Here is a 72,089-nt window from a genome sequence, read left to right as displayed (position 1 = left end):
TTGGGTTAGTAGCTAAGAAAATGATAAAAAAAATATGTTGTTGAATGCAGTGGTTACATGGCCCCTGAATACGCAATGCATGGATATTTGTCTGTGAAGACAGATGTTTTCAGTTATGGAGTTTTGGTGTTAGAGATTGTTAGTGGGAGAAAGAACCATGACACAAAGCTTAGTTCAGAGAAACAAGATCTCTTGAACTACGTAAGTTACTTTATCTGAAACCTAAATCTTGTAATGAATGATGGTTGCCACATGTGATGCTCATCTCTCTGGATGCCAACCTAAAAGATTTATAAACAACGAAATTCGCATTAACTGATTGAGTCATTGTTGTTATATTCTTGTCTTATCATCCTTTGAGTATCAGAGAATCGAAACCCATATATTGCAACATACTCCAATAAATTGAAGATACATCTAATAGGGAAGATCTAATTAAAGGTTCTTTTTTGTTAGGGTAACCTTCTGTTCCAGATAATTGAGGATTAATGCAAATATTAGCATCATTACTGAATATTTTCTGGCATTTGTACCTCCCAAACATGCTACTTCTTTACTATAATTCTTCTTTAACCCTTCTCTATTAAGTTCCCTGACAACACACACACAAAACCACCCTCAATGAGGCCTTTCACATTTACAGCAAACCTCATTTGAATTGGTATTGCCTCAAGACTCTTAGGCAATGAGTCACCTTTGACAATTGCTTTTCCTGCCTTGTAGTGGAATCTCCATTTCAGTGAGTAATTTGCTATGCCTGAGAAGGTGGATTGATATAGTTATTAAACCCCCCCCCCCCCCCTCTCTCTTTTTCTATCTTTGATAAGTATTGGTTTTTAGCTAGTTTTCTCAAATTCAACTAGGAGTAATTTAAAATTCATATTTTTTTCCATTTAACCAATTTGATGGTATCTATGAACAAATTGTGGAGTGTTAAGGCCCTATTTGTTTCGGCATAAAATGCTTTTTGGAAAATATTTTCTCCAGTGTTTGGTGTGATTAAAAATGTCAATCAATGTAAAACTTTTCGTTGGACAATGGAAAATTACACAAAAATGGCAAAAAACGATTTATGCTTTTGAAAGTGTCAACCGCTTTCTAAAAAAGGCCTTGGCTTTATCCCCTCCACACTTATCCCTTTCAATCCTCTATGCTGGCACTAGTCCACTACCATCTCATCATCCATTGCCAAAGGTTGTTGTCACCCACCCACCTGACCATCATTGCTCATCACCACTAGCTGTAGCAGCCCGTTAGTCACTGTTGCAGGCTATCATGGCCACCAACTGCCAGCCACCAGCTGCCACTCAACCCACCTGCTTGCTTGCTTATTGTCAACCACCAGCCATTATTTGCCAACCTGCTGGCTGCCACTAGCTTGTTCTATGCCACCAATTTGCCAGACACTGCTGTCACCATTGGCCACCACCCAGTTGCCCTCACCACTGGTAGTGGTTACCTGAATATGTTGCCACCGCTGCCACTTTTCTCCCCCCAATTGCCATTATTGTCTGAAATTTTGGGCGCAATTAAGCACTTAAAAACATTTTCTGGGTTGCAACCAAACAATAAAAAACAAATAATTTCCACTAAAACAGAAAACATTTTGCACTGAAACAGACTGAGTAAGAGTTGTCAATTCCAATATATCCTTATCTCACGTATCAAGTTATAAAGTGCTCCCTGAATTGCTTTCTTTTGCATAATGTAGTTATATAGTGCCTTCTCATGAATTTATATCTAATTAATCAATATTGATCTTCAAGTATATTTAGCAATTTGGATTGGCCTAAAGCAGAGGTGTTTGTTGCCCACATTGGGAAAGGGGAAAAAATGCTCAGTTAATTCCTTTGATTCTTTGTTGCTATATTTTGCAGACATGGATGCTGTATCAAGCAGGGAGGACATTGGAATTAATTGACCCAACCATTGCCAAGTACAATCCTGATGAGGCAGCTATGTGCATCCAGCTTGGGCTGTTATGTTGTCAACAAAGTGTTGCAGAAAGGCCTGACATGAATGCAGTTCATCTCATGCTTTTGAGTGATTCATTTACATTGCCCAGACCAGGTAAACCCGGAATTCAAGGTCGTGGTGGACGTTGGACCTCTACCAGTACTGCTTTGACTAATACCAATGCTAGTAGCACGGCTACTGGTGCTACCAAGGCTTCTGGAGGCGGTAGTTTTGTTGAGGAATATTCTAGAAATTCTATATCTGTTTCTTCTATTGATGAAGGAAGATGACCGGATTTTATAGAATGTAAAGGGCAATTAGCTTCATTTATATTATGTAAAGTTTCTTCTTCTTGTTTTTTGGGCTAAATTTTTTATGCTAATTTAGTGTAGTTTTTGTTTTTATTTTTTTACATTAAAACCATTTGCTGTACTAGTGATAGAGCAAAGATCAAGAGCTTTTATTTTCTGAATCCATTGGTTTTTACGTGATTAAACATTGAATCTCAATTATTGATGAATGATTAGATACTATGAAGATAATGCATGAATAGTCAATTACCAATTTGTATAGGTTTTGAGCAAACAGTTTGTGAACCTTCAATGTTTTCTGAATGAAATTTGGAATCATGTTTGTTCTGACGAATGAATGATTTTATTGAAACCCTGGAGTAGTAGAGTCCTATGGATACAACTTTTCTCCTTTGTTGATATAGCTTGTTCAGATTAGAGTAACATTAATTTCACTTGGGTTTACTGCTAGAACCACTTTTATCATGCACAACATCATATCATTTGTTGTAAAACACGTTGTATTCCCATACTTATTGGGATACATACAAAGTCCAGGGACAAGCAGCAAAAATGCAGATACAATATCACATCTTAAAACAAAGTAAATGACATCAGCTGCAAGACAAACAAATGAGCTGACAAGCACTGAGTGCCGGTTTGGACAGACGTCTGCGTTTTCTCCTCTTCTTCTTCTTCTTCTTATTTTTTTTTTTAAGACGCAGTTATTGACTCTCAGAGACAAAAATAACTGTTTATAAACAGTGCATGAACTGTTTAAGTACTGTATATATACTATTCACATATTTAAAAATAATTCATACGGTACTATTTGCATATTTAAAAATTATTTTGTTACAGTGTTTTCAGTTTTCAGTTTCAACAAAAATAAATTGTATCCAAACGGACTCTTAAGCTCATTTACAACTTCAATCTTGGAATACAAATTGAGAAATTCCCCAACTGGAACAAAGAGCTATATTTGGACAGATTTCTTCACCTTACAGCAGATTTTGACCCTAGACTTGAGGTCCCATTTGATGGAAAGGATAATCCCATCTTTAGTAAGGTCTAGTAATCAATCAAAATTCATAAACTTCATCCATATTCTTCAGGTAAAGGAGCATTGAAAAAATAGATGTTCTTTGCTATATACCTCTACCTATCAAACATAATGTATCCACCTCCAGAGTCTTTTGGTTACCTATCCTTACTCCATTCCACTTCAAGATGCTTTGTTCTAAGCCCTTCCCATGAGGTTGCATAAGAGAATTTACTTGTTTGAGAGGGTAACCAAATAACAGAATCCTCAAACCCGTCCCCGTTCATCTTTCACAGCTTTCTTCAAAGAATGGAAACTAATTCACAGCTTTTTTCAAAGAATGGAAACCAAGTCCTTAGACCTATCCGGTAACCAATTCCATATTTCCTCATGAATGACAGTTGAAAGCTTGGCATTCATATCACTTGTAGCATTGTATACATCACCCCAAATCGAAATTTAGGATACAAAGGACGATCACAATGCTAATAATCATGCCACATGAGAATCTACTGCCATCCCCCTTTAAATACTTTAACGCCTTACAATTGATCACAACTTTGAGTCCTTGACAAGATTCTCCAATATAAGAAATGGCCAAGGTTTGGATAAAGTGTCATGGACAATTATTTGTGAACCATTTCCTTGTAATGTAATGGTGAAGCCACCATTCATAGAGTATACAAGTGAAGTATACGATGTGAGTGTAGACTTATAAGTCTAAGACAAGAATATGTAAGGCAAGTAAAATGTGGTTGAACTAGTCCATTGCCTATGTAAAGTCTAAAAATGATATAGGCCCTTTTTTTTTTACCAAAGTTTATCTCACAACTTGGTAAGGGTAATATTCATTAGGATGGAACTAATAGACTAAAACCCTTTATCTTAAAAAGAATCACTAGTAGTAAAAACCCAACCTCGAATTGATTTAATCTAAGAGGTTTAAAGGATAATAAGAAGTTATTGATACGTGATAAGTAAAAGCACTAAATTTTGTGTTCGATTCAGGATGAATTAGTGATATTTGTTACATTTAGTAGTTCCATCCCATTGCCTATGTAAAGTCTAAAAATGATATAGGCCTTTTTTTTTAACCAAAGGTTATCTCACAACTTGGTAAGGGCAATATCCATTAGGATGGAACTAAAAGTCTAAAAACCTTTATCTTAAAGAGAATCACCAGTAGTAGCAACCCAACCTCAAATTGATTTAATCTAAGATATTTAAAGGATAACAAGAAGTTATTGATATGTGGTAAATAAGAGCACTAGTGTTTAATTCAGGATGAATTAGTGATTTTTGTTACATTTAGTAGGATGACCTTTATACTCTTTGTTGGGGAATTTAGACCCCGGTTAATGTAATTAACAAGTTTTAAACCCAAGTTTTTAATTAGATTTATTATGAATAAACCTTGTTAAAACACACTAACATCAATATCATGTCAAAATCATGCAACAAAAAAAAAAAAAAAGACAAGATATGATGACCCAAGAAAACCAATGAAACAAATTAGTTTCACAGTAAAAAACCTGGGGGGAAACCTTCCTGAAAAGCAATCCACTATAGTAAAGAGAAGTTTAAGATCTAGTACAAAACCTTTATCCCTAGACTTTACAATCCTCATAGATGAACTTACAGTAGAAACCTTTTACTGCTTCAGAACCTCTGAACTTTTCAATATATGAACGCCACCCTTTTTGCACGAATCCCAGTATGTGACAAACCAATGATGCATGACTTCTAATACGTGACTAATACACCAACTTGAAGAAGATGTTGGCTGCAAAGTTCTTCACTTCATCAACAGTGAAGATCAAAAAGCACTTGGTTACAAAACCCTAAGGCGCAAAGACATTGTAGCTTCTTTCAGAGAGAATAAGGCATCGGTCACCTTTTGCATATGTTCTCCTTGTATTCTTTTATGTGACGGCCTCCTTATATATGTCTAGGGTTGTGAGAAAAGAAACCCTACACAAATACATAAGCATGAGCCGAAAATCAGATTTGAAAATCTGAATTCCCTTAACTTCGATAGATACCTCGATAGATAGTATCTGTCGAGCCTCATTAAACCTCGATAGATAGCTATTTGTCGAGCAGGTATCGAGCTATTTGTCCACAGGTGTCAAGCTATTTGTCTAGCTTTAGTGAACAGCTTTTTTTCCACTTGTTTTTTGTCCAATCTTCATGGTTTTAATACTAGACTTGAACAACATGTTTCTTGAAGTATTAAACACATCTTAGCTCTACCCAAATACAAGTAAAATGCGTTTTGTCAAAGGATTAGCCAATTACACAAAATATGTCCTTAACACTCTTAATGAAGTTCATAAACAAGTAAATGTTGTTGTAACAAAGACATAAAGAATGAACTTCACTTTTTGTGAAAATAGAAGTGGTGCCACTTCTACCAAGAGTAAAAAGGTTTTCTCTTGTAAATGTTCACTAAACTGAGAAGAACACATGGCCATTATGGTGCTGTCAATAGTAGATTCCATAAAGTGTTGTGGACGTTCTCATTTGTGTATTGTTTTTGATTATGAGGGATAAGAGTTTTGGTATAAGCACCAAATCACAATATTGCTTTGGAGGATTGGCTTCAACTGCTTACCTACTAGAGAAAAGTAGAAAACTACCTGCAAAGAATTGACATGGATTATCCAAGTTGTGTTCTTTGCGGTTCTGCATTTGAGTTTTGTGCCCATTTTTCTTTAAATGCCTTGTTGCCATAGCCAATTGGTTTGCTGGCAATTGAGACATGGGATCTGATCATTGCCCCATAAATTCAAACGAAGACATTATTAATTTGGTGCTAGATCATTTTACCCACCTTTCAGTTTCATGTGCTTATCTTCATAGAGAGGAGGCTTTCATGTGCTCACTACATATGATATTCACTATGGGCTTAATTTGGAGTTTGAGAAACTGTATGCATAATAGCATGCATGTGAATGTTATGGTTATCACTAACAACATAGAAAACATGGTCAAGGAATATACCTTGGTTATTGTTAATAAGAAGACTAAGGTATTTAATAGAGATAAAGAACCTGAATCACGACAAACCCCTCCTATAAGCATAATCAAACATTCAAACTCACCATTGATGCAACTATCACTGATCACTTAACTGCCAAGGCAGTAGTGGCAAGAGACAGTTATAGTGAAGTGCTCAAAGTCTGTGCTAAGTTACAGGATGGCTTGATGCATTTAGGGGCTTAAGGCAAAAATTGAAATTTAGGTCTTTCATATATTTAAATATAACTTTAAAAAAATTAAATATTACTTAAATTTTATTATCTTGTTTTAGATTCAAAAAATTATTACTAATTAACAATTTAACTCAAACCACGTAAATTTTTTTTAGAAAGACTATAGGCACGAAAAATTTGACAAAACGTTTCACAGTTATTGATGCAGTAGATTGATAATGATAAGTAAAAGAGTGATGTTAGTAGTGGACTTAGGTGAGAGCTAGTAAAGTTTGCTAATTCAATTATTGTGAAAAATGTTGTGATTTTTTTTTTTTTTTTTGTGTATTATTATTATTATTAGAAGTTCTACATTCACAATATTTTTTACAACAAATCCTAGGTGTTAAGTCGTTATTGGTTCTAATTTGAACCTACCATTGAAATTATTTTTTTGCCATCAATAACAATTTGTAACAATTTACTACTTAGAATTTGTTGTAAAAGTATTGTAAAAAATGTTGTGAACATAGCATTTCTCTCTCTTTCTCTCTCTCTTCTTATTTTTCATTTGATAAAAAAATTTATTTTTTTTATTGACTAATATTTGTGCTTAATTAAATTAAAATTTGGGGTCTTTTTTTCTATTTGGGGCATTAGGCGAGCAGATCAATTGTTTATATAGTGAAGCTCGCACTTACAAGAGATGTGCTCTCCTTTGCCGGCCAAGACAGTAGCATTTCTCTAGGCCTTACAAGTTGCCACTGGGGAGAATTGGTTGCAAGTTGTCATAGATGGTAATACTAAAACTTGTGTTGACAGTCTCAATGTAAAGGGTGAATAAGTTAACTGGTCCATTAATTCTATTATTTGTAATACCCTAAACGAAGTAAGTCTTTTTTTCATGTGTAAGTTTAGTTCGGTTAAGAGAAGTTTTAATGCTCACACAAAACTTGTGGTTTGGTTCAAAAGTCATTTTTGTTGTAATAAGCAAGAAATCTCAAAAGTCATCTTAGATGTTTGTAAGGCTGATTGCGTTATTGATAATTCTCTTTGATTATTGAACTTCCAGATTAATTAAAAAGAAAAAAAAATGTACGGTCACACAACACATAAATAATTGAGACTCAATATAATTTGGGATATGAGTATATGACAACAAGAGTGTGGTGACTGGTGATGGGTTTTAATTTATATTGTCCCGTTACAACACTACCAATAGACCAATTAAAAATGGTTTTTCTCATAGGACCCTGCCGAATATGATTCGCCACATGACTGCATTAAATTCTGGAAGCGAAGGCATCTATATATATGGAAGCATAAAAAACTAAAAAAGTAAAAGACCTTGACCATTTCACATGCAGGCTTTGTCAGAGGACGGTTCACTTGACAAAAGCTGAGCTTGCTTATGAGTTGGTCAGCTACAAAACTATGGTTGATTTGAGTTAGTTGTCAAAATCTTTTAAACTAATAAGATTGAAAATTGATTAATGTTTTAGTATGATGATAAGCTACCATTAAAAGCAAACTCTGTAAGTTGAAATTTTCTATAAAAAAAAAAAAAGAATTTTCCTAATAAATGTGATTCACATGAGGGGAGTATAAATACCTTATAGCCTTATAAAATTTCGAGATTTAAATTTCAAATTTTTTGTATATAAAATTGTACCTAAAAGATAGGTTTCTAGATCGAATAGTAAATAACATCTGATTTGCATGAAACTTGGTATGCATATTAAGAATATAGAAAACATATAATACAAGAAATTGTCAAAATATTATTCCAATAACAAGTTATTAGATGCACTTATAATATGTGTGTAAGAGTTTCCAATGGTTAAAAATGCACTTATTATATACACATTGAAATATTTATTACTTGCCATATTAACTCGCTCATTTAATAGCATCTTTTTTTTTTTTTTTTTTTAATTACAATTCCCAAAACAGAGTGAGAGATATATACCGTCCAACTTGAGACATCATAAAATTTATAGTGTTGAAATTAATAGTTTTTTTTTTTTTTTGGATATAAGATAGAATTCTACTCTAACTTAATTTAAAGTGTATGTGTGTGCGTGTGAAACTCCTTTCTAGAGACTTGAACCCCAACCCTAACTCTCCACACCTCACAAACACTTATATACTTGTGGAGTGACCATCACGCCAAGGGTACGTGGTGGTTTGAAATTAATAGTTAAGGATGTAGATGTAAGCAAAAGTTCACAACTTCACATAAAGATTAATAAAGGTTATCATCCATTCAACATTTTTCATCAATCGCTTAACAATAGATGCTATTTTGACATAATACCAAAACGTTAGGGATTAAACTGATACATTTAAAAGGTTAACGACCAAATTGACATGTAAATATTAGGAATTAAAATGGTAATTTACGCAAAAAAAAATAAAGGTTATGTACACACTTTATAGTTTTGTGTTGATCTTTCTACTGTCCATATTGAATTGTTAACTTAACATTAGCTATGGTAAATATATGTAATTTGTAAACAACATGATCGATGGACAATTAAGTGTCTATTTGAGAATCGCTTATATTATTTTTCTGTAGCTTATCTATATAGGAGTTGTAAGGACCGAATTTAGATTCCCTAGCCCAAAGGTTGGTGGACTTAGGCCCAAAAAGCCCAAAATAATGAATTTGTAGAGAAGTGGGTTGGAAAACTAGGCTCTAATGAATTAGACTAACTAGAAAATAGGTTTAAAGGAGAAGAAGATGTGAATGAGCAGGTTTATAATGAAGAAAATTGTCCTCGGCAAAGTCCGAGGAGATCTGTTCTTATGTATTTCTTTCAAGTTTGATTACAAAGTTAGTTCTAGATGCTACAGTAATTTTCCTCTCCTTTTCGATCCCTCAGTCTCATTGCCTCCTTCTTCTTTTATACTGTCTTCCCTTTCCATCTCCACCTTCCACGTGCATGCCAGACGGTCGGTGTTGATACTTGTCCCATCAACACTCCTCATAAGTCTTTATGTAATAGCTGTAAGGTTGAAATTCACTATTCAAGCATTACCTCCACATTAATGTAGCTAGAGTGTTAGTTGCAGTGCATTTAATGTGAAGGCAGCAACTTTCTCCTAGGATATTTTTAGGACTTCTCCTAGTCTGATCTCACTGCAATACATATCTGCACCAACGGAACTTCCTGGAACATTACCCGGGACGAATGATAACCCTTCCAGTCCTCAGCATTGGTTAGTCGACCCAATATATAAACAGATAAAGAAGTTCTGGACCCAATATCCCTACAATAGCCCCTTGGGATTCTTCTTTCTGGCTCCTTGGCAAGAAAGGAGGATTTCGATGCCACCTTAGTTAGTCCGTGCCTATCACGCATCACTCCTGCTTGCACAAATGCCTTTTTAACTGCCCGAGACACGCTCTTGGCACTTTTGCTTACGAAATGCGCTCCTTATTAAATTTTGACAGCCTTATGTCCCCCACGTTCTACAGTGCGATGCAAATCCAACGGTTGAGAACTTTGTTGGGACTTGGGCAGGAACTTTCCCGCTTTGTAGCTCTCTCTTTGATATAAATACCCCTCAAATCAACTTCTCATCTCAATTTAGCATTCACACCGTTCCAATGCACATACCTTGAACTTGCTCACTCTTCCAACTCACTTGAGCCCTTTACAAATACCAAAGGCCTGTCCAAGGACCCTTTCATTCTTTCTGTAAGTCTTCTTGAACTTTTATTATACGCTCTTCTTCTCTTTGCGTTCTTTCCTCTTCGTCTCCACTTCCCTTTCTCAATCTTCTTAGTTTCTCCCTTCCTTTCCAAAAATGGGTAGATTCAAGTGTTTAGTAGAGTCCGAGGAGGGAATGGAGAATTTTAGGGCCCGGTATGGGATCCCTCCTGGGGTAGGTATGAGGTACTATGAGAAAGGGCAATGGTTTGAAGATAGGCGGGAGGGAGAAGTGGTGATCTCAATGATCGCCTTCATAGAAGGGGGGGGATGAGAATCCCTATGGGCACGGTCACTAGGGATTACCTTAGAGCTCATAGGTTAGTCCCGCCCAATGTGCCCCTAACATGTTTAGGATCCTAGGTTGCATTGACGTTCTAAACGAGAGAATGGGTTTAGGCCTTACCCATCACAACGTAAACTGGATTTACAACCTCCACCACCTAACCGGACAGGGGTATTGCCTGAAATCTAGGTACCCTGAGGTTAGGCTCATCCAATGCCTTCTCTACTCCAATAAAGGCCTAAAAAAGGATTTTTTTGATCCTATTAGGGGAGTGGCATGATGGCCTCCCTTGTTCGTCGAGGGAGGGGAAACCAGGTGGGGTTCTAGGTCTAAATTTTCAATTTTTAAGTTATACCCTTCTCTTTTTCCTTAACTCTTGTTTACCCAAATATTTCCTTTGATTTGCACTTTGCTAATGAATGATTCTTTTGTCCTTGTTGATGACCTTGCAGACTCACTCGTTGCTGCGCCCAATTTCAACCTGGTAAACCGAGCAAGTTTGGACAAGATCTTGAAAGCCGAGATCTTCGTCCACACAGACGGCCAGCTTAGAGCAGCTCATTTGATTTTGGACTACGTCCTGATCTCTAAGAGCTTTTTTTTGCCTAAGTGTGTCATCAAAGCTAGAGATCCTCGGCTGCAACGAATCAGCATAGCAGCCCTAGGTTTTCTGCTCTCCGGCCCTATTCTAGAAGGCACACACACGCTGTTGAGCCTATTCTTGAGTGCATATCGAATGTAGCCCCGCCACCACCATAAGCCACCAGAGTAGCCACTTCTTCCCATCTTGTCAGCACCGAAGAGGAAGAAGTAGTTAACGTACTTGACTCTGAGGATGAATTTGAGGTTTTCAACCGAGCTTAGTCCCCAGAAACTTCAATTTTTGATCTCGGCCCTCTATTCAATCCATTAATAAACGAGATGGGGATCCAGCGCAAGCAAAGGTCCAGTCTCCAAGACTTGCTAGAGTCCCAACCAGGGAAGGATGTGCTCGAGAAGGTTGCACAGTCCAAGCCTCCCATTCCCCCACCTGCCTTACCCCTCCAGCTTGAACCTGCTGGATTAAAGAGGAAAAGGGAGCCTAAAGTCAAGGAGGTGATGGACACTGGAAAAATCCATCCCTCCCAAGAGGACGAGGCCCAGAGAGCGGCCAAGCAAATTAAAATTGGGCAAAAGGGGGTTGAAGGGAGGAGTGAGCCTCAGGATGCGCCCCCAGCTTGGCTTCTTGCCCCAATGTTGGACGGGGCACCTCTGTTAGCCACCGCCTCTACTAGAGACTTTCAGAGGGGAACCGCTGGCTATATGGCCGATGCGGTGGAGCAGGCTTTGTTGCTCCCCGGGGATATGGCCGAGCTGCGGTCATTGAGAAAGCATGAGATCTTCCTCAGCCTCAAGAGGTATCTCGCTATGGTATGTCTTCTACTTAACCTATTCCTTTTTCTCTTCCTCCTTCATTTCTTTAATTGGTTTACTTAATTTCCTTTTCTAAACCCCCTTTCTTTCTTCGGTAGGCTGTTTAAGCCTCCTTCCGAGTGAAGGAGATTACCAACTACTGTCACCGGCAAATGAAGGAGGAGGAGGGAAGGTGTAACTCTACCATGAAGGCCTTCAATGTGGCCGAGCAGAGTAATAAAGAGCTCAAGAAGCAACTGCTGAAAGAGCAGAGAGAAAGGAAAAGTGTAGCAGCAGCTTTTAATAGTGCTGAAAAACAAGCTGGGAGCCAGAGGGTGCTCTTTCGCAATGCCGAGGATCAGTTGGCCGCCTCCAAAACTCAAATCGTCGCTCTTAAGAAAAAATTGGAGGAGGCCGAGAAGGTGAAGGTCCAAGCAGAGAGGGCTCGGGATCAGGCCTAGCAGGATGGGTACGACACCGAAGTGGCAGAGACTGAGGAAGCCCTCAGGGCTGAGGTCCTGGGGGTATGCATGATTTACTGCTCCCAAACGTGGTATGAAGCCCTCAACTAAGCCGGGGTTGAGGCTTCATCTGTGCTTAGAAGGGCAGAGAACGTCTACTATCCCCCTGCCATCCGTCAGTCTGTTCCCTCCGTTCCAAGGATTAATGCCGAGTCCGAGGTGGCAGAGGTGAGCAAGGACAGCATAACCAATGTTACAACCACCTCTATCAACCTCTTTGAGGAGGCTGAGAGGCCCGAGGCTACCGAGAAGGAAAAGAACTCCAATCAAGTGGTGGCTCTTGATGCCATGAAGCCCCCAAGTACCTCCCAAGACCCTCCTACAGAAAAAGAAGCATATAAAACAATGGAGATTGTCCTGGCTTCTCTGCCTCTGCCTGTCAAACCTGATCCTACGAGCAAGGGCCCTAAGGTCTCGAAAGCTGCAACTGCTCAGCCTATTAGAGGCCTTTCAAAGGAAAAAATTGTAATAAAAAAGAAATAGACTAAGTTTAGTTTTTCTTTTCGTTTTGTCTGTTACTTTTTCTTCCTTTTCTTTTACTTGCAACTTCTATTTTAATTCCCAAAGTTTGTAAGGAAGTTGCTTATTTTGTACTCTACTTGCCTTGCTTGAAGGCTCTGATTAATGAAAGTTGTGTATATTTTCTTCATTTCTATGATTCTTATATTGGTGTTGATATAACTTCTATCTTATCTAACATTTAATAAAGGTAACAATGGGGTAAAACCCTCCTTACTAATCTATGTAAGTAACAGACAAGTTACCCCACCTCATATGGTCAACTGTAAAATAAGTTAAAATCTACTAAGTCCATTACCTTGATTGGGTATAACTTTAACTTTTAAGAACATACATAGTAATATAATCTCTGTACTGGTTTAAACCTACTCCGCTCTTTACTTATTGATAAGTTTAAAGGAGCAAAGAGATAATCAACTATTAAACAAATACTGGTAAGCCTGTAAATGCTTCAAGTGATGTTCATGAATATCCAAATGGGTTTGTTACCACCATGAAAATCTTTGTTGTTTAGAGAAACTGATCACATTTGACATTTTGGTAATTAATAAGAGATGCTTGTTTTACCTTAGGTATGTGGGATGAACTGAGGCTTTGTCTGGACATTTGTAAAAAATAATAGGAAGTATTGGTGGTTAAAGGACACTGATTTATCTAAGGTATGTGGTCTGAGGAGCCAGGAATAGCTTGGGTTCTGTTGAATACTTAGAACAGTGATTAAGAGATATCAATTTACCTAAGGTATATGGTCCGAGGAGCTAGGCATGACCAAGGTTCTGTTTGATACTTAGATAGATGTCAAAGAGTATTAATTTTCCCAAAGCATGTGGTCCGAGGAGCCAGGAATAGCTAAGGTTCTGTTTGATACTTAGATAGGTGTCAAGGAGTATTAATTTTTCCAAAGCATGTGGTCCGAGGAGCCAGGCATAACTAAGGTTCTGTCTAATACTTAGAACAGTGATTAAGAGATATCAATTTACTCAAGGTATGTGGTCTGAGGAGCCAGGCATGACCAAAATTTTGTTTGATACTTAGATAGATGTCAGGGAGTATTAATTTTCCCAAAGCATGTGGTCCGAGGAGCCAAGCATAACTAAGGTTCTGTTTAATACTTAGAACAGTGAATAAAAGATATCAATTTACCCAAGGTATGTGATCCGAGGAGTCAGGCATGACTAAGGTTCTGTTTGATACTTAGATAGGTGTCAAGGAGTATTAATTTTCCCAAAGTATATGGTCCGAGGAGCCAGGCATAGCTAAGGTTCTGTTTAATACTTAGAACAGTGAATAAAAGATATCAATTTACCCAAGGTATGTGGTCCGAGGAGCCAGGCATGACCAAAGTTCTGTTTGATACTTAGATAGATAGCAAAAATGCATGACATGTAACATAATAAACCCAAATAGGGTGAAGAAAAACTTCATTAATAATAATATCTTCTAAGGTTGTGTACATTCCAGGGGCGTGGTACAGTCTTTTCCTCCAGATCCTCAAGATAATAAGCACCTATTCCGGCTACCGAGGTGATACGATATGGCCCTTCCTAGTTTGGACCCAATTTTCCCCATGTTGGGTTCTTTGCGGTTCTTATAACCTTTCTCAAAACCAAGTCTCCAACTGTTATTGGCCTTAGCTTTACGTTGGCATCAAGTCCTTGCTTGAGCTTGTGTTGGTAGTAGGCTAATTGGACCATGGCATTCTCTCTACGTTCTTCAATTAAGTCCAAGCTTTTCTCCAACAGCCCATCGTTGCTGCCCGGAGTAAAAGAACTTGTTCGTAGCGTAGGGAATCCAGTTTCTAAAGGAATAACAACCTTAGCCCTATAAGTCATTGAAAAGGAGATCTCCCTAGTGGACCTACGAGGAGTAGTTCGATATGTCCAGAGGACGTGTGGCAACTTTTCCACCCATTTTCCCTTTGCATTGTCCAATCTCTTTTTAAGTCCACCTATTATGACCTTATTTATAACCTCAATCTGTCCATTCCTTTGTGGATAGGCCGGAGTGGAATACCTGTTCTTTATTCCCAGATCATAACAGTATCTTCTGAAGGCTTTACTATCAAGTTGAAATCCATTGTTTGAGATGAGGGTGTGTGGGATTCCAAATCGTGTGACAATGTTTTTCCAGACAAGTCTTTTGGCATCCACGTCCCTGATATTTGCTAGTGGTTCAGCTTCAACCCACTTGGTGAAGTAGTCTGTGTCGACCAACGAATACCTCTTATTCCTTGCTGCCTTAGGGAAAGGGCCTACAATATCCAACCCCCATTGAGCAAAAGGCCAAGGGCTGGATAGAGGGTTGAAGACTCCTCCTAGTTGATGAATGTTTGGCATAAATCTTTCATATTGGTCGCACTTCTCCACATATTCCTGTGCTCATTTCTGCATATTCAGCCACCAGTAACCTTGTGTGAAGGCCCTGTGAGATAAAGATCTGCCCTCCTATGTGGCTTCCACAAATCCCTTCATGTAATTCTTCTAGGAGCAGCTCAATTACTTCAGGGTGTACGCATAGTATGTACGGGCCAAAGAAGGATCTTTTGTACAACTTTTGGTTCTCGGATAGCCAAAACCGAGGAGCTTTGCTCTGTATCTTGTCGGCTTCGGACTTACTCTCAGGCAGAACATCGTTCTTAAGGAATAGCACAATAGGGTCTATCCAGCTAGGCCTCACCCTTATTTGGTGAACATGAACCACATTCCTTTCCACTTCGGAGGGTTTGCATAAGTCCTCCACAAGGATTACCCGAGGTAAGCTCTGTGCCGAGGAGGTTGCCAATGTGGCAAGAGAGTCCGCATGTGTATTTCTACTTCTAGGAACTTGTGATAAAATAAAAGATTCAAATTTAGGTTGTAAGTGTCTAACTTGGTTCAAATATTCCTGCATTCTAGGATCTCTTGCTTCCAGTTCTCCTTGGACTTGGCCTACAACCAACCTTGAGTCAGAGAATATCTCCATTACTTTTCCACCCATTTTTTGAACCATAATCATCCCTGCCAACAGAGCTTCGTACTTAACCTCATTGTTTGTGGCTAAGAATCCTAGTTTCAAGGATTTCTCAATTGTGATCTTCTCCGGGGATACTAGAACTAGCTCTACCCCAGATCCTCTATGATTAGCTGCACCATTAACATAGACCTTCCGGGATAAAGGCTCTTGCAAGGAGATTATACCAATTGATTTTCCATCCATGTTTTGCTCCTCTAATTTATCTACTAATGGGGTCTCGGCAAACTTAGCCACCAAGTCAACGAGGACCTGACCCTTGACAGAGGTGCGAGGCATATATTTGATATCGAAAGCCTCTAGGATCGTGCCCTATTTTGTAATTCTCCCTATGTAGTCAGCACTCCGAAGTAGGAATCTGAGCGCGAGCTGAGTCAAGACAACAACTGTGTGTGATTGGAAATAGTGGGGGAGCTTATGTGTACCATGAACCACTGCCAGAATGGCCCTCTCAAGTGGCAACTATTGGACCTCGGCTTCATGTAGTGACTTGCTCACGTATTAGACTGGCCTCTGAACACCACTATCAACCTGTACTAGCACCAAGCTCACCACGTGGGAGGCCACCATGATATAAGCAAACAAAACCTCATCCACCTTGAGTCTTAACATGATGGGTGGCCGAGACAGATACTCTTTCAACTGCTGGAAAGCCAATACACACTCTTCGGTCCATTCAAACCCCTTCCATTTATTCAACAATTGAAAGAAAGGCCTACACCTGTCTGCTAACCGAGAGATGAATCGATTTAGAGCAGCGGTCATAGCCGTAAGCTTCTGGACCTCTTTGGGATTCTGAGGTGGTTGCAGATTGTTAATCACCTTAATTTGGTCGAGGTTGACTTCTATCCCGCAGTGTGTAACCATGTAGCCCAAGAACTTCCCGGATCCGACGCCAAAAGAACACTTGGAAGCATTAAGTTGTAGCTTATGTTTCCTCAAGATATCAAAGATATTTCTGAGGTCATTTACATGCTCGGACTCTACCTTGCTCTTTACCACCATATCATCGATATAAATTTCAATGTTTTTTTCCTAACTATGGCTCAAACATCCTGGTCATCATCCTCTGTTAGGTAGCCCCTGCATTCTTCAAACCAAAATGTATCACCTTGTAATGATAATTTTCAATAGGAGTGACAAAGGTTGTCTTATCTTGGTCGTCCAAAGCTAAAGGTATCTAATGGTACCCTTAAAAGCATCCAAAAAACTCATCCAAGGATGGCCCACCGTCGCGTCCACTAGCTGGTCAATCTGAGGCATATGGAAAGGGTTCTTTGGGCAGGCTTTGTTTAGGTCTGTAAAATCTACACATACGCATCACTTCCCAGTCTTCTTCTTTACCACTACAGTGTTAGCCAACCATTCAGGGTAAAAAACCTCTTTAATAGCCCCAGTCTGCTTAAGTTTCATCACCTCGTCCTTGATAGCATCAGAGTGTTCCTTGGATGAGCACCGAGGTGGTTGCTTCCTGGGGGTGACAGATGGACTGACGTTCAAATGGTGGCAAATGAAGCTCAAATCCACCCCCGGAACTTTGTAAGCATTCCAAGCGAATACATCAACGTTCCTTTTGAGAAATATCACTAACTCCTCTTTCTCCTGAGGCGGTAGCTAAGCTCTAACTTGAAAAAACTTTTCTGGATCATCACCTACAACAAATTTCTCTAAATCTTCACATTTGGCCTCCTCGACTGGCCCCTTTGCGGGTAATTCCAGAGACTTTGATTACTATAAACCTTCCTTAACTGAGCCGAGGAGTTAGCTGCTGGCTGATGCAAAATTGCAGACACGAGGCATTGCCTAACCATGGATTGGTTCCCTACCAGCTCCTCAATTCGGTCTCCTAACGGATACTTCACCTTCTGATGTAGAGTTGAAGAAACAATACCCAAGGTAAGAAGCCAGGGTCTGGCCACAATGGTTGTGTAGGGGGAGTATGCATCCATCACTATGAAGTCCACTTCCACTACCTCTGAGCCGGCCTGTACGGGCAACCTAATTTGGCCCTTCAGGGTAACAAGCTTCCCATCAAAACTTACCAGAGGTGAATCGTAGGTTGTCAGGTCTTCAGGTTTTAAGTTTAGTCCTCTGTACAAGTCATGATACATGACTTCTACACAATTGTCCTGGTCTACCATTACTTTCTTCACATCATACCCCCTATTCTAAGGGTAACCACCAAAGCGTCATCATGTGGTTGGATGGTTTCAATCATGTCTTCATCTGAGAAACTCAGCGATGGTCAGACCTCCACTCTAGCTCTCTTCGACTCAGGGTTAGCGTCCTCGGCTGAATGCCTAGCTACAGACATCACCCTAGAAGGGTGAGAACTGGTTCTCCCGAGTGCCGCAAAGATGACATTGATTGTGCCTAACGGAGGCCTTAAAGGAGCATCTCCCTGAGCAGGGGCATAGCCAGGAATTTTTACATGAGGGGGGCCGATTCGAACCATGAAGGTTGAAATCGACGATGATGAGTATCATCGTTGTATGGATAGTCTATATTTTTAGGTTGATATGGACCTTCTTTGAGATAAGCTCGTCGGATTTCATCTTGTTTGTTGATAGGGAATTCACATATTTGTTTACGTGATCCTGGATCACAATCTATCTCTTCAGATTGAATTCTTGAACATTTGGAGGGGTCAGGGTGTTCATCAGGCATTGAAGTATCAACATTTGTTTCTACAGCCACAGGTATCCTAATTTTTGAATTGCTAACATCTTTTTTCTTAAAGAATGCATCAATTGTTTTTCGTTTGCTCATAATTCTTTTAGCTTTAAGAATATGACTCAAAAATAAACCTGAAAAGAAGTTTAAAAAATAAAATTTTAATTTGAAATTTTTACTTAGTTATATGGATGTTATTCATTCTCAAGAAAAAACAAAATTTCCACTATAATTTAAACATACAACCCATTTTTAATACGACTTTAATTAATAATAATCCCTCAAACAAAAACAAAAATTAAACACACGAGTATTAGTACACAACATAAACCAAACAATTTAACAACACCCACAGCCACATCCACAGCGACATGATATCTAACTAATCAAAAATAGGTAATAAATCAAAACAATTTTACCTTAGAAACTTTGTCTTCACAAAGTGCAAAGATGGGTCACCCATGTGGCAATGCCTACAGCCTCTGCCTGACTACCTCCAACTTTAGATCTTCCCTTAAAGACTCATCACAAACAATCTCCCCATGCCTTCAATCATGTATTTCTCTAAAAATCTATGAAAATATAAAGAGCATGAATATTTAGGTGTAGATAGTTGAGAAAATCAAAAAAAGACATTAAAAAGAGATGAATGTCTAATGCTTAAGAAAGAGCAGAAAACTCACCAGTCACCAAGTTTCAAAACTAAAGTTGATGAAGAAAGAAAAAATTGGTCAGGATTTTTTTTTTTTTTTCCCCTTTGGACTGTGAGTACAGAGGACTGGAGTTTTGGGGGCTAGGAGGTAGGCAACGGTACCAGTGCAAATGAAAGTGTATCAAAGAAGACAAAACAAAAGAATAAGAAGTAAAGAAAGGGATTCCGTGGGTCAGTGGGTGGATTTTTTGAGATGAAAAAAGTGAAGTTTTGTTTTTAGTGTTTGGACTTGAGCGGGCTAGCTTGTTTTATTTGGAGTACATAAGGTGATAAGGCCTAAAACTAAAGCTAAGCTTGGGAGTATATTTGAGCTAGACTTGGGAGAATAGTTGAGAATTGGGCATGGGGGGGGGGGGGGGGGGGCGGCTGTCCAATATTAGGGGGGCCCAATTTTTTTTCTACCTACTCTAATGGAATTTTTTTTTTTTTTGCAGGGGCTGGGGCCCCCCCAAGCCACTACGTGGCTCCGTCCTTGCCCTTGAGCCCCTGATCTTAACTGGTCTCCTTGTCCGTTGGGCCGGTATAGAAATTGTTACAACCTTCCCTCTTGCACTAGTTGCTCAAGATGGTTCCATGGTGTTCTGCAGTCCTCGGTGGTATATACCTGCTCTTGGTGGTATTGGCAATGAAGACTCTGGTTACACCTCAAAGGATCTCCACTCATCTTGTTCGGCCATTTAAAGTATGGCTCATTTTTTATTTTCTCTAAAATTTGATGCACTGGTTCTCGGAATATGGTGTTAACCACTTGAGAAACTGCAGGCCCAGATTGCCCAGCAAAATCCCTCCGGGATCTGTCATTGTTGTAGCAGTCCGACCTGAAATCCCGCCTCTCTTGAGGGATAACCTTGCTCTTTTTTTTACCCTACTGCTGAGCCTCCTCAACTCTCTTATATTTATCAATTCGATCCATGAGGCTAGCAGATACTAGTAAAAGGTTTCTCAGTCAAAGACTTCCTTAAACTATGCTCAGCAAGTAAGCCAAGCTTAAAAGTGCTGATGGCTACATCATCAAAATCACCATTTATCTCGTTGAACATCTCTCAATATCTATCTGAATATATTTTCAGGGTTTCTCCCTCTCTTATGGACAGGGATAACAAGGAAGCTAAAGGCCAAGCAACCCTGTTGCACGTAATGAAACGAGATCCAAACGCCTGAGTGAGTTCCTTGAAGAAATCGATGGAACCTGCCCTCAAACCGTCAAACCACCTCATCGCTATAGGCCCCAGGTTGGATGGGAATACCTTGCACATCAAGACTTCATTCTTGGAATGTACAACCATCCTTTGATTGAAGTGGCTAACATGCTCGACAGGGTTTGTTCTGCCATGATACATGGTGAATGTGGGTTGAGTGAACCGCTGAGAAAGTCTCCCTCCCTCAATCCAGCGCCTGAAAGGTGACTTGAAAATTTGGTTGAGTGCTTTACTCATAGCGTCATTTCCTATGCCTCTCGAAGATGAATTTCTGTTTTTGCATCATGGCGGTAATCTTCATCATATGAGAAAGACTTGTTGGGGGGAGTCCTTGACCTGTGTCTATAGTCAACGTCCTTCTCATCATCATCAGAGTAATCAGAGTTGGAAGGAGTTTGCCTTCTATGTTTATGGCGTAAGCTTCTCTTTAAGTGATCAATTTCTTTCTGCATGGCTTTGGTATCTTTCTCCTAGGAGAGATGGCTATCACCCCGAGAATGGCTCTTACTAGTATGGGTAGTACGTACACTCCTCTCCCGGTCTCTCTTTTGCTCAAGTTCACGGAAGTGATCTTGACGTTGAGACCTCATGGATTCTGTTTGGTTTGAACTTGAACCTACCATAATTGGACATCAAACTCACTATCATACCAGTAATTTCCACAGACGGTGCCAGTTGTAAGGACTGGATTTAGATTCCCTAGCCCAAAGGTTGGTGGACTTAGGCCCAAAAAGCTCAAAATAATGAATTTGTAGAGAAGTGGGTTGGAAAACTGAGCTATAATGAATTAGACTAACTAGAAAATAGGTTTAAAGGAGAAGAAGATGTGAATGAGTAGGTTTATAATGAAGAAAATCGTCCTCGGCAAAGTCCAGGGAGATCTGTTCTTATGTATTTCTTTCAAGTTTGATTACAAAGTTAGTTCTAGATGCTACAGTAATTTTCCTCTCTTTTTCGATCCCTCAGTCTCATTGCCTCCTTTTTTTTATACTGTCTTCCCTTTCCATCTCCCTTCCACGTGCATGTCAAACGGCCGATGTTGATACTTATCCCATCAGCACTTCCCATAAGTCTTTATGTAATAGCTGTAAGGCTGAAATTCACTGTTCAGGCATAACCTCCACATTAATGCGACTAGAGAGTTAGCTGTAGTGAATTTAATGCGGAGGCATCGGCTTTCTTCTAGGATATTTTTAGGACTTCTCCCAGTTTGATCTCATTGCAATACATATCTGCACCAACGAAACTTCTTGGAACGTTACCCGGGACGACTGATAACCCCTCCGGTCCTCGGCATTGGTTAGTCGAGGATGGGCTTATCCTCGGCCCACCCTTTAAACTGTTATGACCCAGACTGATCTCTCTATTTACTATCGCAGTCTCTTCTGACAAAGATATATCATCCTCGGACAAAGCCTCATCCTTGGATTGGGCCACAGACCCAATATATAAATAGATAAAGAAGTTTTGGGCCCAATATCCCTACAGGAGTATATAATAATAGGTAAAGTTGAAAGAAACTCAAATTAGAATTCTAAATTAGAGTTCCAATTTTGTGCTATGTGTCCTAAATTATTTATTCTTAAAGAGTTTTATTTCTTAATTTTAGAATAAAATGTGGGACCACATCATAAATATTCATCCAAGGGAGTTATTAAGTACAAAAACCAAAGAGTCTTGAATAAATGAATCGTTAAAAAAAAAGTGCTTCACAATAATTTAAAAAATAAACATAGACAATTTACATTTTATACTTAATAATATCCTTACAATTTTTTTTAAAGAGTTAACAAAATATAAAAATGATTATCAATAGTATTTAAATTATATATATATATATAAATTATATTATTCATCTTATTGTATATCTTTAAGTATATCTATGTATATGCATGAAGTTACAAGCTAGTTTGCATAATGTGAAACAAAAAGCTAAAAACTAATTTATTTATTAAAAAATAAGTAATACTTAGATTGTTTAAAATAAAGCCAAGATAAAGTTTCTCCAAAAAAAAAAAAGTGTCAAGATAAAGAAACAAAAAGCAATAAACATTTTGGCAAACGAATCATTTAATTTGCATTAAAGTTAGAATAATTCAAATTACATTAAATCTCTCTGATTTTCTCTCTTTCATTTTAGGACTCGTAATTAATGAAGGAGGAAAGAAAAAAAAAAATTTTTTTTTTTAGAATATTAAATATTTTAACACACACGGGGAGAGGGGAGAATACTTTAAAAAAACTAATAGTAATGTATATTCAAAAGAACCTGAAAAAAAAATGTTATTGAATAGGCAAGTTAATATGACAAGTAATAAATATTTCAACATGACATGTTATTAGAGCATTTTTAAGATTTTAACCAATAGATAGCATTTGCATTCGTAAAACGAGTCTCATTGTTCACAAAAATGCGCAGGTTCTAATTCTTTTTTTCTAATCTTTTAATTATGTGTTGGGTATTGTGTTTTTGCTCTGGGTGAGTTGAGCATGGACCTCATTATCAAAGAATAATTTTTTAAGATTACTTTAATATGATGTATTGTAAAGTAAAGTATGAAATGTAAAATGTATTTTTAAGTGAAAATTTAAAATAAATAAAATACATTTAAAAAATGCAAAAAATTTTTAGACATCTATAATCTAAAAAATATATAACTTTTGTTAAGTTGAACTTTTGAACCCAATATATATATATATATATATATATATATATATTTTAAAATTAGGAATATGTTAAGGGAATGTGAATGGCCTAATAGAAAGATTGAAAGCACGGCAACAACTACCCCATTGTTCTCTTATCATGACTGGAAACATTGTGCCCCTACATCAAGACAAACGTCAATTGCATAATTACGGAGGTCATGACTCATGATTGGTCTGGCTGTCCCAGAAAACAGCAAAGTACGACAAAATAATATGATAAAGTCAAGCTTAAAAGTAAAGTTATACATGTACAGACCTATCAAAAAAGAGTAAAGTTATACATGTACAGATGTACTTCTTTTTTTTAACAAATGATAAACTATTTATTTATTTATTTTTCTACGTTTTTATTTATTTATTTATTCTAATCAAATGATAAACTAATATATTTTATACAAATCTGGACCTGTGGTAGATTGAATTCAAAATCTTGTTCCACTAAAACTTTATGAGCATTATTATGAGTTCTGACTGTAGTAGCATTTCTTAACATAAACATAGGTGAGCTCGACTCCTCATTACAATTTGAAAATTTCTTGGCAAAAGTTACACCTTTTGGCTACCAAAACTTTCTGAATTCTGAGTCTTTAACACTAAACAGTAATAATAAGATTATAGATCCCATGAATCCCAACCGGCAATCCAATTGAGCTTGAGCACCAACCAAGAGATCGGCCTAAGTTGAAGTTGTTGCATATCAAATCTGGGATCATATTCATATAAAATATTAAGCAGATAAGGAAAATAGATGAAGCCCAATTGGGAGCTCAAGAATTGCTGCAACCATGATCAAGTTGTGTTTCTCATCACTGTCTCTGTCTGCGCTGTTGTCATACTAGCGGTATCTCTCTTTCTCTCTCTCTCTCTCTCTCACTTCCTATTTCATTTTTGCTTCTCATTCTTCTTGAGCAAAATCTTGAACTACGTTGGATCAATGAGACACCCATATTTGGTTAAAGAGCCTAATGGTTTATTCTTTGTTGCATTATAGCAGAGAAGTTGGAACCCATTGATCAAAATCCTTTTTTTTTTCTTTAATGGGGTATGTTTTTGCCCCAAGGTTCCATTGATCAAAACTTTAAAGGGTGCCCGTGTCACTATTAATTTCTGTTAATGTGCTTAACTCTTTCATTGAATGGCGGTGTTTTATTAAACTGCAAGTGGGTATTTATCAATTTCAATAAAATTCTGAGCCCACCCCCTTTTTGTTTCTTGCTAGTTATATTTTAGTTTTGTTTCTATTTACAGAATCTTTTTAAAAGTTTGAATCTGGGATGGAAAATTGTTAATGAACTCAAAGACAAAACATTACTCTGAATGCGTATAAAAAATTGCTAAACAATCCTAGATAGATAATGTTGTTGTACTCTTTTGCTATGCAGTATAAAGCTCTATCTTATCATAAATGAAAGGCAATTCCACTTCGGTTCTGGATAATACACTTAACCCATGTGAATTGAAAAGTTGGAATCATAAAAGTAGATCCAAGTTATGTGGTTTTCTGAAAATTGGACTTGACTAAAAGTTCAGTCAGTTTTGAAACAGAGCCAATTTATGTTATTCGCTGTCAGACATTGGTACTTGCTGGTATGTAATTCTCTTAGAATTGACTTTCTGAATGCTATGCTTAATGTGTGAATCTTTCTTATTGATGTAGTTGTGGAGAACATTTGTGCTGAAACCATTCAAGCTTGTCACTGTATTTCTTCATGAAGCGAGTCATGCTGTTGCGTGTAAACTTACTTGTGGCCATGTAAGAAGCTCGCTTCTTTCCACATAATTTTATCTATGAATTTCCCAACACTCATGCAGTCATGGTGATATATTACAACTCTCATATCTAAAAGACGTAGTGTTTTAGTGTAAAGTAACACAGCAGGCTCTCCTTCAATGTCTCCTTCGATGTCATACAAAATTAAATAAATGGAGGGACATCTACTTGCACAACTTTTATCCATTTACCAAAAACATTCATAGCAGTTGGCTTAAATGTCCAAGATTAAAGATGCCTTTTATTGATGCCCATGTAAACTCTTGATTTCATTGGCCGCTTTTCATACCTTTTAATGCTAGTAATAAGTTTGGCACCATCAGTCTTTTATTGAGTTTCTAAGCCATGAAGTGGGAGAGGAGTAATTATAGGTGTCTTGGGATTTCTGGTAAAACATACTATTTCTGCTTAGGCCTTTTTGGACTGGGTATATGTATCCAGTTGCATGTATTGATCTTCTTTTGATATGAGAAAAAAGTGGCTATTTTCATTTTAATTGGGTGGGATACCTCCTTAGTACATAATGACGACATCTTGACATAAGATATGCCATTATATTTTTAATACTCTAGAAGAAGCCATACAAGTAAGGTCTTTTCTGGACCTTGGTGATTTTGTGGCTTAACAAAGCCTTCTGGTATCAATTTTTCTTGAGCATTGGGGTAAACATAGCATGGGAAGATTTTGAGCATCAACATCAACCATTTTGATTGTCAGCATGACAAAATCTGGTTTAATGCAGGTAGAAGGGATCAAGGTTAATGTAGATGAAGGTGGAACCACACAGACACGTGGTGGAGTTTACTGGTTAATCTTGCCTGCTGGATGTAATGTTACCTGTCCTTAATATATTTTAACTCTTATTTAATAGCAGATATTACTCCTATGCAACAGCTATATAGAAGTGTTCAAATGCACGCTTTGCTGTGACATATTGTTTATCCATGATTAACCTGATTCATTTTGTTTTGAATTTAAGTTTTAGAATCTTTGGGTTCTATATATGTTGTTTCTCAGTGCAGTTTTCCAATAAATAATTGGTAATCATGCAATCTTCTCTTCTCACTGTTCCATTTTGTGGCATTCCAGATCTTGGTTCATCCTTCTGGGGAATGGTCTTGATACTTGCATCCACAAATCTTCTTACTGCAAGAATAGCTGCCGGATGTTTTCTTGCTGCACTACTTGTTGTACTTTTTGTAGCTAAAAATGTGAGCACTTATGAACACGTAGATTTTCTCTTTTTGTTTAATATTCCATATGAATGCTGCACTGCACTTATGAAGGAATTTGGATTTCACATGAAAACACAGTATTTCAAATGGTAGTTGAATGCAAAATTTGAAGTTGGGAACATATTGACAACAAAACATGGAAAGTTTTCGTTCCTGACATACTGAGGTTATTCTTTTGTGTACCATAAAGAAGATAAAAATACCATCAAGACAAAGGAAAGATGATTTAAATTGTTTTGAATGCCATCAATTATCATGATTTTTTTTTTTTTTATTGCTTTAAATATTGGAAGTCACCATGCTTATCCTGTGTGGTATGACGTTTTAATTAATTAATTTATTTCAATTTTCTTTTGGTCTTTCCTGCAGTGGACTCTTCGAGGACTCTGTATTGGTAAGTGTTTTCATAATTTAAAATTTGGCTTACTATTTTTTATACATGCCACAACATATTGGGTTCTATATGTTTATGTATTTCGTATTTCGCCTCAGGGTTTATACTTTTCCTTGGTGTAATTTGGGCTCTGCAAGAAACAACAAAAGTTCGTATACTGCGGTACATCATTCTGTTCATTGGTAAATGAAATTCTGCTGTTTTTCTTTCCATATTGTTCAGGGAAAAGGATGATTGTTCCTTTACACAATGTGATGGGGTGAAAAATCAATGCTTACTCAATCTTATCAAAATGCAGGTGTTATGAACAGCTTGTTTTCAGTTTATGGTATGACTTTGGAATGAAACAATCAATTTAATCATTAATTTAATTGGCTGTGTATGGAAATATGGATTAATCTGTATGTAATTATGCAGACATATATGATGATCTAATATCCCGTAGAGTTCACTCTAGTGATGCCGAAAAATTTGCCGAAGTGTGTCCTTGCTGTAATGGTGTTGGATGGGGCGTTATTTGGTGAGCAACTGAGCATCATATCATTTTAGAAGAGTAGAAATATTCAATTTTTGACTTGAATAGTTTTTGTTCTTATATGTTAAATCAATAACACAAGGTGCTCTTATGACCTATAATTATGTTTTATTGCTTCAATTTCTAATTGTGAAGAACTCTACTTGCAGGGGGTTGATATCTTTTATGTTTCTTTGTGGAGCCATGTACCTTGGTCTTGTGATTTTGTCTTGAGGTACATCATGATTGCTCAATTCTTTGAATATTGTAATTTTTATTCGCATGTTGTCTAAAACTTGTTCATATGTATGATTTAGAAAATGTCTGTGATTGTCATTGGGCGATGTTCAAATTCACCATGAAAAGTGTCATTAGGGACTTTGAAGCTTTTATAGTTGAAAATTTTCTACTATGCTATGTACAAACGCACAAAGTTGAGGTTGTTTGTTGAATTAAATATAATATTATCTTGAACTTGATTATAGAGTTGAAGAAAAATGGAGACTCCTTTTTCAACTGCTGTGAGAAGCACTTTCAGTTGATTATGTTTCCTTGCCATATCACTATCATGTCACTTGAGATAATTCTTTTCATTTATTCTCAGAATTTATATTGCACTTTCATACCTCTAATGGCTATGTTGAGGACATTTTGTGACTTGAGAACATTTCATTTGTCACAACTATGTTTGATTATGATTTTAGGTTATGGCTTACTGAAGGATGTTTAGTGAAAATGGAAAATCGTAGGGAACTATACATTTAAACATCTTCATGTTGCATAGTTTCCAAAAGCTGCTAGTTAACCTAATATGTAATAAAAACTCTATACAAATGACCGCCATATTACACTGTGCTGAAACTCTCTTGGTGTGAACTATTGCATCATTTAGTGCTGTGATATTAGTATATTACGCTTATATTATAGAAAGAAAAAATATATGAAATTATTTTGCAAATGATTTTGTGAATCATGACATCTAGATGCCCATGGACTTGAATTGATGCCAATTAGCATCAGTGTTTATAACAATAATGTTTCAACTGGATGGAACGATGTTTTTATGTGTTCAGTTCTGACAAATATTCCTATTTTATTGATGACTATTCAGCATTTATGTATGATCAATTTTTTTTTTTTTTTTTTATAGGAAAACCAACAGTAATTTAAATTTTTTGTTATGTCTAATCTCATTCTGAATTGGTGCAACGAGGATTCTAATAGATTAGCAGCATGTTGTCATTGCCATTATTTACGTTGTAATATTCACTGTATATATGCTTCTATACATCACAATCACTTTTGTTGCAACTGTGCAGGATGAAAGTTTCTGGTTAATACCAACGTCTTGTTCTTGCATATACTCGTTGCTAAACATGATCTCATTTTTTATTATTGAGAAGATGTTCTAATCAAGCCAGCTTCTGCAGCTTCATTCTTTCCACCCTTCTCCTGTGGGTTGGTATATCTGAATGTTAACCTATGGGAAATGACATGTCAATCGACATACTTTTGGTTGATTCATGGTTCAATACCTTAGAATTTAGCTTGGAACCAAATGTAGTATGTAGAATTGTGTTTGTAATTTTATGCTGATGTTTTGCTATTTAACTACCATGTAATTGGTATTTTCATTTCATTGTTCTCAATGAGTGTGTTGAGATGAATTCATTTTCATTGTTTTAAAAATAAGCTGTGTAGAAGTACATTTATACCTAGAAAAGTGAGGTTAAACCATTAAAGGGTAAAAACAAGCTAGCATTTTAAGTTAAAACAAACTGATAGAAATTGCAATTGAGGGTAATCTGTGTCGGGACTTGGTTTGCAAAGTTCATAAGGCGGTATATCCTGTTACAACTCATCCAGGACATGAAATTGCTGAATAGAGTTCGTTGTTACTGTTATTTCCTCATCTCGTTCTAAATAAAGCATGTCTAAAATGAAAATAATAATGTCCATGTTACTTCCTAGGGTTCATCAAAAAATGTTACTTCCTAAGAAGCATGGGTGCAAATTCAGATTCGGGTGTGGTTGCAAGTGCGGTGCGGCAATTTAGCAATTTTTGAAAAATTAGGGTGCGGGTGCGGTGTGATACGTTTATTAATAAATTATTAAATATATTTATATTTTTATATTTTTATATATTGCTAAGCATATTTTTTCATATAATGGTAAACGTATACCAATTTAAGAGTAATAGTAGATGGAGTGAGTCTAAGGGAGAGCTGTGGGTTAGAGAGAGAGAGAGGAGACGGAGAGCGAGAGTCAAAGAGAGTTTGAGATGAGTTTAGAGTTTTTTCTTTAAACTAAGATTTCAAAACAGTGTGTTTTGAGTCTTTTGACAAAATTTTTTACCTTTTTTTTTTAAACACTTATTTAGGCCCACATCGGTCTGATTTGGGGCCTGTTCTGGCCCATTGCGGACCGTATCGGCCCGAATGGAAAACAAAAAAAACAAAAAAATTCATCACAAACAAGAATGCAGTTGTGTTGACGGTCGCACTACGCATCCGTGTGTATTGGACTCGGGTGCGCTGACCCAATCAACGCACTCGTGCTTTCCAAGTTACTTCCATCTAGCCATCCATGGCCATAATTGTTTCAGTATACAAGTGCAGGAAATAGCAAAAAAGGTATCCAATAATAAGTTTTAGCGTAAAGAATGGTGAGTGCATACTTTTGGGTTAATGATATCAACCCGTGACTTTTAAGATTGATTTGAGATTTTATTAGTAAATTGATGATGTGGCAGCATATTATTCATTTATTTTGAAAGAATTGTGGAAATTTAAAGAATTTTACCTTATAGAATACCCTAAGAATTCTAGAAGATTTAAATTCATCTAGGATAAACTGGGTTTAAATCCTCTAGGGTATTCTACCAATAGATTTTTTTTAAATACTAACTATCTTTTATAATTTAAGAGTTTAGATTATGCTATGATAGCATTCCACTAACAATGCTCTTTTATATTTTGTTTGCAACATTATTTTGTTATTGGGAAATATTAATCAATGCCCTTAAGGCATTGGTTTAAAAACTATTTTTAGAAATATTTTATCAAAAAAATAACAAAACAATAAATGTTGTTGATAGTTTTTATATTTTTCATGAAAATAGTGTTAAAACTTTCTTATTATGGTTAAATAACAATTGCTCTAAGGGTATCGGTTAACATAAACCTCTGTTATTTTAAGAATATTGTTTGTGGAACACTAACATGACAAAATCTAGATCCTTAAATTTTAAAAGAATAGTTAAGATGTAAAGAAATCTATTTGGTAGAAGAATCCGAATAAACTAACCATTAATTAACCTTTACTCAATAAATCTCATGTACATGCGTGTGCATATGCTGATGTGTAAGCTGAAATTTGTCAAACCATGCAAAACAAAAGTGATCCCAACACCTGGGAACTACACACGAAGAAAACTTCAAGGTGTACAAAGGCATTTCCAAGCCAAGCACAATTACTACCAAACTAGGTCCCTTTCGAGTTTCGAGAATTATACAAAAATCATCCAGTCCAGCTGCGAACAAAGCCAGATTGAGCTTCCTACCAAGGCAAAAGTCAAGTTCATATAACAAAAAGGTAGGCAGGTTTCATCATAAACAAGAAAGTGAAGGAAAGTACACTTGCATATAAGAGAATGATTTACATAAAACCACCAAAATTTTGGTCATAACCATAACACAAAACATAAATCATATCATAATGGTGAAAATAATATCCATCACTAAGGTTTCCTTCTTCTAAGCAAACTCAACAACAAAATTTTGAAAAGTTGAATTCAGAGTTCTTGGTTAACGTTCAAAAGTGCCATTCTAGGCCTCTGTTACTTGATACTCAAACACAACATCTTTGCCAGAGAGCTTCTTGTAAACTGCAGCAAAGGAATCCAGCTTGTACTCAGTGTTGTTTCGTTCTTTAGGATCCAAGAAAACCTGTCCACAAAAGCATGATTGTTGGATAAATACTGGAATTAAATGTAAAAAACATGTCACCAGTACATTAACCAAGCTGACTGTAACCGTTGCATTAAAATCATATCCCATACTTTCTTTTTTTTGATAAGTAACGAAAACATTAAGATCCCATACTATTCACTAATCTTCTCCAAATCATAATCAAGCCTTATCTTCATATTATAATTTGTTAAAAATTTGTATAAACAACTCCCAACAATAAACCAAAAGAAGTAATTTGATTGCTATGTGGCTGTAGTGGTCACCTTCATTATCTTGGATCCATCATGTCTATATCTGACACGCTTCCCAACAATCTCAGCAGGCAGTACAATATCCTCCAGCATTGCCTCGTGCACAGCAGTGAGTGTGCGGTTGCGAGGTCGTTGAACAGCAGAACCTTTCTTAGGTGGCCTCACTGTCCTCCGGGTGGCAATCAGGATCACATTCTGCAAGGTTTTAAAGGGAGTAAAATCACTAGAATATCAACACCATTAACCTTAATATATATACTAAAAGGAAAACATGCGTGCCAGTTTAGTACAGCTTATTTTTCAGTTTTTTGAAAATGGGGTTGTTTGAAAATGTTGTGCTTAGAAAAAAGTGATGTTTAAAAAAGATGTATTTCAAAAAAACGCGGTTTGATAATGGTTCAACATAATTACATGGAAGTCCAACGGCTAGTTAAAATAATATAAACAGAAGAATTTAAAGTGGCTGGCTAAAAATCTGTGAGGAACAAAAGAAAGAGCACACAAGAGAATATAATTAAAAAGGGAGCACAGAGAATGACAAGAAAATAGAAATCTCAAACAATACCGTCAGAAAAAAAGCATTATGATTTGGAAAAAAAAGTTTTTTTTTTTTTTTTTAAAAACCGGTTTGGAGAAATCTCTTGCAACCTATTACAAGGTGATTCAATGACCATCTGCATAAATTTCAATCACATTACCCATTAAGTTATTGACAACAATTAAATTGCTCCTGTGATTAAAAGCACATGGATGGTCGTTTAAATTATCATGTTAGTGGGTCAAAGAAATTTCTACCAAACTGGGTTGTTTGTCCTTAACTTCGTATGAATTAAAGTTTCTTCCACAATGGCAATGCGTTGGACCAAAGGCCCAAATGAAATTGTAAGACAACCAAATTATAGAAAGTCATTTTCATTTACCTTTCCGCTGAACTTCTTCTCAAGCTCTCTTACAAGCCTAACATGAATCTTGCGGAAGGCTTTCCTCAATCTATAGGGAGTATGGACAACAACAGTCTTTCTGTCCCCAACATCAATTGGACTATAACAGAAAAGAAAGAATACTAGTCACTTATAAGCCAGAGAACCAAAAGCAAGTGGTTAGAACTACATATGGTGCAATATAAAACACTTACGCTGCAGAGTCAATATAGAGATCCTTCAGGTCACTTTGCAGCTCCTGGTTGGTATGTTCCAAATCAAAGAGTGCCTGCAGGGATGATAAATAAAGCGCACAATCAGATGCTAAAACATTTGGAAGGGACTGTCAAGTGCAATAACCTAAGGAAAATCTTATAGAAGCCAGTATAATAACCTCCGCAACCAACTCTTCCGTGCCAGTGAGAGAAGCATCCTCAGCTTTACTGATCTTCCTCCTTGCAGAATACATGTTGACAAACTGGTTTAACAACTGGCACACAAAAGAGTGACGTGCATGAGGGATTTAAAATGTAAGGAAATATATTAACTTAAAATGAAACCTAATAGAATAAAATAAAAGGGACCTTGAAAATATACTTATTTTGGGATAATCTTTGATGAACATAATACATATATATTTCAAGTAAGATAAAGAAAAATAGAAGATAACATATAGCCCGGCAAACCATCACCAGAAATTAATTATGTAAACGACTGCCACTTGTCAATTACCACTAATATAATTTAAAACAAAGTACTAGTAACTAGTTATTGTCCTACAAAGGCCATCCCTAACACCAAGCATCAGGTTGACAAAACAATGTGGCTTCTTAGCGCTTGTTTGGCACAGTTTTTTTTATTTTATTTTAAAAAAGAGGTTATTTACCTAGAAAAAAAAAGTGAAGTTTAAAAAATCTATACTTTGAAAATATACAGTTTGGGGTTAGTTATGACTTATGAAACAGGCACTTAATTAATTCACACCCGCAAAAGGGCGGGCTTTGATTGTATCACTCTCTATGTACATTGTCTGTCTGTACATCATGTATCATATGTTAAATGTGGGCATTGGTGTGAAAGTGTGCACATTGTGGGTTGAAGTAGACCCCAAAAAGTGTGAAACAATAATTTCCGGACAAAGATTAGCTCCAAACCAGTTTGGACCTATTTCTTCCTACAAAAGGATGGTCTCTTCAATAGTCACTTAGTTGGTTGTAGGAAGATAGCTCCAAACCCGTCTAGAGCCAAACTTTTTCCAGAAAGTAATGTCACTTTTAAGTTCATCACAACATTGCCATAAGACTGCAATTGTCACAAAACTTATTAACTACTACTTGGGTAACAATAACATCAGAGAAAAAAAAAACAAAAAACAAAAATCGTATTATGATAATAAAGGCAAAGGCAGAGAATTCAGGGCCAATTCGCAGTTTTTTTTGAGACCCAATTACGGTGTGAAACTAAAACTGAATCTAAACCCAACAACATAAGATTAAGATTTATGAATGAGAAACACAAGGAATTAAGAGAATTCGTTTCTCGGGAAACAAACAAAGATACATGCATACATACAGAGAATAACAAAACTGATTCAGAGATTGTAGATAAATGGGTTTTGAGGCGCACCTGAAGGGTGAGGCGACGATATGAGTGCGAGAGAAATTCCTGAAGCTTAAACAAAACCTTTTGGATGATAGGAGAGAAAACCCTTTTCCTAGGTTTGGGGTTTATGGATTCTTTTGTGAAATGGGTTTACCTTAATTGGGTATTGAGTAATTTGGGCTTTGGGGCAAGCCCAAAACCCATTCTTCCATACAATTGTTTTCCACTATCACTTTTTGTTTTTTCTTAATTTTTTTTCAAACTTCCTTCTTTTTTTTTTGGGCCCAAAACTAGACTCAGGTCCATTATTTCTTGCTTGACTATGGGCCAATAAGATTTAGAGAAATTGAGCTTACAATGTAAATTTTGTGAGCATCAAGTAACTAATATGGAAGCAACATCTCTACATTCTTTGACGTGATAATAAAGTTCATAACATTGGTCTAAATCCCAAATTTATGCAATAAAACTCATCAGATCATTGCCATTGTCAAGCTCCCCTACTACAAGTGAACTACCAGCTCTTACCTTGTTTCCAAGTGGAACAAAGTTTGTATTTGAGAAAAGAGGGCATTAGGGATTAAGAATCAAATGGTAATAAAAAAAAAATCTCTTTCTTTGGAGGCTTCAAGCATGTTTTTTGGATAAGTTTCATGAACTATGCTTATTGAAAAATCACATTATATATATATATATATATGTATGTATGTATATGTATGTATGTATGTATGTGTGTATGTATTCTAGAAGTTAATGTTATTGTGCTACTACAACATGTTGATACGAACAATTGAATAAAAAATTTGATAACGAAATTTTTTTTCATATCAACAAAAAATGTAATTGCTCAAGTAACAAAAACTGTAAATATCAAATACAATAGAATATAAAAAATAAAAATAAAAAGTTGATATTAAGCTTTTTTTTTTTTTTGGTCTATCAAAAAGTTGATTCAATTATTTTCTATTTTTTATATTCTATTGTATTTGATATTTACGTTTTTGTTGATATGATTTTTTTTTCCTAATCAATTTTTTTATTCAATTGATCGTATCAACATGTAGCACAATAACATTAACTTCTGGTTTCACAGTCATTGGAGATAACGTTTCCATGTGTTCTATTATATTAAAAATTTGAAAAATAATCATCCTTTTTTAATGGCGTAAAAGAAACCAAAGATAAATAAATAAATAAAAGAAATGTCAAGCTGGGTGATGCTAATTTAATACAATAATAAACAACAAAGAGGATATCATATCCAACTTAATTATAAAAAATAAAGGATGCAGATTTTGACTAAGAAGTTTGAGCCTATCACAAGATTCAGCTAGAATTTAATTTTACTCACAAATATTCTTATGCTAAGGTACCACTTGCGGAAGTAGGTGTTTTGCTTATAGAAACTCCTTTTGATTTGTGAGAAAACTACGCATGATTATACGAAGGACTATGAGCGTGAATTTCAATCCAAAAATCGATTGAAAGTTAATTATTATTGTTTTTTTTCTTTTTCTTCTTATGAATTGTTCTTATCAATAGGTTTTATAATTTATATGTTATGATTTTTATTATCATTATAATTTTTTTATCAACTTGTGCTCATCCCAAAATTAGGGGTTAAATTACACCACCACCAAGTTCCTCATGGGATTATAACAATTGTAAATTTATAATTGTAAGGACTCAATTTGTAACGATCTTACCAAGTTCCTTATGGGATTATAACAATTGTAAATTTATAATTGTAAGGACTCAATTTGTAACGATCCCAAATTCGTATTGGGTTCGAACGTTAAAGGCCCAAACAATAAATTTGTAGAGCGTAGATGTCAAAGAACTAGATTAACTCCAAAAGAAAAACAATTAAACTTCACGTTTATAGATGGATTAACACCAATATAATGATCAATTTCTCCTTGAAACAAATTAAGTTCTTTATTTCATAAGGTTTTCTTCTAAGTACTACTCGTTTAGAAGTTCCGATCCCTTTTTCTCAATACATTCTTCCATGTTATATACTGCCTTTTTGGTGTCATCTTCACCACACACGTGTGGGTTGGGTTCGGGGGATCCCTTCCTATCCCATCCAACACCTTCTGGAACCTCCAACCAGCAGCTGTAAGGCTGCTTCATCACTGTTCAGGCATCACCTCCACATTAATGCGGCTAGAGAGTTGGTTGAGAGGCAATTAATGCGGAGGCAGCTGTTGTTAAAGATATTTGTTTATCTTTTCTTTCTTACCCTAGGTCCCATGTCCCACCTTTTGTGGTAATACAACTTCGAAGTGTGTTTGTGACATTGCGGCATTCAGATCGTTCTCGGACACATATTGTCGAGATGGATTTTGTCCTCGGACGCATACTGGACCCATCTCATGTGATATCTACTTCTCTTTTCATTTGGTTCCCCCTAAAATTTTATATGGGCCTCCTCGGATGGTTTAACGTTCTCGGATGGGCCACAGGCCCAGTTAACATGGTTTTAATAATTATTGATTAACCGGTCCCCACAATAATGTTCTCCATTAGCATGCAACCTCCAATTAAGAGAAAAAAAAAGCATCAATTTCTATCTACCTAATGAAATTCCTTCATGTTTATAAATCCTCAATATTTCTTTATGAAGTGAAATTCACATGAGTTCTACCTCTTAATTACTTGTGTAAGGACGGGAGTTTGAACTTCAGCCCATCAAGAACAGTGGACGATAACCCAACAAGCTCAAAACAATATGTTTGTTAGAGAATGAGTTTTTCAAGAAAACAACTCAACAAATTAAGTATGGGTCATAGTTAATAGGGTTCAAGACAATAAGACTAAAGGCACAGATTGATAGAAATAATGCTCCTTGGTCAAGTCTAAGGATGAGATGTTCTTGTATTAACTCAAGCTTATCTAAATACAGTGTGTTTTTCTTTTTTTCTTCATTCCTAGATTACATGCCCCATTTTTTAAGGTGGCATTTTCCTTATATAGTCTTTCATGCCTCCATCCCAGCCTTCCACCTGTTGATTTCATAGGTAATCCCTTGGATGCTTGTCCCATCAGGACTTCTTGGAAGCTTTGTGAGTAGTTATGAGTTGAGATGACACTGTTCAAATGTCATTTCTCTATTAATGCAGCCAGTTCATTTGGTGCAGTGCATTTAATGTGGTGATGATAGCCTTCTTCGCAAATATTTCTTCTTTTATTGTTGACTTAGCTTTGCTACCTTTCCTGAAGCATATTCTTCCCAAAATGGTTACCTTCCCTAAAGCTCTCCTGAGGTGGCTTGGCTCCTCGAAAACCACAATTGATCCGTCATTCTCTTCATTTATCCTCAGCCCATTGACTTAGACTTAACAAACCCTTTGACCATCCTTGGGCTTTTGTCTGTCCTCAAGCAAGACCCATAGCCCAATATACTTGCTCGGTGTTCGTATCCTCACACCTTGCTTTCAAAGACAACAACTTCTCTAGTTAGATCCACAAATCCAATTCCCATGTAAGTTTTTCTAAAGTCTCTCCCTACTTAACTATGCTTTCAAAAAAATTTACAAAATATTTATTAAATTTGGATTATTTTTAATTATTGACTTGGGGTTTCCGTTTATACCTACTTTCAAATTTCAAAATTTTTTTTTCCTTGGATTTTTTTTAGTTATTGAATTTAGAGAATGTTGTGATTGTTTAAAGCTTAAAAGCACAATATTTTATATAAACTCTATTTATAAATGACAAATATATATAGAATTAAGTATTTACTATTTAGAGATATTATTAGCTACGTATTATTTTCCGCAAATTACTGCGTATGTTTTATAAGTTTATGATAAAAACAACGCACGCATCTTCAACTAATAATAATGATGGGAGGTATTGAGAAGAGCAGCAAGAAATATAGAGAGAGTTCAGTCTCTTCACGCTTCTCTTCGACAGTGACAAATGAGAGGACGGTAGGATTGGAGGATGAATCATCAATAACGACTGAAGACTGCTTCTACCTACGGTTTCTACGTTTGTGTAAACTAATAAATTTCTCAAATCAAAGAACCCCATAATATGCGTTGCTGGTTGAGTGGTTCTACTAGTCAGCCATGGCCCATGGGCAGAGTCAATCACTGCGGTTTTAGGACAATCCAAACATTCCAACAATATCCTTTTGTTTTATATACTAAACACAATTTTTTAATTAATTCATAATAAAATATTAAAATGAAGGATTAAGTTTAACTTCAAAATTTTCTCCAAAAAAAAAAAAAAAAAGTCTAACTTCAAACATGTCTAGAGTTTTAAACTTTAAATTCTAATAAGAAGATAACATGTGTTCTTGTCAATCTTCTTAGAAAAAAAAAAAAAAAAGACGTGCAGGGGTAGTATTAAAAGTTTTAAAATTATTTTAATACTATATATAAATATTTAATGTTTTAATTATTAGCCTACAAAAATGAGACTTAACCCTCCCAAATATTTGAGCTAGTCCAATGATTTTCTTAAAAAAATTGTCCAATTGGTTTAGTGTTATAGAGAATTTTTTTTCCCCTTTCTCACATTCATTTTTTATTGTAAAATGTGTTCTTATGTTTGTTAAAGTTTTGAATCATTCATATCATTGAATACTTCATTAGTTCAATTGAAATTTTTTTACTCACTTTGGTTGATAATTTGGTAACTTATATTAAAAATGAAAATTTTAAGGATTCACTATGGAAGATACTAAGTTATATGTGTGTATAGATATTTGTGTTTATGCATGTTTATGATAAGCTAATAAACTAGTATCATAAGTTGGCGCCTCTATATAAAAATAACTAGTTACGCCCTTGAACATGTGTCCCTATCATATGTGATGCAACAAATTTTATTATTAATAAAAATAAATAAATAAACAAAGTGAGGGATTATCTTGAATCTGTACAAATGGGTCATCCTATAAACAAAGTGAGTGATATCTTGAATGCTATATTATAGAGAAAATGAACACTTTAGATTCACAGGCAATCAAACTTGCCCAAGATGTTCTTTATTTTATTGAATTTTCTTGTAGGGAAAAAAATCTTATAAACCTTATAAGAGTAGCAGCACAACAACTTTCTATATATCTTAGAGCATTCTTATCAAAGGTGCTAAAAATTCTAAATGCTATTTTTTAGCATTTTTAACACCTCAAATGATAAAAACACACCTAAATCAAATATGCTAAATCTTAAAAAATTTAGCATTGAGCTACAAGAAAATCTTATTTTTGACACCCTACTGTAGCAAGATGCTAGAGTTTTTAAATATTTTTTTCTTTTTTTCTCTCTCTCTCAGCTTTCCTCTCTTTCCTTTCTCTTTTTCTCTCTCTCTCTCAGCTTTACTCTCCTTCCTCTTCTCCACCACCATAACCAACACCTCTAACTTACTCTTACTGTCAATCTCAATCTCAAACTCTCTACAAGATGATGTCGGAGGAGCAACACTGCGAATCGAAGCTCTCCAACAACAAACACCGCAAGCTCCACCTCCGTGTTTTGAAAGTCCTCGATGAAACATAGATGAGGATGATGTCGTCTAGAAACCGAAACAACACGGACGGTTTGGGGTTTGGTTTTGGAATTGGTTTGTCGATGGCGTAAACAGTTATGGTGGTGTGACTGTTGATCTTGCCAGTGAGGTGCGTGAGGGAGAGGTAGTGGTTGAAGGTTGAGAAGTCTGGGTGTTGAGTTGATTTGTGGGTCTGGGTTGATTTGGTGGCTTTGAATGTGGAGGCTTTTTTTTTCTTTACTATTGTTTGTGGTTGTGGTGGATCTGGCTAGTGGCGGCGATGGTGGGTGATGTGGTGGTTATGGTATGGGTGGATGTGGATGTGGATGTGGAGGTTTCCTTTTTTTTTTTTTTTTTTTGGTTCTCTCTCTCTCTCTCTCTCTCTCTCTCTCTCTCTCTCTCTCTTTGTGTTGTTGTTTGTGGTTGCGGTGGATCTGGCTAGTGGGTGGACGTGGTGGTTGTGGTTTTGGTGGGTGGATGTGGTGGCCGGCAGTGCTGGGTTGAGAGAGAGAGAGAATAAAAAATGATAAAGAAAAAAAAAATTAAATGAGGTGTTAAAAAAATAGAAGTTTTGATGTAAGGGATATTGTAAAGTGATGTGTTATATGTTATAAAATTGGTATTTTAGATGCTAAGTATGTGTTTGGATACTGCTTATTTTCCTGAAAACTGAAAACTTATTACTGAAAACAATAAATAAAATAAATAAAATTGGGTTACTGTTTACTTTCCCAAACACTGTATATTTGCCTTAATGCACTGTACATGTCCCATGAACATTGCAAGAGATGTTGGTAAAAAAAAAAAAAAAAAAAAGACAAGAGCAGACACGTGAGTTTTCATCCGTATCCAAACAGATACTAAATGCTAAAATTTCTAAAATTCTCAACGAGAATGCTCTCAGTGCTTAGCATTTTTAATGCAATAATTAAGCTATGATTTTTCTAGATTCTTGTAATATTTCTCCTACAATAATCAGGGATCAGATCGATGTACAACATCCCATCAAAAAAGAAAAGAAAAGATTGATGTACAACATGTACACGTTCTCCACATGTCAGTGAAACACTAAAACCATTATGGATTCTCTTACTCTAAACATTCTAGGAACCTCCATATATCTGATAAAATTAATTATAGTATTTTAATAACTGCTAATTGATTAAGGGAAGTAGTAATTAATATGAAATATTATAGTTAAACTTAGACTAGAAAATTGCTTTAGATTGAAAACTACAACAATTTCTACTCCATTGTTTTCTTCTTTAATTTTTTTTTTTTTTTTTTTAGAAATATAATTAGATGTAATAGAAGATGGATAAAAGAGATTTTTTTTTTTTTTTAAGACTTATGGTACCGCTCTTGATGAGCACTTTTTATCATCAGATTAAGAGAGAATTGAATATAATAAAATAATTCTTAATATACACTTTTTGATTAAATAGAAGCAAACAACATTAGGTCATAAGTAGAAAACCACCTAGATCGTTGCACATGCTCTTTTTTTAAGAAAACTTTTTATCTTAAAAATTTCTTGGAGTACTTAAATATTCTATTGAAATTGAAATGGACTTATCTAGGTGAGTAAATATTATCATTGTTCACAAAAATAAAGAAAATAAAATGGACACATGGTGTGAAATTCGACTCAAATTGAAATTTAATTTAAAAGCTAATTAGATTTAACGCTTTTGGCTTTAAATATATATATATATATATATATATATATATATATATATATATATAGTATAGGATTATAATAAAGCATCCTAAAATTAGTTAACATTCCTCATGAGGCCTCACCTATTATACTAACTAGTGTGTAGCCTTGCGCATATGAATGGGTACAATTGAAAATAATCACAATTATATGGTTCAATTATACTTTTTTTAGAAGAGGTTTAAATTATACATAGTATTGTCTTACACTTTTTTTAAACCATACTGTAGGGACACTGAAGTTAGTCCCGAAGGTACATTCCTCGAAATTCAGCTACGATGACCCTCACAATCAAGATACAAGAAAATAATAGGGAATGAGCACTCTACAATGGGAAACACAAAAAGTGGATTTCTTTGACCATTAATATGCTATAATTACAATTACAGATGCTAAGGAGACTATAGGAAAACTTTGTTTTTTATTCTCGTGGTGTCAAACTTGGTGTTCCTTCTTCTAACTCTATTTTTCTTTCTCAAACAAGTTTTTCCTTTTCTTTTTCTGGATCCTTTTACCTTTTGCGTCCCCCTTCCATTTATAGCTTCAGTCCTTGTTTTTATCATTTCAACTATCCTATTTCCATCCAGAGTCTTAGGTATGTTTTTTCCTTACTTTATCGGTTTCCTCTCCTTCTTATCTTGGAATTCTGATTGTCCAAGGGTTGCGTGTATTGTTCAAGCTGTCTTATGTGCAATTAATGTGGCAGAGTTTAGGTAAGAACCCCCTCATTAATGTGGAGGTAAAAATCTTCTTTCTTCTTGCGCATTCCAGAAGTTTCCCGTGATTACCAGTGTCTTCTAGAGGTCATACGTTGATTATCTGTGCTACATGCCTCGAATAAGCTTGTGCTTTCCCTTTTCCGTGGGAATTGGTTTATTGTGGTACTTAAATTTATCCTCAACACTTAGGACGATCCAACTTTCCGCTCTTTTATGGTTTATATCCTTCTAAGCATTTCTTTCAGTACATAGGCCAGGCCCAAGTCATTCCCCGTGGCCCAATTTGCTTTTTGGGCTTTTGGCCCGAGAGGTGACTTTCCCACTCCCCACACATACATTTCTAAAATATCTAATGTTTTCTCATATATATATAAATATATATATATATATATATATATATTATAATTTAATTGGTTTTAGACATTTCAATTTTTGCACTTAATAATTCACTTGCCACAAAAATTAGAAATTTAAATGGACACATGGCGAAAAAATGGATTCCAATTGAAATCCAATTTTGAATCTAATTGGATTTTTACTCTCAATAATTCACTTGGCACAAAATTAAAAAATAATGAGACACGAGACACAAAACTGAGAATCCAATTAAAATCTAATTGGATTTTCACTAAAATTTGGCTATTAAATGACCACATGATAATTGTTTTATGGGAAAAATTGCACTTTGCCCCTTTTCAATCCCTTAAAACAAAATTATTTAACAAATTTAACCATTGTGGTGCAATTTGATATTTTTCACGTGGTTTCACATATGCGCATGCAGAGGTCATGTGAGTTGCATCTAACATGCTTTTCAGTATAAGTTAATAGTTCAATTGACGATATGGTGAAAAGTGAAGCACATATTATAGTTTAGGGTAGTAATCATGCATTCTGAAAGTTCAGCGTCGTAAGCGTAAGTGATGGTATAATTTAGGATAATAAAGTGTAATTGCCCTCTTGTTTTCTCCCTATTAATTTTACATTAAATGCTCATGTTTAACTAGTTTGTCAAAACATACCATTCGAATAGTATCTGGGATTTGCACTAGTGTTTCTAGTATTTTGGATTATTTTCCCCATTTTTGTGTAGTTTTTATTTTTGGGTGCTCTTGAGGAAGTTGGGTTGTTTGATCAAATTTGATTGAAGAGCCTTGTTGGGGTTGTGTGATCATAAGACTGACTCTTAGTTTAAGAGGAAAAATGTAATCAACACTTGGCATTTGGTACGGAGTAATGTTTTAAGATTTTTTGGATGTTAAAAGGTTTATACATTTAGTTGAAAATTACATTAGGGAATTAGATTCCAAAAGTATCTGAATTCCCACTCAATGCCCTTATATGAGAATGTGGATTCCCTTTTTTATAAAGTGAATATCCACATTCTTATTATGCCTAGATAAAATTACATTTTGTATAAACTTACAATTTTACCCATTCTCCATACCCTTTAATTAATTAAAATTTTAAAAAATTTATAAATTAATGATTTAAATAATTTTTTTTATTATAAATGTCATTTAAAAGATGTTATATTATAGTTTTATTGATTTTTTTATTTTATTTTTATGATTTATACTATATATTTGTTTTCTCATAATTTATTTAGAGAAAAGTTATAATAAAAAAAGACTTGGTATTGTATTTACGAATCAAATTGTATTTTAGAAAAAATAAATAATTCATATAAGATTCTCAAAAAAAAAAAAAAAAACCAAATATAAGCGCTCATATTCTTATGATTTTTATTATATTCCAAATCAAACCAAACATAGAAATAGCTAAATTCCTAGACATCCAGATCACCAAAAATCTATAGTTTCTTAGAAATCTGAATGCTAGGATAATGTGAATTCCCCATATATACCAAATAATAGGGATGAAAATTTGTATTCACATGTCAGGTTCGTGTTATGTCAATTCATGAGCATTCGATTATATGAGTCAACACTAACTCGACCCGTTTTTTAAACAGGTCAAAATTCCTCAACTCCAACATAACTTATTTATTAAATGGGTCAGTTATGTTGACCCGTTTATCAGATTTTATCAAAGCAAAAAAAAAAAAAAAAAAAATAGTATTAACCAAATTGATCTAAATTATGAAAAATAAATCAAATAATTTTTTTTTAATATAAAATTCAGAACTAACAAGTAACTACATTATAAAAAAAAATCATTTAAAATTAAAGCATATCTTAATATCACAAATAATCAATCATAATATGTCCAAAAAAAGAAAAAAACCACAACAACCAATAAGTTTATATATATATATATATATATATACCTAGGGTTTGAAGGGTATATTCTTAAAATGTCATTTAATTAAACGGATCAAATAGATTTCATGGGTTGAATACGAACCCGACATGTGTATTAAATGTGTCTGTCGTGTCAACCTAAATATGTCATAAACTCATTAAGTTTTAAGTTATAACTTGCTAATTTTGTGTCAGGTTCGCACGTTGTTTCAAATTTTGCCAGCCCAATCAAGCACTATCTTAAAAATTAAGAAAAGTCATTTGGGTGTCTTTTTCAAGTTGCCACATATTCTGTGACCGAACTTGATTTCAAAAGATCATTAAATATGTACTGGTTGGGAACTGGATTCTATAATGAGAATAGATATTTTTTTTCAAAGGATACAGGTAGAATAGTCAAATCATTTCTAAAGTAAGTTTTTTTCTAAACACAAAGTGGAGTTCCTTTTCTGTGATGGAGATTGGCTGATCAGTACTTTAAATTAATTTCAAACTATCTTTCTCTTCGGTCATGATCATGCCTGTCTGTTTTCCAATCCGTGTGAAACTTTTTTCTGTTGGAAAAACCAGATTCTTCCAGCTTGTATACATTTATGAGAGCATGAATTTGTCAAGTCCATCACTGGCACCAGAGGGCACATGATCTAATATTCCAACGATCTTTTTTTGGGTCAATTTCAGTTAACCTACTAAATTCTACATTCATTGAGCCAGAACTGAACATGTGATGATAAGCTAGCACTAGCAGCGACCACTGGATGAGTCGTGTTGAACACATTTTGTCTATTCAGCAGTAAGATGAGTCTGTGTATCACGTGGAGAAACTTTCATATACGCTCGGCTTATTATGAGACATCCCTCTCACTTATACGTGGATCCCGTGCAGCACACAAGACAAGATACCTTCCAATATCAAGTGACATTATGCTCATCAAGAGAATAGTAATTGACAACTAATAGCATAGAAAAATAGTGATGGTTGTTGTAGAGGGATGAATACAATTCATGAATCGCGAAACTCATGACTGAGCTTGATCGCCAACTTCACACGAGGATGACCTAGACTCTCTCTCACTGAAATATTACTAATGGTTACAGGTGACAGATATTTTGAATCCCAAATTATTTAAAAAATAATAATATTAAGTATGATGTCCTAGGTTAATTGAATATTGATTGAGTGTGTGTTTTGTAGGTCTGCTTTGAGTTCCACATCACGTCAGGCATATACTTGACACAAACTTGAATAGTCTCCGGCTGTTGAGTGGTGAAACTAAAAAGTAAAGAAAAAACTATATATATATATATATATATGTGTGTGTGTGTGTGTGTATAATACCCAAGAAAAAATTGGATTGAAAATTTAATAAGCAATTTAACTTAGGACTTAGGGTCAAGGATTGAAATTTTACACTTCTAGAAACCCTTTTTTGTTTGTTTTGCTTTGTTTTTGGTTTTTGGTTTTTTTTATTTAAGAACAACATATAAAGATAGTTAAGTCTTGAGATCAGCCACCGTTGGAGTTAAATGTTCAACACAAACCAAAATTTAGAAAGGCAAGGAGATTCAAGTGGAAATTTTGGAGCCAAAATCAATTGAAACATCTTTAAGGGAAGAAATCTTCCCTAATATATATTTTTAATCTTTTAAAAATTTTATAGTTTAGGGTTTTGGAATTTGGGGATTTTTCATTATTAGATGGATTTAAGCCAATTGGGTGTGAATTACCTCATACTTTGATGAATTTTGGGTTTGATGGATAGGTTGGACTCTAGGATGTTAATAACTTGATTTTTGGGAGATTTTTGTAAGTGAGTTAGTCTAAAAATGATCTTAAGACATAACTTTCATAAAAATAACTACACATTTGGTTGCTAGTTGAAACAGTAAGTAGGAAATTTATTTGATTCATGAAAATGAGTTATAGAAAGAAAATTATGAAAAATAAAGGTACTTGACAAAGTCCACTCGCAAGTCACATGGTTGTGGAAGAGTGTGGCTCATTCCTTGGTCCATTAGGTTCAACAAAAACCCATTATGACCCGCTCCCCTAGAAAAGAGTCAAAGACTAATGGATACCAATTTGAGTCAGTAAAGTATAATTTTTCATTTGTTTTAAAGGGATTGATTAGATGGCCAATTGGGTCTTTTTACTTAATACTGTCCAAGATGAAGATAGAATTGATGGTGCAGTGCAAAGTATAATATGAGTTGTAGTTTAGGGTGCTAACTGTGCATTCCGAAAGTTTAGGGTGTAAAGTGTACTTGGGTATAGTTTAGAGTAGTAAAGTGTAATTTTTTCTAAAAATAACTTTGCAGGTCCAAATTTAAAATAACCAAAATGTCATTTGTGGACCAAACTTTTACTGAATTAATGAACTTAAAATTTCACCCACCCATTCCATCATTTTACATCAACATCCATATTTCCAAACACTTTTCTCAAGTTTGACCATGGTTAATCTAGGTTTAACCAAGGTCTAACTAAAAATTCAACGGTTTGATCAGGATATATTCAAGCAAATACCGAAGATTATTGAATTCCCTATAAAATAAATGCCATGGGCCTAGACCAGATCCAAAACAAGCTAGATATCACAAAAAAAGTAAAAACATTCGGAACACTTTGCCAATTTTAAGAACAAAGGTCCAAAAGCTTGGGTGTAGTTTGATCTTAATGAAATTATGATCAAATGACCACGGATAGGCCCGAATAAGAAGTTTTTGGGAAGGTCTCAATAAAAACTTCAATTTGGTTTCCTCGAATCACAATAATCCATTTGAACAAAAAGAATTTGCAAATAATATCAAAGTTGAAATTTTATGATACAAACTTAATTTTGACACCATTTTCCAAAGCATCTAGCTTACCAAATTTGAAAGTTGGGGGAAAAAAGTGGATATCATGATCTTTCCAATGACACCTCTATTGGACCAAATGGAGGTCGAAAATGTAAGAAAGTAAAGTTGCAAAGATGAGAAAAATAATGTGAATCTCACAAATATCAAATTAGTGGTGCCCTCTTTGCACTTGAATTTCTCAACTCACACAAATTTGGTCTTAAAATTTGGTACTTTCTAGAACTAGAAGTGACTATCTACATCTACATCTTGGAGAAAACAACGTCTTAGACAATGTTTAGATTGTTAGATATCGCTCATACAAAATTAACAAAAACCGACTTGCAAGTAACGAGGCAAATAACGATTTGGACCACCCTACTTACGAGGCAAATAACGATTTTCATACTACACCAAATGACATAAAGTCAAATTGTTCGAAACAACATAAAGGCTGACATCTGTGAAATTTTGGGGAACATATTGTATACGACTAAATTTCTAGTTTGAAAATTTTCCCTCTCTACACATATGAAATTGGTTGATGTCTTGATGATAATTGATATAGCTTGGTATTTTAACTGGTATGCTATGCATTCAAAAAAATTTGCTATGGAATTTTGGTAACTCTATAAATACTCTCAATTTCACCGTAAATTAAGTTGTCAAGTTATGACTTGGGTCCGTTATCGACACTACTTTTATTATGTTCCAATCACAACTTGACAATCTAATATGTCAAATTGAGTGTCTAAATTAGAGTTCACCCATACCAATTTTCTTCTCCATACTAAAATATTGATTTTATTTGTATTGGCCGGTGCAAAATTGTTTTCAAAACTTTGACCATTGCTCCTCGTTTCTTTTCTCATCCTTTATGTCCTCCTTTCCTTTCCCTCCAAATAAATTTGGACGTTAACTATCTTGGATGCTAGTGTAAAATTAAAACGACATCTTCAAATCAATTTAATGCTTTTATTGCTGGTGGGTCTATCCATTAGAGAAAGTCTAAGAGGCATTTGTTAGAAGATCTTGTTTCCTCGAATTGGCTCATTTGATTGGTGGGAATTTAGCGGCTTGGAAAATGAAAGTAAATTTAAATGAAAAATACTAAAGTCATAATCTTTTTAACAAATTATTATTGTAGTGAGTGGTTAATATTTGTAAGTAAAAAAGTAATGTCAATGGTGAGCTCAAACAAGAACTAGTAAGAATTTATTACATCAACAGTTTGCAAAAAAATTATTAAATAGTTTATAACTATAGCATTATTCAATTTAAATTGAATTCTCTCAAATCTAATTTCTTTGAAATTAAATTGAGAAATCCAAAAGTCCAACTAGCTGGGGCAGCCCTTTCTTTTTCTCATTTCTGTATAAAATTTCCACATTTTAATTTTCTTAGTAGGACAAAGCAACTTTCAACTAGAAAATGATTCAACTATACAACTTTTCCACCATCCCAATTAGAGAATAATTAGAGAAAATAGAAAATGGGAAGATGAAAAGAGAGATTAATATTATGAAAGTTACCTCCTCAATGGTTAGAATTACATCCCCTATCCAATCCTCTTATCTGAGTGTCATGCCTATAAAACTGTTCTACAACTATAGCACATATAGTTCGAATCTGAAGCTGTTTAGTCCATCTGTAGGTTCGGGACAGACAGGTTTGCTGCACTTAGGGTAATTTAATATCAAAGTCAAATGAGTAATTCTAAGACGATACCCTTTTTAACAATTATTCTACATGGTAAACTATGATGGATTACATATTACTTTCACATAAATCCACTATTTATAGTTTGCCACATTAAAGGGGTGTTTGGTACATCATTTCAAATAACAATTTTCAGTTTTTAAACAATATTACATGTATTTTCACATACTTTTTTATCCATACGTATTTTCACACATATTTTCAAACAATAAAATACTTGTTTTTAAGTGCATGTACCATACCTTCTAAAGTTGTGGCAATATTGTGACACAGAAGCTATGTTATAGGTTTTATCATATCAAACACATGGAAACATAGGCACCCCCCACGTGGTAGCTGCTGAAAGGGCCAAAGAATAGTTCAGTCAAAGGTTTGAATCAATACCAAGAGCCTCTTGGCTCCATTGGTACTTTTCTGCCTCCACCATGAGAAGGGTGTAGGTTCAAAATCCAGAAGCTATAGCTCTCTTAAAAACTATCAATAGAAAAGAAAAAAAGAAAAAAACTGGAATCAATAATGTTGCTTTTTTTTTTTTTGGATACAAATATTAATCATTACCGATAACTTAGTGACATAATTTTTTCAATAAAAAAGAAAAAAGAAAAAAAGACAAATGACATAATTTTCCTAGAAACTAATCTATGTCACAAACTTCATCCACTTGTTTGTGGATTCTCCCAAAAACAAGAACCTATGTTTCCCTTTCTAGTTCCTTATTTGCCATAGCCCATCCATGTTCCACATGCTACCTGAAAATTCATTATCAGCCCAGTTATTTTCTACAACATGGGATTTGCTACTTGAATCTTCAAAATTTTCCAGTGGTGAAATACTTTCCAAGTTGAAGGCTTCCATATCATAGCTATTGTTGTCAGCATAGTAATAATCCTTTACAAATGTGCCATCGTCGTTGTTAACTTTAGCATGGAATTGACTTGTTGGACATTCTGAAAGTTGAGGGATTTGTAATACATTCATTGATTCTGACTCTGGATTCTGCTCATGGTGATCCAAACTTTGCATTGTTTCACTCAAACGAAGAGGTCCCTGCATCACAACTTGTGCAGGTGCTGTTGTCACTGAATGTTGATAGGCACTATCAAGAGGCTGAGGGATTGCTGAGTTTTGAAATAACACCCCTGAAGAAGATGACTCTTGTATCCTTTGAAGCAACCTCGGCATCCAATAGTTTCGAATAATATCTTGAAATGCTACGCTATTGGTATCAATCTTAAGATGCCGAGCTTGTTTCTGCACCCGAGTTCTCCAATAATTCTTGATTTCATTGTCCGTTCTTCCTGGTAGATGTTGTGCGATCTTTGACCACCTAAAATACCATATGAACAAGAACAACTATAAGAAGGAAAACAACTTACCATTATATTCCTTATAGAAGGTGGATATTGGGGTCAAGATTCAAGAATTGAAAATTGCATTCAAATCAGACCATAACTATTTCTACAAATTCTATTTCACAGTAGGCAAAACCATGACAGTAATTCAAACACATGGTTACAAACATTGTTATCTTTTCTGAAGGCAAATTAAATTCAACGCAGTTATGTGTTTGAATTTAATTGGGGATTCTAAAGTATTAAGAGTGATGAGAAAATTGTACAGAGAGATTAGTTCATTTTTTTTCTAACATCCAAAAAAATATGCATTAATATTGGTCAAGTTCACAGGGTCAAAATGACACGAACATAAGATTGGACAATTACCTATTACCCCATTTGCAGTGGAGTTCAAGAATCAAAAGCTGTTCTTGTGGGCTAAGATTTCCACGCTTTACATCTGGTTTTAGATAATTTAACCATCTCAATCTGCAGCTCTTGCCAGTTCTCCTCAATCCTAAAACAGCAAAGAATATAATTAGTATAAAGATTGAAGTTCAAATAGCTAAATCTTACTAATCACAAGCTTGCATAGAATTCTCTAAGATTACCTGAACGTTTTGCTAGCAAATTCCAACGGCCCTCACCGTTATGTGCAATGTAGTGAATGAGCAGAGTGTCTTCTTCAAGAGTCCATGGTCCTCTCCGAAGTTCACTGTCATCTTCACTTGAACTACTTATGCTCTTACTACAGGTACTAGACATGGCGATTCTTACTAATAAAGACCCCGAAAACCATGTATATGAATATAAGAGGAGGGTTACTTGGGTCTTGAAGCTTTAAGTGAAGCAAATCACAACCAACGCAACCTTTATATGTTACAACTAACAAGCTGTTTATCTGTGTGCGTGTATATATATATATGTTTCTTTTCTTTTTCTTTGGAGGGGGCTGTCAAAATGGCATATTGTACTTTTAATCAACAATTCAACGTCTTTTTAAAATAGTTTCCAAATTAAAATTTTAATCTAAATTATCTTGGATCAAAGATAGAAATCATATTCTAGCATAATTTAAGTATATGTATGTGAAACTCCCCTGTAAATACTTGCACCCGGTGCTTTTGCCTCCCACCTCACAAGAATTTTTATTTGTGAAGTGTTTATTAGGCCAAGGGTGTACGGTAGTCTAAATTACTCTTTTAACTTCTAAAATTTGAGATTGTTTTGATTTTGTTTCCTTAAAATTGAGATTTGCTTTTAGTTAATCATCAAAATTTGATCCTGTTTTTTTAAGGGTCATTACGTTTATTCAGCAAAAAAAAAAGGGTCATTATGTTCATGGACGTAACTGATCTTATTGTTAAATAGGATGGGGAAAAATCCTTTTATTGGTGTGTGTGTTTCTCAAATAAAAAAAAGATACTTAGTGTTGTCGAGTTATCCCACATCGGTAAAGTGTGATATTGAGAAAGGGTTTATCACTTGCTCCGCGATACTAACTGTTGCATGCAGTTTTGGTGTTGGCGTGTGAGTGTATTCTCTTATCTGATCCCCCTTCCCCCATATGTGTGTGTGTGTGTATGTTTCTCAAATAAAAAAAACAGATACTTAGTGTTGTCGAGTCATCCCATATCAGTAAGGTGTGATATTGAGAAAGAGTTTATCACTTACTCCGCAACACTCTTCCCCCATATGTGTGTGTGTGTATGTTTCTCAAATAAAAGAAAAAATATACTTAGTATTGTCGAGTCATCTCACATCGGTAAGGTGTGATATTGAGAAAGGGTTTATCACTTGCTCCGCGACATTCTTCCCACATATGTGTGTGTGTGTGTATGTTTCTCAAATAAAAGAAAAAAGATACTTAGTGTTGTCGAGTCATCTCACATCGGTAAGGTGTGATATTGAGAAAGGGTTTATCACTTGCTCCGCGACATTAACTGTTGCATATAGTTTTGATGTTGGCGTGTGAGTGTATTCCCTTATCTCATCCCCTTCCCCCATATATGTGTGTGTTTCTCAAATTAATAATAATAATAATAAAAAAAGTATATAAGTAATAGGGATAGACAGAGTGACTATTTTGAAAATTATATTAAACTTGGAGGATCAAAATAAAAATCTCAAACTTAAAAAACCATATTAAAAATAACCATGAACCTTAAGATCAAAAATATAATTTTGATCATGCAGTTTCCATTTGCCTTCCATGAAGCCTAAAACGGAAAATAGGAAATAATAATAATAATTTTTTTGGATTTGTCGGTTATTTGGTCTCGTAGCCTGTTTTCAATTGGAATGAGCTTTTGTCCATAATCGCCATCCTAGGAATTTAAAAAGATACAAGTCAGAAGTCCTTAATTGATTCTCAGTCAAGGAACAGACCGAAATACTTTTTGCTTCTTACCATCACAAAGTATTAAGCAAAAGGAATCATTTACGGGAAGATAGCAGTAATAGGTATTTATTTTATGTATCTTTTCATTGCTAATATAATTTTATAAATGATAAAGTTTAGATACAAAATTAGTTGTAGTATAAGACTATAATCTTACTCAATATTTTTTTATTGAAGATGAATTTTGAAAAATTCACCATTGAACTACATTTTCTTCTTATATACTTCATACTTGTAAAATTTCTAGAAAATTGAAAATGAATATCTATGTCATCAATAAATTGTTTAAATTGCAAGTTTCTGTAGTTTAAAATTATGCATAAAATGTAAGTTTATAGATTATATTGTAAATAATATCCAATTGATACAAAATTTGATAAGTGTATTAAGAGTGTAATGAACATTCAATTCAACGGTTAGATTTTCAAAGTATATAGTAATATTTATTTTATCAAATAAGATTGTAGCCTTAGACTACAATTAATTTTGTAACTAAATTTTGTCATTTTATGAATTATCATTAACTCAAAGGCGGAACTAAGTTAAAGACCAAGGGAACCATAATTAGACCCCTCCCATTAAACACCATTTTTTAATATATTTACCCCTACCATCCCAAGTTTATTTATTTATTTTTATATATAAAATATTTTATAAATATTTAAAATTTGGTCCCCAAATTTTTCTGAATCCCAAAAATTCAATTGACTCAAATAGATCAAAAAGGAAGAAAAATGGAATAGTCAGCTGGTCCATTAACACAAAAAAAAAAAAAAAAAAAAAAAAAAAACTACTTGTCAACATATAAATTTTTTTAATATTAATTCTTTTTTCTTTCTTTTTTTTGGTGTTTCATGCAGCTAATATCCTATTGAAAACAAAAAAAATTTTCTTAATCAAGATAAGGAAAAACTAAGAAATAAAATCCAATAATTTTCAAGCAATGTTAAGGCTGTTCTTTAGCTTTGTATATTCAGATGTACATTTCCTTTTATTTATTTATTAATATATGTCATATTTAATTCCCCCAGCCCTCCAAATTTTGACCGAAATGACAGTAGATTCAAAGCACATAGATCAAAAAGGAAGAAAAATGGAATACTCAGCTGGTCCATTTAAAAAAAGAAAAAAAAAGAAAAAGAAAAAGAAAACCTACTTGTCAACATATAAAATTTTTTAAGATTAATTCTTTTTTTTTTTTTTGGTGTTTCATTTAGCTAATATCCTATTGTAAACAAAAAAAAAAGTGTTTCTTAATCAAGATAAATTAAGGAAAAACTAAGAAATAAAATCCAATAACTTTCAAGCAATGTTAAGGTAGTTCTTTAGCTTTGTATATTCAGATGCACATTCCCTTTTATTTATTTATTAATATATGTCATATTTAATTCCCCCAGCCCTCCAAATTTTGACCGAAATGACAGTAGATTCAAAGCACATAGATTTTCTTAGTCATTATTATTTTTATTCTTGAATTGGATCAAATACAAAGCATATAGATTTTTTTATTCATTTTTATTATTTTTCTTCTTCAATTGGAACAAATACAATGGTACGAGAATTTTTAAATAGTGTATTTGTGCTTACTTTTCTAATGTTTCTATCATAACCATAGTATGAGTATTTTTATTCCTGAATATAATATTGATAAAGTTAGACTTTAGAACAATATATATATATATATATATATATATTAATGAACTCTTTGATTTTGTACATTTTAAGAAAATTGCAAGAAAATTAATACATAATCAATCTTATAAGATTTTTAGAATTTAAAAGATCATCAAATTCCATTTATAAATGATTAATATATTCATAAATAATTATTTTGTATCTTATTTTTTGGTTTATGTTTTGTTAACACTAAATAGTAAATACATGTTAGTCTTTTATTTAAGTTCATACTTGAACCCCCATCATAGGTAAAGTTCTGTTTCCTTCCAACTTATTCTTACAGTATAGTTTTCTATTTTTATTTTTAATATTCACATTGCTTATATATATATATTATTTGCGTGTTATTGCTCGCGTTATTGCTTGAGCTAATATTTAAGGGCCAAAATAAGAAGAAGAAAACAAATACTCCAGCAAAATGGTACTATTATTGTAGTAATGTCTGATCAGGCACAGTGGTCCTGAATATCACAGGTGTATAGTATATAGATCGAAAATTTAAAGGCTTGTATAGCCATATGATTGACCAAGCATTAAAAAAGAGAATATGACTTGTTCATTAGAGTTCTATTCTTCTACTCAAAGATGATCTTGTGCAATCGAGCTAGGGACCCCCAAAATACTAAGAAAAGTGAAAGAAATAAAGGGAAAAAGTTAATTTCTTGAAAATGAAACTGTATGGCATGTTCATGGGTAACGGGATTCTTTTCTTTCGGTTCTCCAAGACTATCTTCTTTCTAGATTTTCTAAATATGCTAAAGATGAAACGTGCTTGACTGACCAAAATATTATATAATAAACTGTTTTAAAAAACGTGAAGTTATTGGTGTTTTGCCTAGTGAGGGGCGGCATTTGAAGCTTGCCTGGATTCTCAGAACATGACCCTTTTTTTTATATTTAAATTTTTTTAACTTTTGCGTGGTTGTCATATATATACACATGATGTCTGCTTCGCACTACAACAGTGCAGCTTCCCTATGTGGTTCCGGTTTCTCCAACCCCCCCATCACTGTTCAACGACAAAGATAGAAAAAGAGATTATTGAAAAGTCTGCTAAATTTGTCAGTGCAGCTAACTTTGACGCTTAACGGTCCTTTACTGTTCCGTCCATGTTGCATCCTCTTTGAGGATTCACATTGAAGGGTTCGACCGTCCAAGTGATGGTTAATAGTCAGTATACGCTGCGGTGAGTATATGCAGTATCACTATCATAGAAGGTGGTCCCGGAATCAACCTGCTATGAGAGAGACATGACATATATCTGCTAAAACTAACATGTTATAAGAGAGATGTTACATACACCCGTTGTAGGATATAAGTTTTTTATGGTTAATGACACATTTTGTAGTGTTCTATATCTATAGTTCAAGTCTCATCTCTCTCTCGTCCCTGTTATCTATCTATCAAAAAGAATATTCACATAAAATTAATTATATCAACATTTTGAGTAACCCCCAAAAGATAAAACACATGCTAAGGCCACGTTTGGAAGGAGAAAATGAAATGGAAATGAATAAAAAGAATAATTTTAGAACATTTTTCATTTTCCTTGTTTGAGAGTTTTAATGGGGGAATAGAAAGCTCATTCCATTGTTTGAAGTTTAAGTAAGAAGGAATGCAATGGGACGAATAAACACTCATTTCTCTCTATTATCTTAAAACCTCAAATTTTCATTCTCCCGAAATTGGGAAGAATGGGAGAGAATGAAATTAGATTTAATGATTTTTTTTAATTAAAACTCCCAAAATACCCCTATATATTCAACAATTTATTTTAAAATAAGGGTCTAATAATAATATTGTTATAAAATAATTTCATTTCATTCTCTCCATGTTACTCTCAAATAAGATTACTTACATTCTATTTATTTTCATTCATTTCCTTTCCTTTATTTTAAAACATCCAATCAAGGTTACTTAATTTCATTTCATTCCATTTCATTCCATTTTTTTCCATTTCTTTCCCTTACTTAAATACATTCCATTCCATTCCATTCCTTTCCTTTCCTTTCCATTCCTTTATAATCATTTCATTCCATTCCATTCCCTTATGAACTTCCAAACAGAGCTTGAGAGAATAATTATGTGCATTCATGAGGTTATTGATTTAAATCTTTTTGTCAATATCTTGAGGTTATTTTTAAGAGATTTCTCTATATAATAACTCAATGTACGTGGGATGAGAGAACTAAACATTACACACCTAGAGGAATTCTTAAGTGCTTGAAAAGCACTAAACAAATGTTTAATTAAATTTTAGTTTAAATTTCAGTTTTTTCGTTTTTTTTTTTCTATTTTAACTAACTTACCTTTTAGTTTTTACATGTATATTCACGAAACTCTTTATTTCTTTTTCTCTCTTTTCTATTTAAATACGATTTTTTATTCTTTTTTCCTTACAGAGACACTTTAAATCCAACAGCCAAGATTGACCGCCTTTTCTTTTGCAAGATTGGCCACCCCTTGGCTTAGCAATCCAATGGCCATGCTTGGCCACTCAAAGGCAAGATCGGCCATTGAACACCAAGATTGGTGTGAGACCAGTACGTAACTTGCTAGATGTGAAAATTTAGTGATTAGAAAATTACAATAGTAACTTACAGTAGTGATCAGAAAATTTAGCTACTACGTACGTAGTTAATATATTCAAGCAAAATTTGGGGAGAACTAACAAATGCTATGTTTGGAAGTTTTGAGAGAGAGGAAAGTAGAGGGGAGTACTGAATAGAGGGAAGGAGAGTAGAGAGAAATAGGGGTGTCAATATTCGACCCAACTCGCGAACACGACACGAACTCAACACGGGTTTTTTTCAGGTTAGGATTGGGCTTTAATGGGTTTAGGTCATAAATGAGTTGACCCGTAAGTGACACGATAAGAAACATGTCATAAGTGGGTTAACCCGCGTAACTCGCAATAGACACATTTGACACGCCAATTTATTTGTGTCAACCCGAAATGACCTACTTAACACGACACGTTTAACTCGTATAACAAATAAATATTTATTTTATTTTATATTTGTCAAATACCTTTTATATCCAACATATATTTTAAATTTAAAAAGAAAAGTAAGTAATTACAAAATTTTACAAGGGATATAATTGGAAATTGAAACTTTCAAACCCTAAAACTACTAATACTTTTTTTTTTTTTGGGCATAGAACTTGCACAAATAAAATTGAATGAGCTTGTGTAAGATGTTATGAATTTGGACATCAACAAAGAATCTATGGATGATAATTGTGGTCATAGTCAGGATTAGTTTACTGTTTGCTCTTTCAATATTGATACTTAGCATTTGACGAGTTCCAAGGATATTATATTTTTGTTAAACTATGTTATTTTGAATTTGGGTTGAAGTATAAGCACTTCTTTTGGAGTGTAAAGAACTTATTTCTAGATGAATGTTATATTTTTGTGGAACGTTATATTTTTGTTGAACTATATTATTTTGAATGTGGGTTGAAGACTTGAAGTGTATGCATTACTTTTTGGGATGTAAAAAAAATTATTTTTAGATGGATGTTATAATCAATATTATGCAGGTTGAAATGAGTTGTGTTACATTCGTATCAACCCAACACGACTCGTTTACTAAGTGTGTCAAATGGGTTGGGTCAGGTCAACCCGCCTTATTAATAGGTCGGGTTAGGGTTGAAGGATTATGACACGATTATTAAATGGGTCGGGTTAGGGTTGAGTCATTAGTCGAATACTCCTACCTCGACACGACACGAACTCGACACACTAACCCGAATTGGCACCCCTAGAGAGAAATGGTTATCCTCCATCTTTTTGGATGTTTTTAAAATTAAGTAAGGGGGAGGGGAATAATTAGTATTTTCATTTGTAATTTTGTTAATATGGTAAGGGTAAATTTGATAATTCATTTGGTCAAGCATTTTTATGCTTTACTCTCCCTCCAAAACTCTCCAATTTGGGAGAATTAAAAATGAGGGCTTAGAAGTAGTTCAAACCCCTCCAAATCCCTCTTCCTCCTTCCTTAAAAAACATCCAAACAAAATAATTAAATTACTCTCCCTCCCTTTACTCTACTCCCTCTCCTTCCCCCAACATCCAAACATAGCATAAATTTTGACTAAAAGGTGAAAGGGCCTATTTTGAGTTAATAAACGAGAATGGAATATCAAATTTTTAAATAAAGTTAAAAATAAATAAAATATGTGATGGGGTTTTTGTTCTTCGTTAGGATTGACTTCTACTATGAAAGTGAACGAATTAAAAAATATATATGTATATTAAAAAAAAAAAAAAGGAAAAAATGGAAGATTTGTGGAAAAGATTTTCCTAATAGAAGAAGAAGAGTATACGATGGTGACCAATGATAGGATGATTGAGAAAACGTCTAGGAGGATTTGACATTCTGTTGGAGAAAATGAGAAGTTTTACCGCAAATAATGGTATAAACTAAGTTGCAAAGAGCTGGGTGATAGAGATTGAAGTGAGGATTAGGTTATTTTCTTGAAATGATTTACGCCTACTTGGTAGTATTATCGATGCAAATAGGTTATTTGACATATCGTCCACAAGATACAACAATGAACAAATCAACAAACTCAACAACTCACTTTGCACTTTATAACATAGTTTTCAGACCCGGACCATTCAAAGAACCGGTAAAGGAAGAGGTTCAAGATTTTTAAGATTGAACCGAGATTCAACTGATGTCAAACCGTGATGATATCATAATTAATTTATATAAAGGTATTAAATTTGTAAATATTAGCAAAATTGACTAAAATATCTATAAAAAATGAGCCAAACTTTCAAATAAATTTCCATGATATTATAAGGTTAACTTAAAATAGTACATTATAAGGTTAATAGAAAATAATATAGCATAAATAAGCATGAATAAATATTGTATAATAATCCTTTAAGTAGAAATTATTTATTAAATAAAAATCACTTTAAAATAAATTCATAAATAGTAAATTCCTATGCAAAGTTATTATTCTTAAATCGCAAGTTAATTTATCAATGAAAACAAATTTAGTAATATTTAATACATTGAGATAGAAGTTTGGAAACTATAAATCATGTAAATCTAATATAAATTTAATAATACTTCAAATTAGCTCAAAAGGAGCTTACTTGGTTTGTTTGTCACGGTGTCAGTCAAGTGCTCAGAAGGGGAAGGTCTCAGGTTCAACACCCAACAACGCCATTTATAAAATTTTGTCAAATTAAATACAATCAATTGACCCAATTGAACTAGCCTATGATTTGGCCAGTTTTTCAGGCTGAACTCCAGTTCACATGGTTCTCTCAAATCCATTAAAAGCTCGATTCTTGCATATAAAAAATGGTTTTATGACTAGTTCATGGTTAACCCGGTTAGACCGACCGATCCGGTTTGGGTTTAAAAACCATGCTTTGCAAATCTACACAAATTTGTAAGGTAGACACTCCATAGATTTTAACACCTCTCACACCCAAAAATAAGAAGGATTTTATTTGGAAAAATGACATTTTCCCACCCTAAATCATACCTAATTTTACACTTTATCCCCCCTAAACTATCAGAATGCACAATTAACCCTCCAAAGTTATTAACTCTATTCAATGCCCCCCCCCCCCCTTTCCATCTGTTTTTTGGTGTTAAGTAAGACGGAATTAAGCATTGAAAGACCAATTTACCCCTCTCCAAAATAGAAGGTAGATGGTAAATTGGTTAACGCTAAATTTTGTTAGACTTAATAGCAAAACAGATGATAAGGGCTTAAGTGTTACAAAGTTTTTGATTTAAGGGTTGATAGTGCATTTTGATAGTTTAGGAGGCAAAATGTAAAATTTGATGGTTTATGGTGAAAATGTGTAGTTTTTCCATTCTATTTTTGTTGGTTTAATGGATGAAACGACTTAGAAAAGTAGGTGGCTATGGAAGGAGTTTAGGAAGAATCCTAGGTTAAGGAGTTAAGGAGTAGACCAAAGTTATAAACTGAACCCTAAGTAATCTCATTTGATGTATTTTAGGAGAGAATCCACTTTCAATAGTACCATCAATCAAAGCACAAAAAAAATTAAAAATTATAAATTATAAAAATCCTCATTTGCCATAGGCTATTGGATGCACCCAAAACATGCATTCGATCAGTATCATTACGTGAGAAACTCAAAACTCGAGATTAGCATTGTAGCAAAAATATGGTAGACTATATTAAGGGTATAAAGGGAGAGGTTCAATGATGTAGAACAAATCGTCATGGCCTTCCTAGACTCTCACGTGGTCCTAAAATCATTGCGCAAGGTAAATATGCACTAGTAGAAATCATAAGTCTCGAAGTTGGAATTCCATGAAATTGACCAAGCTGAAGCGAAACAGCTTTCTGAACAATAGTTTTCGCTGTGCCAAAAGGTACCCTCTAAAATGGTGAATTCCTCCATTTAAGCTTTGAAAATTGTGATTTTGCTGTTTATAGTAATTTTAGTTTCCTTAATAACTTTTTGCCTAAAAGTCTGAATAAAGTCTAGCTTGTTTTGGGACGATCCTTAAGATCAATAGTTTATAATTTTGCATTTAACTCAATTTTTCCATTTTTGGTAAATTTCAGTATTTTGTCACCTAATCGTGTAATTAATGCAAATTAGGGTTTTAGATGTTTTTCTTAGTATTTATATATTTTGTAGCCATCGAAGGCAAATCAGACTATTATCAATAAACATAGATGTTTTGTTAAATTTTCTTCTGGTGGATTCCATTATTTATTTCATTGTGAATTCAGGAAAACCCTTGTGGATTCAAGGTTTACTACCAAAAACTAATAGTTTAGTTTTTGTTCCATCAAGAGAGTATCGTGTGTGCTTTCTTCAGGTTTCCACAACATCATTCAACAATGGTTCGAGATGACTGATTCCAAGTACAAGCAAGATAATGAAAAGAAAATGCGCAAAAATATCTTCAACGAGGGGAATTTGGTGATCGTCTACCTACTAAATGAACAATTTCCGACTGGTACCTATAACAAGTTATTAGTTGTTTCATATTATCCTACTGGCACCTATAACAAGTTAAAAGACAAGTATTAGTTGTTTCATATTATCAAGAAAATCCATAGAAATGCATACCTTGTTGTACTCAGCCAAAATTGGCTATTCCTCTACCTTTAATGTCACTAACCTATGTAGTATTACCCTTTAGACGAGCCAGTAAATGTGAACCTGGGGCTGAGTTCTTTGAGAGTAAGGAGGACTAATGTAAAATCAACAGTTCAAACTTTCCTTGAAGAGAGTGATAGTGAACAATTGCAAGAAGTTAATAAAGTAAAAGGCACTGGGAGAAATCAACGAGATAACGATGGAATGAGGTGAAATTTGGTGATCTAAAGGGAATCGACATGAGGATTAAAAAAAAGAAAAGAAAAAAAAAGGCATTGCCTATGCTTGTGATCTATGCCACTTTTTGGTCAAATTCCTTCATTTAGAATTTTGTTTACCTTTAATTTATCTTTTGTTATAATTTTCAAATTGAAATTAAAAATAATTAAGTCCCGTCAGTTTTAGTATGTTTTCTATAATCTGAAGTAGTAATTTATGTTTAACTCAAAAATAAAAAGTAGTAATTTATGTTATTTTCTCAAACTATCATTTATTTATTTATTTTTAGTCAAATTTCTTACCTACCACGAATTAAGGTTTCCTAAGAATTTCCTAGCCGGTCTAGGACTTCTTTGTTATAAATTAGTGGTTATAGACGTATAGTCCCTTGGCCATTTAGACCATTCAATAATAACAATTTCAAAAAATGTCTTCTTATTCGTAGATTTAGGGATGAAACCAAGATTCAAACTTAGGAGGGGTCAAAGTTCTTTGTTCAAGAATTTTTTTAAAATTGGAATATTAGTACTAGAGGTTGACAATGATGCATTATTAGCATTAATTTTTAAAAATCAATAATAGATATTTATAATCAAGAGTTCTGTAAATCAATTAGCACATCTTGATATTTTCAAGGTCTGACTGAGGTTAGACCAATTTTTTATTCTATCCACATTATAATTTTTTTTTAAATGTATTTATTCTTTTCACATAATTCTATACCTAATAACTTCATAATGCTATATATAAAAGTTTCTAAAAAAAAACTATAGTTAAAAGTTCAAATCCATGTCTAGTATTACATTAATAAAACAACTAAAATAATGGTTAATCAACATTATGCACTAATATTTATCGAAAAAAAAGGGTGAGACAATTATTGGTGTCTTGGTTAAGGATTATTTTTATTTTTTATTTTATAATTACTTGGTTAAGGTAGCATAAAGATGTGAGATCTTTTCCTTTAAAAAATTGTCATTTTGAAAAAGTATTAAAAAAAGAAGAGAAAAAGAGATTTGTTAAACAATCACATGATAATGAATGGTAGTTTTGAGTCTTCAACTATGTAAATAATAAAGTTCTTCCCATCACTACATTAATTTAGTTAAGGCACAAAGTTTATTACGAATAGACTAATTGCACACATGCTTTGGTGGCAGTTTAGGTAAGGCACAAAATAGTATATTGTTGTTGTTTCACATGTGTATTACATTTATGCATGCATGCCAAGTGTGTCCCAAAGTTACTAAAACATTAAAAATTAATAAAATTCTATCTTTCCCAAAAAAAAAAATTTCCATGAGTTGTGTTAAAGAGCAATAGCTCTTTAAAAAAATAAATTTTTTCATGGATTGAGTTAAAGACACCAACTGATCCAAGTTGCTAGTGACACTAATTGGTACGTGGATGGAATGATTAACAGAGTAAGAATTGTCTCATTGACTATGGGGTAGAGTTATTTGAGAGGGACAGAGCTCTAAAATGAGAGGTAGAAATTGGGTAAAGATTATTGGGATTTTGTGATTTGTTTTCTTAGGATTAATAATTGATTTGTTATAAATTTTTTTTACTTAGACCGTGTTCGAAGATTTTTTTTTTTATCTGAATATGTGAATTGTTTTGTAGATTTTCCTTCTTATCCAGATTTGTAAATTGTCCAAATGTGTAACATTCTTGAACCAAACAAGGGATGATTTGATAATTTTTTATTTTTTTGCAAGGGGTGGGGGGAACCATGGTCCCCTCAGCCCCAAGGTAGTTCCTTCCCTGAGTAGTTGTAGATTCAAGTAGTCACTAAGTCACCTCAAAGATTTAAGCGTTTATGATTGAAATATACGTGTTCTGCTATTACTATTATTGTTTTTTTTCTGCTGAGTATACAAGTTCTTATGGCAGTCACGCTACATCAAGTAATGTTATGTGTATTTTAAGCTTTTCTGTTAATTCAAAAGCCAATTTGGTCTCTCTAAAGATTTCGTTTCAACTCAGACTTGTCGGTTGTCCGCTATAAGAAGTTCAAGCCTTAGGTATTTGCATTCGTCATCATAAATTCCTACCACAATTGTGATTATAATATGTTGCCAAATTGTCAAAACGAAACTTTGTATAGAGAGAAAGAGACAGAGATGAGAATAGTAACTAGATAACGAAGAAGACATGGGCTCAAAGATAACAATGACAGAGATATACTTTGAAGCTTCAATTGACAACTAGGGATAACGATAACAATGATGAAGAAAACGATTAACCGTGATTAACGGCGAGTACCATAATAATAACAAACAAAGAAAAATATCAACATAGTCGAATATACAAGAAGAATTTTCGATAGGGTCTGCTATACTATTTGCATATTGGACATGAATTCAGCAATATCTCATTCACGCATGTTCCAAGTTTACATCTTGTAGTCAATTTTTGGTAATATATGTGTGATTCCAGATTTGTTTAAAATTGACTTCAAGAATATGCTAATTGATTATACTACCCACTTGACTATTGTCTGCATAAAATTGCTATTTTGTGTTAGATCTATTGACCATGATTACATGGGTTGTCAATCTTCAATTTTTTTGGGACACCCAAATCATGACAAAATTGAATCGTACATGGTGATTACCACTAGATATGAAATTTGATTCCATGGTTTTCAATAAGTGAAGTCGATTACAATCATGAATTTGATTATGTCATCTTTACCATGGTTGTGCTGTGACATGACTGGTGTCAAAGCTGATTGCTTTTTTAATGAGTGGTTTATTTGGATAACAGTTTGAGAGAGAATCCTCGAGCCTTGATAACTTCCCCCCTCCCCTCCTTTATGTTAGACAAAACTTAGGTACAGTATCTTAAGTATTGTTTTTTAGGTTCTCTTTCTAAGATTCAGTCATGTGGATACTTAATTAAAAAAATACACTTCCATCTCATAAGAAAAAATCAACATCACAGAATCTTAAAAGGAAAACCTAAGGAACATTACTTAAGTACTGTACCTAAATCTTGCCCTTTTATATTTTATCAGCTTGGTGATAATCTTGCAGTTTCAATAACTTCAAGTGATAAAAGTTTCTTATTGTGAAATAAAGGACTTGGAATGGAATCTATTATGGTAAATTTGTGAAATGGCCAAATAGAAGGAAAGTTGGCCCAAACACCCCTCAAGTTCAATAAATTTAAATTTAAAGAAATAAGTAGAGTCAAGCTCAAAATTTGCAATACTCTTGAGTAAAGGCTAGTAGTACATCACAAATAAAAGCCAAAAATGTGCTAGACAACAAAAGGATGAGAAAGTGTAAATGATGTTTTAAATCTGAATCATTCCATACATACGCTAAGATGAAGAATTTAAGAGAGAGAGAGAGAGAGAGAGGACTCTATTGTGTTGCCACGTACACACAACACCCTTAATATTCAACTACTCTCATGTGACTCAAAAATTTTGAGTGAAGTAAGTAACCAGGTTGAGCTAGTAATAAAAGCTGTTAATGCAAGACTTGATGGTGAGGTTTAAGGTTTTATAGCATATTCAAGGCATCCCTAGGGAATGATTTTCCTTAATGGTCGAAGCTATTAATTGCTATGATGTTAAACAAGAGGTAAGTTTCGGGTTTGTTTTAGTTTAGGTAAAGAAATGAGGTGATTTAGTCACGATTGAAGAAATTTGTTGAGTAAGGATTTGTTTGGATACCTCTTATTGCTGAAAATTGAAAACTGAAAACACTGTAACAAAATAATTTTTAAATGTGTAAATAGTGCCGTGAGACCTAGTTTTAAAGTTGTTTTTGTTGAAAAAAAGTACTTGCGGGTCCCGTGAACAGTGCACGGGGCCCACTAAAAACAAAAACACTAAGTTTGGGAAACGCAAAGCGTGCACGGGACCCACTAAAAACAAAAACACTAAGTCTGGGAAACGCAAAGGGCACTTCCCAAACCTAGCCTAAATCTAATTAGCTGAGCCTTCTAAGCTAAATTGGCACAAAAGGAAGTTGCAAAATGTGACAAATCTTAGAAATCAATAAATGATGCAGCATGCTTTTGCGAGCTAAAAATAGGTTAAGTCGTGACTTCAACCACGTCGAATAGAGCAAACATGGTTAAATTTGTGTGAAAGTAGATAGCACGTGATTTCACTTATAGATACTCAGATTTTGCAAGTGACCCTCATCCATTTAACAAAATCTACATTTTGGGTCCATGAAAGAACCAAAATAGGCCCAATGGCCATCATTAGAAATGAATCCTACTTAAATTTAAAAAAAAAAAAAAAAAAAAAAAAAAAAAAAAAAAAAAAAGAGGATTCATTTCTAATGATGGCCATTGGTCTAATAAAATATACGTGTCTTGGTCTAATAGTAAAAAGCAATAATTATGATATACATATTTTTCATTTCTTAACCTGATAATAAAGAGCAAAAATCTTGAAAACTTGATAATAATCATGAAAAAAATGTCATAGATTTAAGTGCTTACTCCTATCTATTTAAAAAACCAGAACAAAACGATACAAACTTGATGATAATCTAAAGCACCCTTCCCTATTCTAAGTAATTTGAAACCTTATGTTGGGCCCAACCACAAGTTTATGCCTTGGGTTGGGCTTTCTAATAACACTTTAAAAGATTATTAAATGTTTAAATGCTTTTTTTTTTTTAAGTAATAAAATACCACTAATAATTAGTCAATAGCTTGTACAGTGTAAATTTCTTTTAACATAATATGACCTTTTCCCTACTTGTGCAAATAACTATTTTCCTACTTGTCCAAATCGACAAAATCTCAAGCACCCCTCTCTATTCTAAGAAATTTGAAGGCCTGTTGAGCCACAAACCCAAAGTTGATGCCTTTGCGTTGGGCTTTCTAGTTTCTACCAATACTTTATATGTTTATATATGTTTTAATGCTTTTTTTAAGAAAAAAAAATTGTAATATCAGTAATAATAATTCATATTTCCAAATGGACAAACTTAATATTATTGGTAAAAAGACACTCAAATTAAGCATTATTTTTATTTTTTTGATAATTATTTAAGAAAATAACCAACACCAGGAAAACGTCGAGAAGCGAATGTTCATGCAAAAATTTATAGTTGATGGATTTGGCATTTTTAGAGTGCCTGATGTAACTGATTTTGACCTGGTTATTAATTTTCTTGTGATTAAACTTGTATGTAATTGATGGGGAAAAAAAAAATTTTGGAACAATTTTATAACGTTGTTTTCCATTGTCAATGCATGTTGGAAATTGATTCGGGCATATAGCGAATTCGTTTGGCCCATAAATCAAGTCTAACGCTTTAGCCTATTGGGAAAAAGGGTTCTATATGACCGATTCAAATTATGGGCTGAGCCTATCAAAAAAAATAAAAATAAATAATGGACTGATGATTAGGTCCGATTAGAAAACCATCAACGAAAATTTCTCCTCCATATGTTAAAGATATTAAGCTCTAACCCAATTCTAGTTAAAGATCCAAGTCTGTATCCTATAGACTATAGTGGAGGTTCATTGTAGTGTAAATAATGTAATTTTAATCGCATTATAAATAAGTTAATGAACCGTGGGTTAGTCTGGGGCTTAATATACCATTTATTATATTTCATTATATCATACTTAGTAGTAAAAATGTAGTCACCAAGGCAAGGCCAGCTCAACACATTTTAAGGCCTACGGCCAAAAACAAAAAGAAATAGTGATTATTTTAATATTTAAATATATTTTTTAACTTTATATATTTCTTTTAAATATTATATATTGGTTTTAAAACTGTTTTTGTAATTTTATATGTAAAATTACTAATTAAGTTTTTGCATTTAGGCTTATTAACATCTATTTATAAGTTGTTAGGAAAATTGATTGTCATTTACTATTTCACACACTCATATATATATATATATATATATATATATATAATTGGGTCTGATTTTTATTGGCTAAAAGATAATTAGAAAATTCCATGGCGTTAGAACTAGATACCATCTAAGATTATATATATATATATATATAATTGGGTTTGATTTTTATTGGCTAAAAGATAATTAGAAAATTCCATGGCGTTAGAACTAGATACAATCTAAGAAAAGTACATGATTTTTATTTCTAATTACATTTTCTAAATTGAAAAGTATATGAAAAAGTTTTAATTTATGAACCTTTGACTTAAATTTGGAAGTTAGGTTACAAAATGGGAATATGTTTGTTACCTACCTTCTAAACTAGCCACCCAACATTAAATGCTGAATGACCCATTTGAATAGTAGGGAAGGCTAAGTCCGGCCAATAATCCCCTCTTTGGTTTGATGGTGGCATGGATGACATGACATGAGTCTACTATTATGAATACCTTCCCTTTCTTCATCCCAAGAGGTATGAAATAAAAGGGAAAAAGAAAGGAATCCTCCAAGGAAAGAAAGAGAAGGTTTAACATGTCTGAGAGGAGGGGTAGACCAGAAAAAGATCTGAGCAATAGAGAATACCAGGGGTAGGGAAAGGGAGTGAATGTGAGAGGGATTGTATTTCTTGGGTTTTATTCATGGAGTCATTTACCTAAATTTTCATTGGTTTAGTTTGTTTAAAAAATTAAGGTAAAAAAATATTACAATTTTACTCAAAAAAGTGAAAATTTTAAAAATTATATATAAACTCACAGTAAAATTAAGTTGGCCTTTTAAGATAAAACAAATTAATTTCCATAATTTAAAGACTTTATCCATAAACTCACAGAACTTTGGTGATGTTACCCCCTGATTAGATTCCATCAGAGTTGGAACTCAAAGGAGACAAAAATAAATAACCATTTAGTATAAAGAGGAAAGGAAGTGTAGATGAAGGGAGAGATCCTATCCACTGAGCTGTACCTGGCATATGGGTTTGATGGTGACTTTATTAGGATTTTTAGGATGATTTGAACTTCTTCAATTTTGTCAAGCAAGTAGTTTAGGTTGAGTGTTTGAGAATTGCATTTTTGAGCAAATGTTAAGATAGGTTTATTAATATTAAACAAAATAGGTTTAATGCAAGAATTTTTTTTTCTTAGTTTATTTTATGTAATATATATGATCTTTGATTATTTTCTCTATTTAGTTTACAATTGTCAATGGCAGAAAAAAATGGTTTTATTATATTGACGAAATAATAATAATAAGGGCCACAAGATGTGCATGTTGAAAATAATTATTTTCAAATAATAGTTAAACCCGTGCAAGTTACTGACCTACGAGCTAGTTGCTATAAAGGAAGAGTTCATGTCAGAATCAGTTATTAAGATTAGTAAATGAGCATCCAAGTCTTATAAAGAATATGTCAAACTATACCCATGTTGCTTTAGGGCTTCATTTAAGATGGGAAATCTTTGTTTTCAATGCCTATATATTCTGTATGGACTTTGGACTTCAAAACCCTATTAAAATAGGCCATTACCTAAATTGAATGGAATGACTTATGCTAAACACAGACCGAAAATGAGCCCTATTAAAAATAAGGTTCCATTTAAGTATTTGTTAATAGATTATTTAATAAAAGTTTTAATATCATTTTTATGAGAAATTTTTTTTTTAATAATATTAGAGATACAAACTTTTTTACAAAAAAAATTTACAAACTATTGATATGGTGAGTAATTATTTTACAACTTATTAAAATAATAAAGGAAGAGAAAGAATTTGAGTTTTTTAATTAAAGGTAAAGAGATAATCTTAATAAAATATTATATTTTATTTTTAACAACTTGCTACAATTAATTGGTATTTATATCAGTTTACTGTAGTTATAAAAAATTTAGTTTTAACTTTTCCAATAACACATGATTTTTTGGTGATAAAATATTTTTTTGCTAAAATATAATCAACATTGTGAATGCTTAGTTTTGTTAAGTTTTTTTTTGGGGGGGGGGGGGGGGGGTTGTTCAACTACAAAAATAATGTATATAATTTGTAAAAAAATTAAAATTTTGGATCAGGGGGCCCGGCCCCTTTGGACCCCCACCTTTCGTCCCTGGTTGAATCCCTTGAATGTAACTCAATACTGTTCACATACCATCTTTTGAAACAACTTTTTAAAGTGTAGGGTAGGGTTTAATTTTAAAATTTTAAAAGCGCATGATTTAATTTGAAATTATCCTCACACTATTGGATTTAAAATATAGTTTATATTCGTTTATTTAAATGAGAATAGACATTCAAGTTACTTGCCTATATATCTGGCTATCTCTGTTAAGATAGTTTATTAAACTAAGGTAGTAAGGTTTTCAAAACAAATTACTTCTTCCAAGTAATATCTTAAAATTATATGGCATTGATCTTTTCTCATATACTTAATATTTTAATGTACAAAAAATTTATTTGAAGACTTGATGTTATTAGTTATTACTTTGCATAAACTCTATTATTATAAATTTATAATTCTTTTAAAATTTAGATAAACCTATTACAGTATTATTTATTTAATATTTAATTATCTATTATTATCTCCTAAAAAGTTTAAATAATTCAATTTACTAATATGTCGTTCCTATTATTTTATTTTATAAAAAAATTAACTATTAGTAGTATAGATTTATTGTTGGAAGTTTAAAAAGAAAAAAAAAATGTTAGATATTTCCTTCTTTTTTTTTTTTTTTTAATTCAATAATTGGGGTTGGTGAATTTGAGTATGAATATCTAGTTTTTTTTTTTTAGAAGATGGACGTCTAAGTTGGAACCATCAAAGGATGCCAACTAGTTAAGCTATAAATATAAAATTTATGGCAAATTTGCCTTTTGTAATAGTACAGGTATTGATAAAAATTCTATACATCCACTAGGTTACAAGACAACTAGTATATTTCAGAACAGTAGGGACGAAGTGACTGCAAGTTGGAATAATTAACTTCAATTGTAAAGGTAAAATGTTGTAGTGCAAAGCTATAACTGTATCATACAATGAAGAAACTAATTAATATAGCGCAAGTCATTTAGAATGTAACTTGTGGGGAACATTTTCTGATTCATCAACAGAAAATCTGCACATAACCACTCAGATCAAATGCTCTTATTCAATGGAATGGTATGCCCAATTAATGTCAGTCCAAAAGCAGTTGTAATTTCAATCAATGATAATAGTGGCTTTGTCTTTAAGGAATATGTGGTTCAATGATAATCATTAGTATGGCTAAGATTGTCCCACAGATACAGAAAGATTGTATGAAAACTACCCTTTACTCTCAAAGCCAATGTCATTTCACAGCCTTTTCACAAGGTTTCAATGAGCTCCCAAGTAGTAAATGCTAAGAAAAAATTTCAACGTACGTTAGCTGAACAATTTCTAAAAACTTAAGACCATTTATTTGTTTGGAAAGACGGAAAAAGAGGGTGGCCGAAAAGAAGAAAAAGATAAGAAGGGTTGAAAAAACACAGATGAAATAAATTATTGACATATTCTATTACTAGAAGCGCACCGTATCGGGAAAGGAAAAGTGGAGAAATGAAAATGCTTTTTCTCTTTTTTAGGTCGGGTTAATATGTATTTTTAAGACATTTATAATGGACTATTTTTAAAAAAAAAATAATATCATTTTTATAAAAAATATAAAAATTTGTTAAAAAAATCAATTATTTTTTCATTTTCTCATAAAATATTTCTAAAATTACTTATTGAAAAAGATCCGGATTTGTTAACATTTCTCTTATATATATATATATATATGTATTTTTTTTTTCAATTTTTTTTTCATAAAGGAATAAAACTATTAAATCATATATGCATGACATTCTCTCACATAATTTTCCACCCATTTTGGAAGAAATAAAAAAGTTGAAGTCATAGGGAGAATATCTATACCCTCATTCTTCCTCCTTTCACTTTTTCACTTTATCAAACTAAAAGAAACGTGTGTGTATATATCCATCCACGAGTGATTTAACTAAAAATTGTATTTTGAAAGCTGTAGTAGTTTTTTTTTACAGAGAGAACTGTAGTAGTTTAATTTAATTGAAAGCTATGGTATTTTAAAAAACGTGTCTAAATATAATAAACTCATAGATCCAACTTATGATTTTACTTAAATCATGAGTTTAATTCACGATTTTAGGCTAACAGAATTTAAAATCATGAATTCTACCATGATTTCATCCTAGACTCACAATTTTAAAATGATTTCAATCTTAACTGTGAGTTGAAGTTGTGGTAATTTTAGGAAAAATCAATGGAAAGTAGGATATTTGAAGTAGTCTTAGAGGCATGAACCAGTTGTTTACCTTAAGATGCTATTTGCCTCCATTTGATTAAGTTTCTGAAACAATCCCAATTAAACCTAAATTCTACTAGTAACAATTTTGGAGAATACTTTAAATTTCTCTCTGCAAAAACTAAAAAAGCTTTGAAAGTCTTTCAAAATAGATAAATAAATAAATATGGATTACTATTAATAAACAATGATAAGTTGCCTTATAAAAGCACTCTTATAAGGTCATTCTTGGTGATACAAGCCCACTAAAATGTTGTGTTGGCTGTTACTCACTCAAGCAACCCTCGTGCGCAGGGAGTCTTCACTCAAGCCCACCTATATAGACTCGTACTTGCCTATACTCCCCCTATATCTCTCTCGAGCAAGCTCAAGTTGAATGCCATTTTAAGCCCTTTGTATGATATTTTGGGAATGTATGTATTTCTAGACCCCAAAATTACTAGTTAACCAATTGTTCAAGTTATTTATTGA

The 72,089-nt window shown here is 33.8% G+C and overlaps 4 protein-coding genes across 4 annotated transcripts in view; 2 read left to right on the top strand and 2 right to left on the bottom strand.

The window, feature by feature from the left end:
• The window catches only part of LOC115963976 (cysteine-rich receptor-like protein kinase 10), a 4,631-nt gene extending 2,179 nt beyond the window's left edge, over positions 1-2,452 (top strand). Inside the window, exons 4-5 of the mRNA XM_031083249.1 lie at positions 51-201; positions 1,878-2,452. Of these exons, the coding sequence (XP_030939109.1) occupies positions 51-201; positions 1,878-2,246 (520 nt within the window). The 3' untranslated portion in view covers positions 2,247-2,452. The remainder of the gene's footprint in view (positions 1-50; positions 202-1,877) is intronic.
• A 21,146-nt stretch (positions 2,453-23,598) lies between these two features.
• LOC115962837 lies at positions 23,599-28,771 on the top strand. The gene is made up of 10 exons (XM_031081709.1): positions 23,599-24,059; positions 24,876-24,971; positions 25,732-25,816; positions 26,079-26,200; positions 26,594-26,618; positions 26,717-26,800; positions 26,917-26,946; positions 27,036-27,138; positions 27,303-27,367; positions 28,452-28,771. The coding sequence occupies exons 1-9, from the start codon at positions 23,967-23,969 to the stop codon at positions 27,364-27,366; spliced, it is 702 nt and encodes a 233-aa protein (XP_030937569.1). The 5' UTR covers positions 23,599-23,966; the 3' UTR covers position 27,367; positions 28,452-28,771.
• A 1,910-nt stretch (positions 28,772-30,681) lies between these two features.
• Positions 30,682-34,008, bottom strand: LOC115962543 (40S ribosomal protein S7-1-like). The gene is made up of 6 exons (XM_031081397.1): positions 33,901-34,008; positions 32,669-32,764; positions 32,490-32,563; positions 32,275-32,395; positions 31,367-31,549; positions 30,682-31,079 (listed from the first exon to the last, which is right to left on the bottom strand). Exons 2-6 carry the CDS (start codon positions 32,741-32,743, stop codon positions 30,960-30,962), a joined length of 573 nt encoding a protein of 190 aa, XP_030937257.1. The 5' UTR covers positions 32,744-32,764; positions 33,901-34,008; the 3' UTR covers positions 30,682-30,959.
• Positions 34,009-49,186: 15,178 nt separating this feature from the next.
• Positions 49,187-50,882, bottom strand: LOC115964105 (transcription factor MYB62-like). Its single transcript, XM_031083431.1, has 3 exons — positions 50,593-50,882; positions 50,369-50,498; positions 49,187-49,974 (listed from the first exon to the last, which is right to left on the bottom strand). The coding sequence occupies exons 1-3, from the start codon at positions 50,744-50,746 to the stop codon at positions 49,353-49,355; spliced, it is 906 nt and encodes a 301-aa protein (XP_030939291.1). The 5' UTR covers positions 50,747-50,882; the 3' UTR covers positions 49,187-49,352.
• Between the last annotated feature and the right edge of the window lie 21,207 nt (positions 50,883-72,089).

This window comes from Quercus lobata, chromosome 10, assembly GCF_001633185.2.
Source record: "Quercus lobata isolate SW786 chromosome 10, ValleyOak3.0 Primary Assembly, whole genome shotgun sequence".
Lineage (NCBI taxonomy): Eukaryota > Viridiplantae > Streptophyta > Magnoliopsida > Fagales > Fagaceae > Quercus > Quercus lobata.
The sequence above is the reverse complement of the archived record's forward strand: the minus strand, read 5'-3'. Positions and strand labels throughout refer to the sequence as shown.

Excerpts from the sequence above, each read along its gene's own strand:
- LOC115962837 (XM_031081709.1), top strand. The coding sequence starts at position 23,967 with ATGAAGCCCAATTGGGAGCTCAAGAATTGCTGCAACCATGATCAAGTT. Across the intron at positions 25,817-26,078 it reads GTTAATCTTGCCTGCTGGAT|ATCTTGGTTCATCCTTCTGG; the intron begins GTAATGTTACCT and ends GTGGCATTCCAG. Across the intron at positions 26,619-26,716 it reads TCTTCGAGGACTCTGTATTG|GGTTTATACTTTTCCTTGGT; the intron begins GTAAGTGTTTTC and ends ATTTCGCCTCAG.
- LOC115962543 (XM_031081397.1), bottom strand. The coding sequence starts at position 32,743 with ATGTATTCTGCAAGGAGGAAGATCAGTAAAGCTGAGGATGCTTCTCTC. Across the intron at positions 32,396-32,489 it reads CTCTATATTGACTCTGCAGC|TCCAATTGATGTTGGGGACA; the intron begins GTAAGTGTTTTA and ends TTTCTGTTATAG. Across the intron at positions 31,550-32,274 it reads AGAAGAAGTTCAGCGGAAAG|AATGTGATCCTGATTGCCAC; the intron begins GTAAATGAAAAT and ends AAAACCTTGCAG.
- LOC115964105 (XM_031083431.1), bottom strand. The coding sequence starts at position 50,746 with ATGTCTAGTACCTGTAGTAAGAGCATAAGTAGTTCAAGTGAAGATGAC. Across the intron at positions 50,499-50,592 it reads TTTGCTAGCAAAACGTTCAG|GATTGAGGAGAACTGGCAAG; the intron begins GTAATCTTAGAG and ends TTGCTGTTTTAG. Across the intron at positions 49,975-50,368 it reads CACTGCAAATGGGGTAATAG|GTGGTCAAAGATCGCACAAC; the intron begins GTAATTGTCCAA and ends ATGGTATTTTAG.